We start from the raw sequence: 69,583 nt of genomic DNA on the forward strand, positions 1-69,583 counted from the left end.
ACATAGCTCTCTAAGTAAAGGCTGTTGTCCCATTCTGACATGGAGTGATGGCCTTCTATAAGCAGTGGAAAAAATTAGGTTACCGTGTGTGCGTGTGTGTGTGTGTGTGTGTGTGTGTGCGTGTATATGAGAGAGAAAATAGAGAATGGCCCAGAACTTTGCTAATTCTAGAGCCAATAGCCACATGTGGCTATTGAGCACTTAAAATGTGACTAGTCAGAATGGAGATGTGTTCTAAATGGAAAATACTCACTGGATTGTGAAGACTTAAAATGAAAAACAACAACACTGTATTTCTACTGGACAGTGCTGGCCTAGAAAGATTGTTCCTGGGGAGTAGGACTGGGGAGAAATTTTGATAGAGAGGACAGGGAATAGGGACTTTCACCTTTAATTTAAACTCTACTCTATTTTTCAAAAAGCACTTAATTTAAAATTTTAAAAGCCAGTAGTAGGAATCCAAGCAAAATTTGTAGTTTAGTTAATAGTCACGTGCCAATGTTAAGATCTTAGTTTTGACAAATGGTGCCATGGTTATATAAGCTGTTAACTGAAAAAACTGCTGAATACAGGAACTCTTTGTACTACCATTGCAATTTTTTGGCAAATCTCAAATTATTTCAAAATAAAAACCTAAAAAAAAAAAAGGGAAACAAGCACTCTAACAAGATGTATTTTCTGCTTAGAGATTCTTACTCAGAGTCTCAATGTACTGTAAAGCAATTGGCTCCAAGTTAGCTTGCCCACCCAGAGCTCCTTGTAAACACATGTGCTTGAAATAAGGCAGCTAGGATAACTAAATGTCATATTCCTTAGTTCTCACCTGAAATTCCATCTATTCAGAAAATTCCTTTCTTCCCTGGTGGTTAGAAGCTGTCTGGCTGCTGCTTAGCTACCAGGAATTTTTGTTGGCGGCTTGCTGGAGAGAACAGGAAAGGCGCCACCCCTCTGAGGACTTCACTGAGGCCTGGGCAGCTGGCAGCTTTCAAAGCCCCTCACCATTGGCTCCTTGCTTCAGCCCTCAGATTAAGGTCAAGAGATTTTTGCTAAGATCTTGTGGTGAACTTTGGGATAAAGAAATGAATAAAAAATCTACATTATTAGTATAACAACCGTCACCTATATTTTTACAGTTGTTACTTTTTACTTAAGGGTTTCCAGAATAAGAACTAAATTTTGCATGCAAGTGAACAGGAATGGCAAGTAAAACTGGGTAATAAAATTTAAAACAGATTCGATACAGATATATGGATATAACGATATTTCAGAACTGACCAAAAGAAGATAACTCTGCATTGGAGTGTGAAATATTTCTATTTTACACGAACTAGGTGTAAAATGCATGAAAAAGTACAATTTCAAAATGTAGAAATTACAAAGGACATGTCAACTTATCATGAAGAAGGTTAAGTATAGACTATAAAGCTATAATAAAATATTTTCCAGAGGTGACCCACCCACAAAACAATTATATTAAAATAATGTGGGTATTTAAACAGATGTCCCAGTGCCACCACCACACCTGAATAGCTTAAATAACTTTTTTTTTTTCTTTAAACATCACTGCTTTCTCTGGAAAAAGAGTCACACCATAAGCAGAAGGAGTTTGACCAAGAATTTACAAAAGAAAACTACTAATAATAAAAGAGTGATTTGGAATAACCTTTATAATTAGTCAATACAACTGAAAAAAAAGATATTAGAGGATCTAGAATCCTGAAACTCATATTTCTGACTCATATTGCTCCACTGCATAGGTTTTCCACTGAAAATAGGCCAAAATCTGAGCCCTCCTGAAGATTGAGAACCCTCCAGTCAAGTGTTCCAGCTGCCCCTCTCCTTTTTCCCACTTCCCAACTGAGCCCCAGAAAAGAATGACAAAAATCTTAAAAATTACAGCACTAAGGGCATCTCTACTTACCTCGAGAAAGACTTTCTCAGTAGAATTCTGGACACAAAATTAATTTGTATTCAGTTTTTTTTAAAATTCAAACTTAAATGAGAATTAAATTTATATGGGACTAGGCATGAGGGGATACCCCCAAATAAATTAATGACAGGTTAAACCACTTGGAATTTCTGCCTGGGGAATTCTAACACTAGAAGTGATAGGCAGTTAAAACATGGTAAGACCTTAATTTTTCAGTCTGAAGAGATCAGGGAGCCTCTTCTTGTACTGTGGGTCTCTATGGCAGAGCTCTGGAAGAAAAATCCTAAGCACTTCTAAGAGCAAACCACCCATTCAATCTTTTTACATTGTTTTTAATTAAGTGACCACTTGTCATTGCCCAGGCCCTCTGGGGTAGCTTGATAGTTTGTTACCCTTTCTGCCATCTTCTGTATTACAAATAATTGATGTAGAGTGGATCCTACCCTGAAAACCAGGGTTCCAATCTCTGCTGGAACACTCTAGACACGTCTAGAGTGCTGGCGCACTCTACTGCCCGCCTTGACCTTGAACTTAACTTATCCAAGTCTTCATTTCTTTCTATGAGGAGGAGGGTGGACAGGAAAACATTGCTACAGTATTTAAGCCTATTTATTTTTATTACAAAAAATGGATAAAATAATTCAAATTATAGAAGCACATAAAAGCAAAAAGTGAAACTCTATCTTTTGACTATTTGCCCTTGTGGAATAACCATATTAATTTGGGAATATTCTTCTGGATTATTTAAAGGCAAAAAAAAATTAGCATTAACTATATATACTATTCTAGAACTTTTTTTTCTTTTGACTTAGCAATATAGATTTTTCCTTTGACAAGTAACACAAGGTCTGTGAGAGTCGGGATCCTGTCTGTTTCCTTCATTGCTGTATTTCTAGGAACTAAAACTGTCTGGCACAAAGTAGGTGACAAAAAATGTTCACTGAAAGAATGAATGAATGAATGAATGAATGATGAAATCATCCTTCCTGTCAGATCAATCAGAAGTTCTATGGGGTCAGGGATGTGTCTATTTGGTCTCTCTCTATGATCCCAGCACCAGAGAACCTGGCAGAGAGTAAGCACTTAATATTTGTTGAATTAGCAAAATAGCTCAATGATGAAACCACCTAATTTTTTTTACTTGTGCCAGTGTGTTGACATACCACAATAACCAATTATTCCCCAACTGATGGAAAACATCTCTCACAAACACCATGCAATGATCGTCCTTGTATACATATCCTTGTGTAAAGATTTTTGCAGAATAAGAATCCCTTTTGTGGTGGAATCATTAATCTGGTCCATATGTTTTCTGTGGTCCCTTCCCTCTAGAATTTCATAAATTTAAAACACTTAATTTTTCAGCTTGTTTAAAAGCTACTGCCTGGAACTTTGCAAAATGATCTCCCTGTAGAAAGCCAGTGCTTCCCAATACTGCCCAGATGCAGCCCAAACACTGTAACAGACAGGCTGCCTGCATCCTTGGTGACCAACATCTCCTGCATGCAATGCAGTAGCAGTTCAGTCATCACCTGGGGAAGGCAGTTTTCAGGCAGAGACAGGTCCCTATTGTTGATTCATTCAGCAGAAAGGGGAAAAAAGACAATAACACACTTCCAAGGGCCTGAGAAGGGAGAGGATGCTGAGAAGAGCAGATGCTGGACAAAAGCAGAAAAGGGAGCTTAGGAGTATTTTCGAGTTCCCCAACTAGTGAAGCTTTATCTGAGCTCTCCAATGGAAAAGTCTTCCCAGAAATCTACCTTTCTGCTTCTTTAATTTTTTCACTCCAAAGATATTTGGTAAATTTCTATCAGTATTATGTGTCACAGCTGTGCCAAGACTGGGGAGGAAGCAAATAGGCAAGATAGACCTACTTTCTACCATCTTGGAACTGAAGCTTTAGGACCATTGTCTTTCCATCAGGGGATCTGACATGGACAAATACAGATGGCTGGAGCCCTTTACCTACTTTCCACCAGGAAACAGAACTTGTGTCCCAGTCACTGCTTCTTCTTTTGTGAAAAACACAGCTCCAGTTCTCTCCATGAATGGAGAAGTTGGTCAGAGATCTTTCCCTCTGAGTGCACCCCAAGCAAAACCTGTCAACACACACTAAGCACACTTCCTTTTTCTCCAGGAGCACCTAACACACCACAGGCCTCGCTGGGCAGTGTTCTTAACTTAGGCCAAGGAGAGCTGTGCATGGGCACTTACTGTCACAGAGTCAACATTCAAAGAAGCATAAACCTTGAGACTCAAAGGGAACCTTCAAGACCATCTACTCCTACTCCAATAGTTTCCGAGCCTGCTACGGTTCACAGAGCTCTTTGAGAATCGGTGGCCCCTTTAGACTTCCTGTACCGAAAAAGACACGCACGTATCTCAGCACATAATTTCCCCTGTATTTTCAGGAGCTTCATGGACACACCATATAACTGAATATCTGGAATTCCAGAGACCCCATATTAAGAATTCCTACTCTCTATAAAAGCCCATTTGAGCTCTATTGCCCTGATTAGCAGTCTCCGAGTTGGGTCGCGGGAACACAGAGGTAATGTTGTGCCTGTCTAAGTACAATGCTGGTCCCAGTTCAATCCTCGGGTGAGCTACTTATCTTTAGAACATGGAAAAACTCTGCTCGGTGGCCAAGGACAGAACCTCTAAAACCAGTCAGGTGAGCCATCTCATAGTTTTCAAAGAAGATAACACCAAACCCCAAAAGGAAGTGGTGAATCTGGTGGTGTTGAAAGACAACAGCCCAGGGGTTGTCAGGACTGCTGCCCACTGCTGACGGAGCAGTAATGCTCGTATGGATCCTCCATTTCATATACGTTCTCCTCAATGATATAGATGTTTTCCTCTGGATGTGTCCCCTCTCCTGCTGTATTTGCTAACCCCGAGGGAGGGAGGTTGGCCAAAGTGATGAGGCTGTGGAAATAAAGTGATGCAGTTGAGTTAAGCATCCCAGGCAACATGGAATAGAGTTAAGAGAATGGGCTTTGCTGAAGAGATAGCCACCAAGGCAGTATATGATCCTTGATCAGGTCCTGACTAGGCAGGGGAAACATAAAATAGTAATGAAAATAGTCTGGGGAATAACTGCACAAATTCAAATTAATCTGAATTTTCTTAGGTATAAAAATGGCATTGTGTTATCTAAGAGAATATCCTTATTCTGAGGAAGTGCAGACTGAAGTGTTTAGGTGAAATGTCAAGATGTCTGAAGCACCTTTACAAATGGTTCAGAAAAAAATATATGTATGTAAATAGAGAAACAAATAAAGCAAATGTGACAAAATATTAAATGACACGCTTAGGTGAAGGGTTCTACTGTTCCTTGCACTATTATTTCAATTATTATGTTGGCTTGAACAATTTCAAAAAGTAAAAGAAATGAATGTGTTATGGATCCAATGAGACTTGAGTTCGAATTCTGCTTCTGTTGCTTACAAGTTGGATTTGCTTTTTTCATTTATTCATTCAAGAATTATTTAACGTATTTATACTGTTCTATGCATCAAGAGATGCAACAGTGAACAAAACACAAAAATCCCCTAGAGGCTGTATATTAGAAAACTTAGTGTCTCAGGGTCCTCATCTATAAAATGGGAATAAGTACTCTATCTCACAGGGCTGCTGTAAGGAACGTTTATTCATTCAATCCTCAAATATTAAATGCATACTAAGAATCAGGTGTGTGCTAGGAGATACAGTTGTTAATGTGGCAGACAAGTTCCTAATTTTCTATGGAGTTTACATTTATAGGTGGAAATGAACATTAACCAAATAATTTCATAAAGAATGAATTATTGCATGTAAATATTACCTATTGATATTACCACATTTCAAGTTTCAGCTCTAATAAAGAATACTGACACAGATAATATAAAGCCCTTGCTAAATATTTTATTTGGTCTTATTTGACTTTTTTACTGCAGACTATTTTATCTTTATAACTATATGATCTAGATTTAGTCTAAAATTATTAGTGGTTTAGAGAGTATGCAGTGGACAGAATCACTTTTTTCTTGGAAGTTTTTAGAACAATACCTATGGTTAGGCCTCATCCCCAAAGATTCTGAGTTATTTGCTCTGGGGTTGACAATAGCATGCTTAAGTGCCCTGGATGATTCTAATAGACAATCAGAGTTAAGAAGAGCTGGGCTGGGTAGTAAAAGCCCTAAGAGTAGATTCTGATTTTCTTGTTCATGTCTGTAAACCAGTGGCCACCCAGAACCTGGATGTAGTAAGTACTCAATCAGCTGAACAGTCAGTTCACTGAAAAAGCCCATTAATCAGAAATATATAAGCATTTCCTATCAATGGGAGACAAATTCTTTACCTCAACTTTAGTACTTAAGAAGCTAGAGGGATTAGGGATCAAGAATAAAACCGAGCAACATGTTAAATTTGCATTTCATAAATCTAGGCCTAAAGCAAAAAGGAAGTAGTAAAAATTTAGATCCCAAAGTCTCAGGGCAGGACTTCTAAGAGCAAAGATCAAAGCCCAGATTAGAGTAGGAATATCCAAGATTCCCACCTTCCACTACTGCACGCATTATTCTTACCTTAAAATTTGTATCTTCTCTTTGCTATCAGAATACCCTAGGTAAAAAAGGCAAAGAAAAGTCAATTTAAAATGCTTTCATAAAATAAATGAGATAAATAAAATGAGCTAACTGGAGGCAAAGATTGTTTAGGGAAATCTGGTCTACCTATTAGATTGAATTAAATCAAACCACTGATATGTATCTTGATTTATTACATAAACTATGCTAAAAGTAATAAAGATGCATTTTTCATATTTAACAAATATAGGGAGTGCCCACTACGTGTCTGTTAGTATGCTAAGCACCAGGGACACAAAGGTAAACTATGAGCCCTGACATCATGAAACTTGTCTTCTAGTGAGAGAGGCATTTAAGAAAAAAAAAGTAAATGGGAAAAATAAAATAATTTCAAATTGTGATGTAACAGAAGGCAAAGTATTGCAGCAAAATGGATGGACCTAGAGATTATCATACTGAGTGAAGTAAATCAGACAAATATTATATGATGTCACACATGTGAAATCTAAAAAATAATACAAATGGATTTATTTACAAAACAGGAACAGACTCACAGACACAGAAAACAAACTTATGGTTATCAAAGGGAAAAGGGGTGGGAGTAGGGATAAATTAGGAGTTTGGGATTAACAGATATACACCACTATATATAAAATAGATAAACAACAAGGATTTACTGTATAACAAGGGAACTATATTCAATATCTTTTTTTTTTTTTTTTTGCGGTATGCGGGCCTCTCACTGCTGTGGCCTCTCCCGTTGCGGAGCACGGGCTCTGGATGCGCAGGCTCAGCGGCCATGGCTCACGGGCCCAGCCGCTCCGCGGCATGTGGGATCTTCCCAGACCGGGGCACGAACCCATGTCCCCTGCATCGGCAGGCGGACTCTCAACCACTGCGCCACAAGGGAAGCCCAGAAGAAATGATCTTTAAGCTCAGTTCTGAAAGAAGAGAATGAGTCAGCCAAATGAAAAGCCAGGGTGAGCATTCTGGATCGAGGAAAGCCCTGGTAAAGATAGTGGTGAGTGGCTGAAACTGAAAGCATGGCTGGAATAAGAGAGTGGCACAAGGTAAGGTCTGAGAGGGAGGCTGGGCTAGATACTACAGGACCTTGTAAGTCATAATCAGGAGTTTGGATTTTATTCTAAGACATAGGAAATAACTGAAGGCAGAAATATGATCTGACTGGGTTTTAAGAAAATCACTCTGGCTGCTATGTGGAGAATGAATTAAAACCAGGTATGAAAAAATGAGGAGGTAAGTAGAGAACTGCCTCAGAGTAAGGTGGTGAAAGAAAGATGCAGAATTATGAATGGACTTTAGATATGATTTGGAGAAAGTGCAGGAAAGTGAAGTTGGATTGTGTATTAGGAGTGATGAAAGAGGGGATTCAAGGATGGCTTCTGGCTCTCTGGCTTAAGCAACCAGGTGTATGATAATGAAACACTATGAAGAAGATCAGGGAGGGGGAGGCTGGGTTCTAAAAAGGTGGAATATAGACTCTAGAGCTCCTTTCTTGACACAATCTGGGACACATCTAAGTGGAGATAACAACTGGACAGCTGGCCAATCAGTACCAACACCCTTGAGTGCTGGAGAGAGAAATTAAGGATGACATTTAAGTCTATGGGAATATAGGTCGTCATCAGCCAGAGGGCATGGAGAGAGGAAAAGGGCCAGCCCTGAGGAATCACAACATCTGAAGATCATGCTGAAGAAAAGAAAATAACAAAAATGACTGAAAGGAGTGGCTAGTGAAGACAGTGGTGTTTCAGAAGCCAAGAGAAGGAAGACTTTTTAGAATGAGTGAGAGTCAACTTAGTTATTGCTGAAAAATGTACTACAATGAAGACAGAGGTATCTACAGGATTTAGCAAAATGGAGGTCACTGGTGAGCTTGACTGAAACTATTTCCATGGCACTTCAGGAGTGGAAGCTAAATTGGGAGGGTGGGTGGTTAAAAGAGTGCGGAAGGGTGAGATGTAGGAACAACTCATTTGAGAAATACGGCTGTAAAGGAGAGCAGAGAAACGGGAGTCGCTGGAGAGAAATGTGTGAACTAGGCCATATTTTTATGCTAATAAAAATAGCATAAACAGGAATGGAGAGAGAGATGATTCTGGAGAAAGTGATCAAAGGAAGAACGAAGCCTTGGCTAAGGCAAAGTGGTTGAAACAGGCTTTTAGTATTTCATCAGTGCAGTGAGAGGCGAGGGAGATTTGAGCAGCAGTCAAGTATGTGATGCTCATCTCAGTGCACTAGAAAGATACAGGATTGCTGGGCATTACTGAGTACCAATTTATGGCTTTGATGTCATGACTTAAAAACCTATCACCTTGGTTGTATGATTTTCTCCAGCAATTTCTAGGGAAAAGATTGCAAATCGAATACAACTTTTCCATCTATTCTTCTAAGTAGTCATGTTTTGGGAGTAATTATATGTGTGTACAAAACATGACTTCTCCCACTCCTCATCACCCTCCTTCCATACCCTTCTACACAAACCAGAACAGTCCCTAATATCCAGGCCTTGGCAAAACTCAAAAAGTGGGTGTTGTCATTGCTCTTTATCAACCTGTAGACTCCATATTCATGTGGTCAATTTCCACACTCCACTGCTATCTCTCCATAAACCCAGGTAAGTGGGGGTGAGTAGCTTCTTCCTCTCAACAATCCATTTACCATTAATGGAAGAGTAACAAAATGGTGAGCAAGACAACCCCAGTTTCAAATCCTCTATCAATTAACTGTGTAGCTTTGGGCAAGCTACTTAACCTTTTAGCACACTGGTTCTCCAACTGGTAAATGAGAATAATATTAGTACTTTCTCAACAGGGTAGTTATGAGGATTTAATGCACATAAAGCACTTGGCAGCTTCAAGCCACACAGAATGAGCAACTCATCCCAGTTTTCCCTGGACTGTCCCAGTTTTAGCACTGAAAACCCACACATTAGGAACCTCCTTCAATCCTGGGAAAATTTGGAATGGTTTGTAACCCTACACATAGTTGATGTTTATGTATTAGTAAGAAACGCTGATAAAATAATAGTGGTATAAGGCCTTGGTCTCCGCACCAAAGAGAAGAGAATATATCACAGTTATAAAAGTATGTGAGGCTTTCGGGGTGATGGAAGTGTTTGGGCATTGATTGTGGTGATGGTTTCCTGGGTGAAACCATCTATTGAAATTCATCAAGTTGAACACACTTTAAATATACAGTTTATTGCATATAAATCATACTTAATTTTTTAAATAAAGATAAGTAACTTAGATAACTTAGAAATAAAATATGTGTCCTGAGTGCCACAATGGAGGAAAATACAAACGCTGCAACTCTGGGCATGACCCAGTGTTAAAGGAACCTGCTCTTTAAACAACCATGCCTGAGAAATAAATAAGATAGAAAAATGCACAGAAGAAAGTGATTGTTGTTGCTGTGCTTCCTAATAAAACTAGACATATTCATGAATTAAAAAGGTTTATTTTCAGGCTTCCCTGGTGGCGCAGTGGTTGAGAGTCCACCTGCTGATGCAGGGACACGGGTTCGTGCCCCGGTCCCAGAAGATCCCACATGCCGCGGAGCGGCTGGGCCCGTGAGCCATGGCCGCTGAGCCTGTGCGTCCGGAGCCTGTGCTCCGCAACGAGAGAGGCCACAACAGTGAGAGGCCCGCGTACCACAAAAAAAAAAAAAAAAAAAAGGTTTATTTTCTTAACAAAAGATAAAAGAACAGGTACTAGAATCAACCTACTTGAATTTGAATTCCGGCTTTGCCACTTATTGATTCTGAAACCTTGAGAAAACCTTGAAAGTTTACTGTCTCTAAACGTTACTCTCCTCTGCTATAAGAATAGGGATAACAGTGCTATCTACCTTATGTAAGATGGTGACAAAGATAAATATAAAACATGCCTGTTACATGGTAAGCACTGAATAAAAATGAGCTATTATTATTCTTGAGATTTGGAAGGACTAAAGAGTATTTATTCTAATCACCTGTAGGTATAAATATAAACTAATAGTTCTATCTTAGGTTTGTGTTGGCTCCTATATTAACAGTTCCTTATCAGATGGAGAGAGAAGCACCATCAAATGACTTACATTTGAGAATTAAAGCACCAGAGATAAGAACAAGAGCCAGCCCAGCAGAAACCCCTGCTCCGATGTAGAGGCCTGTTGTGGTGGTGGTGCCCATGTCTTGTAACTCATTAGCCAGTGTGGATATTTCCTATGGAAACACAAACAGAATTGCAGCAAATGACCAGAAATCCATTGTCTGCCCAGCCAGTCTCATGACTTATGCATAGGACCATCCCTTTCACAGTACCTCAGGAATGCAGGGACCTTGAAATGACTCATGATCTGTCCCCTTCTAGACAAGCCTCAAACCACCCAAAGAAAGGGATTAGCTGAATCTTTGGAGTTAGCAAGGGAATAATAGGTGCCTGTCTGTGCTGTGGACTCCCCTTTCCTCAAATAAAAAGTGGGGCCCTGTTCATTGACGATTCCCTGGTGTTCCCAGGGAGTTTCAGAGTGGTCTAAATTTGGTGTCTTGCCATGAAACTCCAACTTTCACAGAAAGACAGTGACTTAAAAGCTAGGAATTTGCAGCCAGACTGTCTTGGGTTCAAATCCCAGTTCTGTCACCAAAGAGCTGTGTCATCTTGTAGAGTTATCAGGAAAATTAAGTGACGAAAACCAGAAAATGCTTGGCACAGAGCCTGGTACAGGATAAATCTCAATCAGTGGTAGCTATTATTGCTATTGCTCTAATTAATTTGATATTTTGTTAACTCAGTCACAGCGAACATACTGCTTCTAAAATTTCACTTCATGTTCCTCCTTTAAAAAGAGTAATAGTAAACACTTTTAAAACAATGTCAAGGAATTAAGTCTTCCATTTATTCAACAGACATTTACTTCAGGAGTGCACTGTGCAAGGTTACTTGCAGTAAGCGCTGTGGGCACATAGAGGTACTGAAAAGGCAGACCTGGATTGCAAAGAGGACAGGACAAACACAAAATGCTTGACACTGAGTCAGAGACTGAGTTAAATGAATGCAGACTCCTGGATACGTCCTCAAAGAATTTTCCAGTCACTGCTATCAGCTTGTTTTCTAATGCAGTGGTCCCCAACCTTTTTGGCGTTTCAAGGAAGACAATTTTTCCACAGACCGGGGTTGCGGGGGATGGAGGGGTGATGGTTCAGGCGGTAACGCGAGCGATGGGGAGTGGCAGATGAAGCTTCGCTTGCTCGCCCGCTGCTCACCTCCTGCTGTGCAGCCCGGTTCCTAACAGGTCTCAGACCGGTACCGGTCCACGGCCCGGGGATTGGGGAGCCCTGTTTTAGTGGTTTTCCCTTTTACTCTGAGAAGGTGGGAGACACTAAAATGGTGGTTGATTAAAATACTGCTTTATTTTTAGTTAGATACCTAAGTTCTTGGCTTAGAATATTCTTGCCTGGTGTCTTATCATAAATAAATAAATTTAAACAATCTTTCTCATTAGGGTTGCAATGGAAGCAAGGAGAAACATATTCTGGGGTGATGGAGGGTGTCCGAACCCTCCACAGTGGTATACAGCTGTGAAATTTGAGAATAAGGACAAAATGCTAATGCTTCTTCCTTTTGGTTTTCCAGCACCTACTATGTGACAGGCACTTCACATGCATCACCCCACTCCATCCTTACAACAGGACTCGCAGTTACAACAGTCATCAGCAACATGTTACAGCCAAGGAACCTGAAGCCAAGGGAGATTAAGGCATTTTTCCCCAAGGAATGAGTGGGCAGGAAGGAAGTCTAAAGCCATACGTTTTTTCCTCTGAGTTGAGCATAAGGTCAGCTCACACACACAGTTACTCACTGTTTGATTTTTATCATGGAGGGTCTCCAGTGTCTGTGTCTCTGCCACAAAGAAGAAAAATAGCCAGTAGAACAGTTAAGAATGCTTTCTTTTATATGAGTTTTTTTAAATCTTAAAAGCTACCTATAATCCTATTTGAAATTAATTCTACTCCATACTCTTCACAATAATTAACTGAGAGACAAACAAAACTTATTGAACACTTACAAATCAACTTCAGAATGACCGCATTTTTTTCGTCCAGACCCAACTACTTATGTTCTATGAAATGGAGACTTCTTCCAGGAAAACCTATTTTGAATATGTGGTTTGTTGTGTCCTCAGGGCCCTAAAGGGGTCTGCAAAATTCCAACAACGCTGATGACACAGAGGCAGGCATTATAATTAGACATTTTTTTAGATCAAATAACTGTTCTTTAATATGTATTTTGTTCATTTTTTTAATTGAAGTATAGTTGATTTACAATGTTGTGTTAGTTTCAGGGGTACAGCAAAGTGATTCAGAATATATATATATTCTTTTTCAGATTCTTTTCCCTGATAGGTTATTACAAAATATTGAGTATAGTTCCCTGGGCTATACAGTAGGTCCTTGTTGATTATCTGTTTTACATATAGTAGTGTGTATATGTTAATCCCCAACTCTTAATTTATCCCTCCCTTCTCCCTTTCCCCTTTGGTAACCATATGTTTGTTTTCTATGTCTGTAGGTCTATTTGTTTTGTAAGTAAGTTCGTTTGTATCATTTTTTTTTAGATTCCACATATAAGTGATATCATATGATATTTGCCTTTCTCTGTCTGGCTTACTTCACTTAGTATGATAATCTCAAAGTCCATCCATGTTGCTGCAAATGGCATTATTTCATCCTTTTTTATGACTGAGTAATATTCCATTGCACAAATGTCCATCAACAGATGAATGGATAAAGAAGATGTGGCATGGTTAGACTTTGAAAGGTAATGAAAGTTAATTTTCTTTAAAAAAAATTTAACATTTACTCGTTAAGAGTAAGACACGGTATTTTGTTCCCTAAAAAATTGAAAATAATAATAACTGTAACTATAATTTGCCATGAACAGGCATTGTACTAAATTCTTCAAGGGAAGCATCTCATTTAGCATTCAAAACAACTATCTTAAAGTAGGGACTATTAGTCCCATTACACAGATGAAGAAGCTGAGAATTAGGAAGCTAAGTGACTTACCCAAAGTCACACAGCTTAGTGAATAACAGAAATGGCCTTCCAATTTAGGTCCACGTGGCTTTAAGCACACACTGTTAACTGTGCTGCCTCCAACAAGGCTCATCTCAGCACTGTGATTACGAAGCCTCCACACTGCCCAGCTGCCAGCTCACTTTCTTTCCTTTTTATTCATTTAGTTAGTCATCTGCCTATCCATTCGATGAACATGTACTACACCCCCACTCTATGCCAGGCACGGTGGACAGAACAGTGAACAAGATGCACACAGGCCCTGACCTCGTAAACACTGCATTCTAAAAACCAATAAGTTGTGAGCTTTGGGAAGATTAAGCATGCCAACGTATTTTTCTGTGTGAGTCAGAGGCTCTGAAACTTCCTAAATGTCAAGGTCACTTTCTGGAAGCTTAGAAGTCTAAACCTTTTAATGTAGAACTGGTTTACAGACTCTGATTTTAATATTATAAAAGCATATTCTCAGCTTAAAGTTTAAAAAAAAAAAAAAAGGAAAGGAAAGAGATTATCTTCCACTTACCTTAGCTCCTATTTCCCAAAAGGAATTTAAAAACCACACTGGTGGAACTACTAAGTAAACATGCATCTTAACCACACAAAACATTTTCTAGTGTAAATCTAGTTTCTGTTTTCCTATAATTACTTTCCTTGGCTTAAATGGTAAGACTGTCTAACTTTTTTTTTTTTTTCATTTTACAGTGAAAATGATCAATAAAATAGAGCACTGTTGGGTTATCACAGCTTATTTTCACATAGGTAGACATCAACCAAGATGGGTGGGACAGTTGGAGGAAGTTACAATGTTTTTCCTAGAGGACCCAAGACTGGGGGTGTGGGGGGAGATGACAATGGGGGAGGCACGTGATGATTTTAAAAGTATATGAATTTAATAGTTACCATCTAGCATGTATTATGTGCCAGACATGGTGCTTCACACTTTATGTGCACAATATCTTTTAATCTTCACCACAATAGGTAGGTACTATTATTTTCTCAATTTTAAAATGAAGAAACTGAGTCTCAGAGAAGTACTTTGTGCAAATCACACAGCTATTAACTGGCAAATCTGAGATTCAAACCAAGTCTACCTCCGAAGCTAAGGATTCATCCATGATCCAGTCCTGCCTTCTTCAGGTGGAAGAGACATTGCATTTATTCTGTGTTCAAAGCGGGTTTAGGATCTTCAAAGACCCTTGGGACTCCTACTTGTTAAGGCTCTTCTCCACTTTATAGCAAGCATATTAAATGTACCCACATTACTCAGCCATAAAAAGAAATGAAACTGAGTTATTTGTAGTGAGGTGGATGGACCTAGAGTCTGTCATACAGAGTGAAGTAAGTCAGAAAGAAAAACAAGGAACAAGACACGGTTGTCCACTCTCATCACTATTATTCAACATAGTTTTGGAAGTTTTAGCCACAGCAATCAGAGAAGACAAAAATAAAAGGAATCCAAATAGGAAAAGAAGAAGTAAAGCTGTCACTGTTTGCAGATGACAGGATACACAGAGAATCCTAAAGATGCTACCAGAAAACTACTAGAGCTAATCAATGAATTTGGTAAAGTAGCAGGATACAAAATTAATGCACAGAAATCTCTTGCATTCCTATACACTAATGATGAAAAATCTGAAAGAGAAATCAAGGAAACACTCTCATTTACTATTGCAACAAAAAGAATAAAATACCTAGGAATAAACCTACCGAAGGAGACAAAAGACCTATATGCAGAAAACTATAAGCCACTGATGAAAGCAATTAAAGATGATACAGACAGATGGAGAGATATACCATGTTCTTGGATTGGAAGAATCAACATTGTGAAAATGACTATACTACCCAAAGCAATCTACAGATTCAATGCAATCCCTATCAAACTACCACTGGCATTTTTCACATAACTAGAACAAAAAATTTCACAATTTGTATGGAAACACAAAAGATACCAATAGCCAAAGCAATCTTGAGAAAGAAAAACGGAGCTGGAGGAATCAGATTCCCTGACTTCAGACTACACTACAAAGCTACAGTAATCAAGACAGTATGGTACTGGCACAAAAACAGAAATATAGATCAATGGAACAGGACAGAAAGCCCAGAGATAAACCCACGCACATATGGTCACCTTATTTTTGATAAAGGAGACAAGAATATATGATGGAGAAAAGATAGCCTTTTCAATAAGTAGTGCTGGGAAAACTGGACAGCTACATGTAAAAGAATGAAATTAGAACACACCCTAACACCATACACAAAAATAAACTCAAAATGGATTAAAGACCTAAATGTGAATGGCCTAAATGTAAGACCAGACACTATAAAACTCTTAGAGGAAAACATAGGGAGAACACTCCATGACATAAATCATAGCAAGATCCTTTTTGACCCACCTCCTGGAGAAATGGAAATAAAAACAAAAATAAACAAATGGGACCTAATGAAACTTCAAAGCTTTTGCACAGTAAAGGAAACCATAAACAAGACAAAAAGACAACCCTCAGAATGGGAGAAAATACTTGCAAATGAAGCAATTGACAAAGGATTAATCTCGAAAATTTATAAGTAGCTCATGCAGCTCAATATCAAAAAAACAAACAACCCAATCCAAAAATTGGCAGAAGACCTAAATAGACATTTCTCCAAAGAAGATATACAGACTGCCAACAAACACATAAAACCATGCTCAACATCACTAATCATTAGAGAAATGCAAATCAAACCTACAATGAGGTATCACCTCACACCAGTCAGAATGACCATTGTCAAAAAATCTACAAACAATAAATGCTGAAGAGGGTGTGGAGAAAAGGGAACCCTCTTGAACTGTTGGTGGGGATGTAAATTGATACAGCCACTCTGGAGAACACTATGGAGGTTCCTTAAAAAACTAAAAATAAAACTACCATACAACCCAGCAATCCCACTACTGGGCATATATCCTGAGAAAACCATAATTCAAAAAGAGTCATGTACCACAATGTTCTTTGCAGCTCTATTTACAATAGCCAGGACATGGAAGCAACCTAAGTGTCCACTGACAGATGAATGGATAAAGAAGATGTGGCACATATATACAATGGAATATTACTCAGCCATAAAAAGAAACAAAATTGAGTTATTTCTAGTGAGGTGGATGGACCTAGAGTCTGTCATACTGAGTGAAATAAGTCAGAAAGAGAAAAACAAATACTGTATGCTAACACATATATAGAATCTAAAGAAAAAAAAATGGTTCTGAAGAACCTAGGGGCAGGACAGGAATAAAGACACAGACGTAGAGGATGGACTTGAGGACACGGGGAGGGGGAAGGGTAAACTGGGACGAAGTGAGAGAGTGGCATGGACATATATACACTACCAAATGTAAAACAGATAGCTAGTGGGAAGCAGCTGCATAGCACAGGGAGATCAGCTTGCTGCTTTGTGTCCACCTAGAGGGGTGGGATAGGGAGGGTGGGAGGGAGACACAAGAGGGAGGGAATATGGGGATATATGTATACGTATAGCTAATTCACTTTGTTATACAGCAGAAACTACCACAACATTGTAAAGCAATTATACTCCAATAAAGATGTTAAAGAAAATTTTTTTTAAAGAATTGCAAAACTGAAAAAAAAATAATACCCACATTACACACTAAAGTAAAGGTGTAACTACACACAAGTTGACTTGCAGGTAACTAACTGAAATAATATTTCATATTATGGTCATGTCATTAAATACTAATTAATTTCAATTTTCCATTTTATATTCATAGTTTGGAGCCATTGGCTTTCTTTGTTTAAGTATTTTCTCAGGCCTTTGAAAAGCTCAGAGATTATAGGTACTCTGCCTATATTCTCAGATGCAAAAGATGGCTCCATTTCTGTTGCCCTAAAGGGAAGGAACAAACAAGTAAAAACTGAAGGGAAGGACACTTCTGGTTATGGTATAGACACTTCTAAAAACAATGCACTGTGTTGTGAGGAAGCTACCTCTCCATCTCAGAAGGTCTGTAAGCATACAGCAAATGCCAACTTGGGAGTGATGTTGTAAAGAACCTTGAAACACAAGATGGGAAAGTGGGATCCTTCAAGTCCCTTCTAGGTCTACATTTGTAGGATTCTTTAAAATATAACAATGGCATATGATGAACACCTGTATGATTTGGTTAGCCCACTACGTGGGTAGTCATCTGTTTCCACCATATTTAATTTCTTCACTAATTTCATAAGAGATGTTGGCTACCAGTGACTAAAGAACCACCAAAGATTCAACCTCTAGAGAGTTGATGTTAATATCTATAATAATAATTAATATTTGAGTGCTTTCTCTGGGCCAGGCACTATGCTGAGTGCTTTACATACATGATCACATCAATCTTTACAACAATCTTATGACATAGGCACTGGAATTACCCTCATTGTAGAGGTAAGGAAACTAAGCCTCACAGAGTTTGAGCAACATAACTGAGTTCATGAAACTACTACAAAAAGCTGACATTAGAACCCATTCTGCCTGTCACTGACATACTTAACCACAATCTCATTCTGCCTCTGGTTCTTAACGGTAATGACAATAACTAACATGTACTGAGAATGTACCATGATCAGACACTGGGCTAAGCACTTTAGACACACTTCCTTATTTAAATCTGAGATTTATGAGATTAGGATTTGGAATTTACCTATTATTAACCTCATTTTACAGAATGAAAGACTGAGCTCCGGAGAGTTTAGGGAGACCAGGACTCTGACAGGAAACATTTAAGATTAACCTCCCTGATCAACGTGACCTAAGGTCTGCTCTTTCGACCCTATCTACTCTTCCAAAGCGGCAGGGAAAAGTCCTTGTTGAATTAGTTGAAGAATTTAGCTGCTCCTTCTGAGGTCAAAATCTGAGGAAGATGATGGACTTTATTCCAGTTAGAAGGGATTCTTGAAATCACCTAATCCAGATTACACCAAACATGGACTGGGGTCAGTTCATGAAAACATCACCAGTCGAGGAGTAATCAGAAAATAATAAGGACAATGTAATGAGTTTTTCATTAGATTAAACTTATTGAATTTAAAAGTGTCTTTTTTTTTTAATGCAGGGGTGGCAATAGTAGAAATTTTTCTTTCCTTGTTTGGCAAAATACATAGCTCATCAAAATTCTTTTTTGGGGGTTGGGAATTATACTGGGTGGTGAGATCCAAAAGTCTCTGAACCCATACCTCAGACAGAAGGGGAAGCTGCTTTCCGGAGAAGCGAAAGGCTTTGGCCCAGGTCTGAGAGCTACTCCTGACTAATTTAGAACCCTAGCCCAGGGCTCCTTTTTCCCAGCACAAATTTACTTCCACCACCTCCCTCACCTCAAACACTATCTTGGGTGCAGTTTGAGAAAACTCAAACTGTTTTCTCATGTTTTCCCCATATTCAAAATCCTCTGAACTCAGAAACCAACTAAAGGCTTCCTCCTAGACCCCATATGTAATTACCTGAGCCAGGTCCCTCAGTGGTGAGCATCCTTGGAAAGGCTGTAGTGATGTCCCTCCATGGAGTCTGAGCAGGGGTGACCTTGGCTAAAGACAGAAACCAACGTAAGGATGAGGCTTCTCTGAGAGCAGAGAGCTTGTTGCAGGGAATCAAGGGGCAGCAGAAACAACTGTAAACACAACAAAAGAAGAGAAACACATGCTCAACTTCCAAACCTACCTGAACACCTTCGTTAAGAGTGCATGACACTCCAAATGTCTGACAGAGGTGTTACAGTCATCATTATCACAGTCTAATTGTTAATAATGGAACTTAGAGCCACAGTAAATGTTTTTCATCAAACATCTCATAAAATCCTTCCAGTGGCCTATAGGGTAGGCAGTATCATATTTTACAGAGGAGGAGGTCACAGAGTTTAAATAACTTGCCCAAGATTACACAGCTGGTAAGAAGCAGTGTCAGATTTGAACTTAGCTCCATCAGCCACTAAGTACATGCTCTATAAATGTTAAAACATGCAAGCACACATGCCCCCTCTCCCCCATACATGCAGAGTCCAGTGGTTCTCAATCCTGGCTGCACATGGGGGAGAATCATCGGGGGTAGATTTGTAAAACCCCCGTGCTCAGACTCTACCTCCAGAGACATGATTTTTCTGGTTGTGGGGGTGGAGCCCAAGCATCTGTGGGAGTTAAAAGGTTCCCCAGGTGATTTTAATGACCACTCAGGTACTCAGACCTCTGATCTAAGCCTTTCCTCCATTCTCTAGATCCTAGCCATGAGGTTCAAAATAGATGGAGGGAATTAATCATGGCTGGGCATTGCTGGTGGGGCCTGTTAAACTTTAGGTCTTAGGGGCCCAACCTGAGGGCTTTAATTGGGAAGACCGGAGGTGAGACCAATCAGTGTATTTAATATGATCCACAGGCAAATCTCATTCAGAAAGAAGGTATGCAAAGGTCCACTCACCTGGTTTGATGACCAACTCCATGTTTGATTTTTGATCATTCATTAGGCCTGGGAATTGGATCCGGCAGCAATAGGTCCCACTGTCAGCTAAAGTCACATTCTTTATGGTCAAGGTCACGTCTCCTTTGCGGAAATTCCTCTTTAGTAGGTATCTACTGGATGTCCAATAGCTCAAGTTCCATCCATCAGTGCTGAGTACCAAACTGTGACATTGAAACACAGGGCAGGGTCCCTTGCCCCAACACACAGGCACGAGATCCTCAGGGGTCGGTGGAGAGTAGGTGCAGGGCAGATCAGCATCCTGACCCACCTCAGACACGTATACTCCTTCCAAAGACCCTGCATAAAGAGGGAAGGAGAGCAATGAGGAAGGCTGCTCCATTTCAAGAAAACTGCAAGCAATGCCTTGCAGAATAAAGAGGAAACCACTACTGCTATCCTGTTTGGAGGACAGTTCACTACAGCAATGATTCTCAGGATTGAGGAGCACTGGAATCTCCAGGAAGCCTTGTTCAAACACAGACGGCTGGGCTCAACCGTCAGAGTTTAGAGTTAATTAATCTGATTAAATATTAATCAGAGCTCCTGATTTAATAGTTTGGCGGGGGAGGGGGGCAAAAAATTTGTATTTCTAACAAGTTCCCAGGACATGCTGATATGGCTGGTCTCAAAACCTCACGTTGAGAACCAGTGCCCCAGGAGAGAACTGTGGCCGGTCCTGTGAACACCGAAGGGCAGTGCTGATGGAAATAGACAATCAGACAATGGGTAATTGTCAGCCAGGAAAAGAGCTCACCCATCTGGGCTAGTTGTCTGTTCACCAACACAGGGCAGTTATCCTAATACAAACCTCTTTTGTTTTTCAAGCACCAGGCACATAATAAAAAACGCTTGGCTGAATAAGAAGTTAGTGTATGGCTGTTCTGAGGTTTAAAATTAATATATATGTATATATATATATGTACACACACATATTCAAACAGCATAAAAAGTATATGAAAACTCTCCTCCCTCTCCCTGCTCTTTTCCATTTCCCAGCTCCCTTTCCCAGAGTCTATTCATTAAGAAGCATTCATGTATTCCCACTCCCCTGCAACACACACACACACACACACACACACACACACAAAGTCCAATATACCCATTATTCTGCTCCTTACTTTCTTCAATTAACCTTATGATTTACAGACACCACATATCATTATGTTTCGTCAGCATCACTGTTTGTATCATGGATATATAATAATTTCTTTACCCACTACCCTACTGGTGGACCTTTAGGTTGCTTCCAAACTTTTGCTCTTGCTAGCATTACGATGACCATCCTTGCATCTTCATCTTGCACTATCCAATTGCAAAAATCCAGACTTACTTGTAAGTAGTAGCAGCAAGAGCAGGACACAGTCGAAGGCAAAATGTGAAAACATGGGTTCTGAAGAAGAAAAGGCCTAAAGAATGACTCTGTTTAGGTGCCGTTTTAATTCTCCAACTGAACTGGGTACTTCCTGGAACTGTGTCTCCTCCCCAGTCACAGGAGTAGTGGCCACTCTCCCAACTGCAGGCCCAGCACACCAGATGTCTAACGACCAATCACTCCTCTATTAACACTGTCAAGTCTACGATGACAGCGAAGGAAACCCCGCTTCTCTCCTACGCTAGACCACACACATCCTGTGAGGACTCTGACATTTATTCTGTCCGCATCAACAAAGAGGAAGCAATACTCAGAGGAAGAAAAGGGTTACTTCGTCAAGTGTCTCTTGGCAAGTAGAGTGAGCCCTCTACTGTCTCTGGTGAAATAATACATAGTCCTCTGTTTGAAATGGACAGTATTTATTGGAAACACAGGTAGAAATGTATCACTCATGCATTCATTCAGTCAAGTCAGTCAACTGGTGAGTCCTGTGACCAGTGTTTATGAAGCATCTACTATGTGTCAGGCACTGGACTAGGAGGTGGGAAATACCACCATGAATGGCCTGTTCCTTATACTCATGTTTAAGTGTCCTTTCCACTCCAGTCATGAGCCTAATTCTTAGCCTTTGCTCTAGCACGAATTGGGCTATGTCATATAACCTTGTTAGGTCTGCCTCCTCATTTATAAAATTTATAAAATGAGGAAATTGTGCTAGGTGATATATGCACAGCTCCCTGCTCTAATATTCTGACTTTGACCTGAACTTTCAAACTCTTCCACTTAGGAGAAATGCATTCCTTTCTGCAATGCTTCTTTCCCCCTCCTGTGGGGGGAACTGAGGGGACCTCAATGTTCTATTTCCTCTCATATGCACAAGATGTCCCCTCTCCTCCAACCCCACAGGCTTCGGGCATTAACTGTCAGAAAGTATTGAGTTCCAGCCACACTCTCCATCACTGAGGTAACATCTCAGACCCAAACAATCTCAGCCCTGGGAGAGTAACTTTTGTCTGGAAACCTTAAAAGCCAATGGTTATTTACAAAAGGGAAGTGAGCTCACGATGAAATAGTTTCTGAAAACCCTGTGGCCTTTCTCTGTCTTCCCTGCCTGAATTGCCTTGTCATTCACTTTATTTTTTTTAATTTTATTTTTTTCTAGTTGCGGTGAGCGGGGGCTACTCTTCGTTGTGGTGCGGGGGCTTCTCATTGCAGTGGCTTCTCTTGTTGCGGAGCACAGGCTCTAGGTGCGCGGGCTTCAGTAGTTGTAGCACGTGGGCTCAGTAGTTGTGGCTTGCGGGCTCTAGAGCGCAGGCTCAGTAGGTGTGGCACATGGACTTAGCTGCTCCACGGCATGTGGGATATTCCCGGACCAGGGTTCGAACCCGTGTCGCCTGCATTGGCAGGCGGCTTCTTAACCACTGCCCCACCAGGGAAGTCCTTGTAATTCACTATAAACCTTATTAAATGCATGTAATATAAATATTCAGCTTGTTCTATGTGTGTACTTCCATAGTGCCACAGAGCTAGCAGTTACTCAAGAGATCATGTTCAATTTCTTCATTGTATACATAAGGGAAACTGAGACCTGAAAAGATTGATTTGCCCAAAGGTACGTGATTGGTCATTTCAAATAAGAACATGAGTCCCCTAAGCTCCAGATTTTTTCCATTATGAACTACGTTTCATGAATTTCATATCTGCCCTTAATATGTCTGCCCACATATCTAAAAACAACCAGCAAATGCCCATATCCAAGTGTAAGACAGACTAGATTAAACACGGGGTCAGAGGTTAGATTTACTAACAGCATGACTTCAAGCAACACTCTTAAAAGTTTTAGCCATCAGATTTTGTGTTCTGATTTTTGTTTTGTTTTTTATTATTATTACTGTTTTCTGTTCATCTCTAGAATTGCTACTGGGTCCAACTTTATAAAACATTAACAATGTATTAATTCATTGAAGTCTAGACATGAAGGAGCCTAGAAATCTACTCTAACCCCTTTCTTTTATTCTGTGTATAAAGGACTGTTTCTGAACATTGTCATGTTCATTTAACTCTTATTTCTTGTTTTTTTTAACTGTTTAGGTTATACATCCAAATGGCTGAAGTTTAAAGCAATATAAAAAGCTTACATTAAGAAGCCTCATTCCCACCCCTCCAAGTCCACTAATTTCCCCCACCCAACCTATAGGTTTCTATTGTCATGTCTTTTGTGTATCCTCCTAATGCAAACACAAGAAAATAAAAGATATATTCTTATTCCTTCCTTTCTTAAACAAAAGAGCATACCATACATACATTTTGCACCTTGCATTTTCTATTTACTATTTTATATAAAAATTTTCTGACATATCAGAAGCAGAGAATAGTACATACTCCCAATACACAAATTCAAAATCATCAAACTTTCATTTTAAAACAAATCCCAGATGTCATGTTATTTCACCCTTACAGACTTCAGTGTGCATCTTGTTTTCAAAAAATTGACACTCTATATATAATCATAATACCATTATCACACAAGACATAATTAATAATGATGTTTTAGCAGCACCTGACACTTCAGTCCATAATCGAATTCCCCTGATTACCTCAAAAATGTCCTTTTATTATAGGTTTAAGTCCAGACCTAAACAGCTCCCTAAATTGCATTTGGTTGTTATGACACTTAAGTCTCTTTTAATTGAGTACAGTCTTCCCTCCTTTCCCCCTGCCATTGACTAGTTGTACAAACCAACTGTCCTGTGCACTGTTCCATATTCTGGGTTTGTCTGTTTCCTTGTGGCATCATTGAAAGTATTCCTCTTTTCTTTGTATTTCCTATAAATGAAACTTAGCTCTAGAGGTTTGGTTAGATTCAGGTTCCACTTTTTGGCAAGGATACACAGCTGGTGCTATTCCATCACAGTTGTCTGATTGCCCCACATCTAGGGATGCTAAGATTGATCAGCTTGCAACTTTCTTTTTCAACTTCACATTCTATTCTGAGCACCTCTCCATCTCAGCTCATATAGAATGTCCTCGTTCTTTATTATAGCTACATAGATCTCACTGGGTGAAAACACTGGGTGAAAATAACAAAGTGATCATTCCCTTGAAAAGAATACTTCATGTCTCAATTTATTTGTAAAGATGATCATAAAAGGCCCATCAAGGTCTATGATTCTTTAATTATGTGCAACAGAAGTTTGCTTTTTAAAAGGAGCCCTTGAATGTATTTTTGGTAAAGAAGTCTTTTGTATTGTAATTAATTAGTTTCTAAATTCTGTTTAGAAAGTCATATCATGAATTTCCTTAAGGGACAGTTGAGTGCTGGCTATAATTATGTGGAGGGATAACTACAAAAAAACTATTGCACATGATACTACTATAGAAATTCTTTTGCTTTTCGCCCTTTGTCAGCAGGAAAAGGGAGAGAAAATCTCAGATTCCTTAAAGATAGCCTCCAAACACCAAATGGAAACACTGGAATTATGTGTCATTAGAATTACACATTTATAGATAACTAAGGGGCCACTTGACAAAATTCATAAAATGGAAGTGAGAGAATTTTACTCAGGAGACAGGAAATCATGGGCGATACAGATGGGATCACCTGGAAAAATTCAGTCCAATTAGAATCTACCCTGTACAATGGGGGAGCTGCAGTGGAATGGATATGGGGGAGACAATAATGCCCACTAAAGCTGGAATCCTATATGATGTACTTAATTTGAATTAAAAATCCTCTCATTTAAATCACAGCATCTCAGTTAGGTTCCATGTATCATTAGTCCCAAAATTTTGCAAAGGTAGACACTGAGGTTGGATATAAAGGGTAAGAAGTTAAGCAACTTTGAGCTCGATCTTGACCTACAGATTACAGCTAGCCATGTGACTTTCGTTAAGAGTACTTGTAACCTTGTGTGCCTGTACAGTACTTGAAAACTTTTTTTATTATTATACAAGTCATAGTCACTGTAGAAAATTCTGAAAAATAAAATAAGAATAAAAATAAATAAATAAAATAAAGGCCAGATCCCACTACCATGAAATACCCACTACCACCAAAACAGGTCTCCTTTCAGATATTTTTCTATAAATCTCTCTATATATACAATGTGTTAATGCCAGTACCTCTGGTGGGTATATCTCTAGTAAGAAAGTCTTACTCATGGACGACTGTGAACATCATGAACTCAGTGGGATCCAGGAGAAGGTACAAAACATTTCTTTACACTCCCCAAGTCTTTTTATTTTTATTTTACTTTTATTTGTGTGGTCTCAGTGCTCTCATTTGCATCAAGTTGCTTTCAGCATTGCCCTCTGCACTGGGTCCCAGCACTGAGAGGGCTACTTCATCCCTGTGGAAAACTCCAGGTTCTCAGGGTCATTTACAAGATGAATAAATTTCTCCCCTGCTACTGCTCATCTCTCACAGCATGATCTTGGTGTTCTTATGCCAACAAAGACTTCTTCTCTCACCAAAAACCCTATACTTTACTTATGTTGCAATGACAGAAAACCCAACTCAAACTAGCTTAAACTACAGATTTATTGACTGACATTATTGAAAAGTCTAGCTTCAGGCAAGACTTGGTTCAGTGGCCCCAGTAAGGACAGCAGGGACCTGGTTTCTGGCTGTCCTGGCGTTGGTGCCTTCTGCAGATTCCACACAGCGTCCTTCTCCTGTCCCTGCAGAGCACATAACTGCACACCAAGAACATCTCTTGCCCACTCCCACACAAGCCCACAGATGCACACCCCCTCAAACACCCACACTGGGTTACAGACTTATTCCTGAACAATCTGTGTCCATAGGTTCAAAAAGGACTAATTGGGTGAGCCCTGGGTCACATCCCCAATCTCATGCTCTGAAAGTAAGAGAAAGGTGGTTTCCCCAAAGAAAAAGTATGGTGCATTTTAGAAGGAGAAATGGATGCTGGGCAGCAGAAGCAAATATCCAGTACAGACCCCCTCCCAGAAAGGGAAGGGGTGGGGAGATGGGGAAAGAAAACTTGCCCCTCCGAATATGGATGGTTCTTTTTCTTACAAAAATGACATTTTACTAATACGGTACTTTTTAACTTACAAGGACGCACTTTTCACAACCCTGGGGAGATGCCAAGGAGCTCTCGTGTCTTTAGAGAGTCTTTATATTGAGTAACTCTGGATGAGTGCCAGAGAGATTAAGCTTGAGGCCATACTCAAACCAAGGCCGGAGCCAGCTCAGTGCTGCTCCCGCTCATGTAATCAAACCTTTCAAAGTGGAGGACATGGAGGGGTGTGAAATAACTTACCCTTGACAACTCATCGAGGCTCCCAGTGACGAAACTGAAAAGCGTGAAAACCATCAAGAAAATTCTGTTGAGCTATGTGTGAGTCACTGTGGGAACTCCTATAGGCAGTCTCACCTTGAAAATGGCAGTCCCACCGTCTCCTCCAGGGTGACGCTGGTGGGGGAGCTGTGAGTGGTCACTCATCCCGAGCATGTTCTCCAGTATGGCAATTCTTTGTGTTTGTTTATTAGTTTTTTGCTCCAGGTTCAGATACTGAAGCTAATCATCCTCAGTTTAATGGACATACTCCTCATCAATCCCGGTGAGGTCCCTCTCTTATTTTATTTCATTTTACTATTTCCCCCCTTTGTCCTTGACGCACATTCTCATTTCTCTCGCCTCACGGGCATCTGCTTTACCCAAGAATGTTGAGCAGATTTCCAAAGAGTTTATTCCAGCTTACATTCTGACAGTAAGAAGAACTCTTACGATGCCCCCCACATCTTTGCCGGTATCAGGACTGTCACACTTTTTAATTTTTTCCTATGAGTGTATGATGATGTCACAATATGGTTTTAAGGTTAAACTACTGTTTAATGGACAATGGCACAGATGTACAGAACATTGCATACTTAAATTTATAGTTTACCAGTACTTGGAAAGCAAACACTCAAGTAACAAGGACCCAAAACAAAAAATAAAACATGGCCTATCTCCTCAAGTCCCTGTGACCCCCACTCCAAGCCCACATGTCCCTTCCTGATCACAAAGCCTTCCCCCTGTCCTACAGGCAATCACTATTCTAAATTTTGCAATAATTGCTTCCTTTTTTTTTTAATAGTTTTACCATCTAGGTAATGCATCCTAAAGTTACATATATAATTTTGCTTGTTTTTGAACATCATATAGTGAAATCAAATTGTCTATAGGCTTTTGTGTTTTGTTTTTTTTACTTAACAGTGTATTTGTGAGATCCATTCATGCTGCTTTGTATCCCTGTGGGTTGTTTTTATTACTGAATAGTTTTTCTGGGACTGGATATGCCTCAAATTGTTTATTTCCAGGTGAACATTTCATCTTCTGTTTCAGTTTTCATGAACAATGCCATCCTGGACATTCTCATACATGGATTCAGGTGGACATATAGGAGTTTCTCTGGAGCATATTTCTGACAGTGCAATTACTGGGTCAGAGGGTATACATATTCTGAGCCTTATTACATAATGCCTGTTACCAAGACATCTACCAGCAGAGTGTAAGTTTCTCTTATTCCACCTCCTCCTTAACACTTAGTATTGCCAGACTTTTTTTTTTAGCCAAACTGGTAAAGGATATGATGGCCTCTCACTAAAGCTTTACTTTGCATTTTCCTCATTGCTAACAAGGTTAATGAGCACCTTTTCTTTTGTTTATGAACCATTTGGATTTGGGGAAGGGGAGGAGCAATGTTTGAGTCTTTTGCCCATTTTTCTGTTGGGTTTCTCGTTTTTCTTATTGCTGTATATGAATAACTTATTTACTCGGGATACCAGTCCTCTGCTGGTTTAATCTGTTATATTTTTTCCCACTTCGTTGCTTTTCACTTATTTATGGTATGTTTTCTTGAACACAATTTCTTAATTCAAATGTAGTAAAATGTACTAGCCTTTTCTTTGGTGGGTTATACTTTTTGTATTTTATTTAAGAAGACTTCTCTTACCAGAGATTATGAAGATATTCACCTACATTAGCTTTAAGGCTTTATAGTTTTTTCTTTCACTGTTGGCCTTTAATTTTCCCATAATTGATTTCTGTATATTTTGTCAATTGAAAATTCCAGCGTTTTCCCATTACTTTGTAATGCCATCTCTGTTATATTTCAAAAATCATACAGGCATGGATCTGTTTTTTGGCTTTCTAGTCTGTTCCAATAGTATATTTTCCTATCTTTCTTGTCAGTATAATACATTGTTTTAATTATTGCAGCTTTACGGGAAATGGTGATGTCACACAGGGCAAATCCTCCCCTTAGTTCTTTTATCAAGGCTATCTTGGGACTTCCCTGGTGGTCCAGTGGTTAAGACTCTGCACTTCTACTGCAGGGGTCGTGGGTTTGATCCCTGGTCGGGAAACTAGGATACCATGTGTTGGGTGGCATGGCCAAAAAAAGGGTATCTTGGCTCTCTGGGTCCTTTGTACCTCCCAAAGGGAAGGGTATAGGCTGAGTCCATATTTGTGTCTCTCTGTCTCTCCATACTCAAATTGGAAAAATATATTAAAAACTATTTTATGGATGAGGAAATTGAGACTCAAAAATGTAACTTGCTGAACAAGTTACATTTGTTGAACAAGTGAGGGAACTCACTCACCATCCCAGTCCCATAAAAAGAGCTGGGGAATGTTCCCTCTTTTTCTATTCTCTGAGTCTGTATAAGATTTTTTTTTTTCCTAACAGTGTTTGGTAGAACTTGTCAGCAAAGCTATTTGAACTTGAAGTTTTCTTTCTGAGAAGATTTTGACAACTTTTTTTTTAATCATCAGAAAGCTATTCAAGTTTCCTACTCTTAAACTTTGGTAATTTTGTAAGAATTTGTCCAATTTATCTAAATTTTCAATTTTGTTGGTATAAAGTTATTCATAATATTTTATTATTATTTCTTACTGTCTATAAAATCTATAGTAATATATCTTTTTCATTTCTGCTATTATTTGTGGCTTCCTTTTTTTTTTAACCACTCTCCCCTTTAAGTAGTAGTGAGTCAGAACCCCTCAGGCTTATGAACCACTTAAGCCTTTCAGATACCCCCTCAGCCCTTCCAGATCAGATGTTTCTGCACAGATGATTCTGAGTATGTCGCCTGGGGACAAACAAGTTTCAGAAAGAATCAGCATGGGCCTTCTCTTTCATTCCCAACATCAAGTGGTACCTACTCTATACTATGGGTCCATAATTATCATAGTTAAGCAAATCGAGTGTCATGGAGGTTGATAGGTCAAACCAAGGCAAAACTACTAGTAAACACAGGAGCCCCAATTCTACCACGCATTACTCTTTCTCTGTTTCTTTTCTTTTAAATCTGAGTTCTAACAGCCATTTACTAGCCCAAGTGTCCTTGGTGTGTAGCAAGTTACATTTTGAGTCTCAATTTCCTCATCCATAAAATAGTTTTTAATATATTTTTCCAATTTGGGTATGGAGAGCAGAGAGACACAAATATGGACTCAGCCTATACCCAGCAACTTCTGTTATATATAGAATGTATTTCCACATCAGTACTCTCATTCTTAATGGCTCTTAACGATTGCATGGTATTCATAGATCTTCAGGTTTGTTGAATGACTGAATAATTGTGAAAATCAATAAAAATCCCAAAGGCATCTTTCCTTGTAGTTATGATACAATGCATTCCTAGCCAGCCACATCACCCCACCTGACACCCATCCTTTCAATGTCTTCCCTTACTCCAAACCTAGAGCAGGGGCAGGGAACCAGCAGCTTCACAGAAGTTGGTGCTAAGCAGATATGAGAAGCATCTTACTGTCCTCATGTACTCAGAACTAACCAACAGTGCCTGAGGTCTTCCTCAGGTCTTGTCCAGGCAGTCCTGGGAGAAAAGCTCTAATCAAAAATCTCTTATTTGCAACATAGTACTGGTTATTTTGACAAATTTACACCCTATTCTCTCCATCAGAAAAGAGTTTGTAGGCCACAGTCAGACACAAGCAGCAAGTCTCACTTGTTGGATAAAAAGCGCAGTATTACAAGCAGCACCTGTGAGTTTCTCCACCTTAATCTCCTCCTCTGCCACCTGGCTGCAGCTTCTAAACTTGAGGTAAGAGTGCTACTTACTGTTAGACTCATCGCATTACAGTTTGAAACCAGTTCCTAAACCTTTGATTCTAAATGCCAAATACAAAAGACTTAGCAGGAAAGGTACCAGTTAACCTTCGAAAGCTTACTAACTACCAGAAATTAGGCTTAGTGCTTTGTAGCCATAATCTCACTTAGGCCCTAGAACAAACCTATAATTTTTATTTTGTGGTTATTAAGTGGTTTTGTGAAAACACTCCAGGGTTTAGAATCCAATCACCTAGCTTAGAACCTCTGGCCAAATTCATTTGGCTGCCTGTTTTTTGTATAGTCCACAGGCTAAGAATTATTTTAACATGTTTAAATGATTGGGGAAAAAATCAAAATAATAATATTTCATAACATGAAAATTATTTAAATTTAGGTTTCAATGTCCATATCTAAAGCTGGAACACAGCCATGCTCATTTACATATTTTCTATGGCTGCCTTTGTACCATATAAGAGAGTACTTATAATGCCTAAAATATTTACTAACTGGCTCTTTACAGAAAAAGTTTGTTGACTCCTGATCTAGATTCTAATCTGGAAACACCACCTGAGCAAACCACAAAACTGACCCCCACTTTCACAAAGTGGGGGTGGTATCTACTAAGAGGGAGTTTTAGGAAGTTTAGTGCTATATGCACAGCATCTCCTTAAGATAGCAGCAGAATTCTGACAAAAATGCTTTAAAATGTTCAAAGGGAGCTCATAATCTCTGTCTACAAATCTCCTTCCTCAGTCCAGTAACATGTAGTGTATGAGTATGGATTTTAGGGGCTTCCCTGGTGGTGCAGTGGTTGAGAGTCCGCCTGCCGATGCAGGAGACACGGGTTCGTGCCCCGGTCCGGGAAGATCCCACATGCCGCGGAGCGGCTGGGCCCGTGAGCCATGGCCGCTGAGCCTGTGCGTCCGGAGCCTGTGCTCCGCAATGAGAGAGGCCACGACAGTGAGGCCCGCGTACCGCAAAAAAAAAAAAAAAAAAAAAAGAGTATGGATTTTAGGGTCAAAATATCAGATCCCACTCGACTCCATTACTTATTACCTATGATTTATTAACTATATGATGCAGTAGAGAGGTGACAGAGTATGAAGGTCGAGTGCTTAGGCTTTGAAACTAGAATGTTTCAATCCAGGCTTTGCCACTCACTAGCTGGGTGACCTTGGGTAAATGACACCTCTCTGAGCCTCTGTTTCCTCATCTGTAACATAGGTGTAAGAATCATGATTTCAATGGGTTGTTTTGAGGATAAAAATGGCTTTTTGTACATAAAGTGATTACAACAGTGCCAACAAAGTGCCAGCAGGCTGCCCCAAAATATGCTACGACGGCATACTGAACTAAGAAATGGCCAATGCAAAGGGACACTCTGACCCCCACTTTGTTTCCCCCAAAGCAAAAAATAAACCTCTCCCATGAAAGGTGCACTCCCTGCAGTAAAGGTAAAAGGACACCCTTATTGCCTGAGAGAAGGAATTTGAGCCCAGAAGCCTATACAAACCTTGTTACTTCTTTACTACTCCAAGCCCAAATTGTTTAGATTCTTCACTAATTGAGCACCCAAAACCTAAGTTTCTTTGTCCTGTCAATTCCTCAGAAATTTAGTGTTTGTCTAAAGAGTATATATGCTTTGGCTACTTCTTAGGTCCCATTTCTATGAGACCTCCCTGTATAAGAATTAAAATGTCTCTTCTGTTAATTTGTCTTGTGTCAATTTTATTATTAGTCCAACCACAAGAACTCGAGAGGGGTGGAGGGGGAAATTTCCCTCTCCAACACTTCCCATCAGATTTACGATATAACTCCTTCCCTTGGCCTTCTAAATCCTGTAACCTGACCTCCATCTGCTTCTCTTGCTCCAACCTCTTCCCTCCCTATGCTGCGGCCATAATAGCCTTTTCCCCAAAATCATGCCAAGTTTTAATTGTCTCATGAGACACTTGCACTTGCTGTTTCCTGTGACCTCAGGACCCAGGACACGTCTTTTCTCTCAAATACAACACAGCACAGTTGAAATGGCCTTCCAACACCCTAAACAACTGTGACCATAGAAACATAACTTGAAAAGAGAAGATAATGTGGACAAGGCATCTTGAGCAGGAAATAGGAATATACTTGGAAGCAAGATTCTTCTGTTATAATGGCTGAATGGTTAAAGCAAGAACTTATACCTTCAAAAACTAACCTATTTGTTTTCCTGTTTATCTTTCTTCCATTTTCCTTCCCACTCCTCATACCCCCAGCAACTAAACCAGCATCAGGAATAGAGAGGAACACAATATCCACTAAATGAATGCAATGAATAAATGAACTTAAAGGGAGGGGTGGACCACCTCCCCCAACACACTAAGATTTGTAAGGCAGCCAAAAATTGGTTTTGTACCTCTTAGCCCAGCACCCTCCTCAAGGTTGTAAAAAGATTGAGGTCTCCTTTACAAAGGAGATTCCTTTGGAGAGTCGCTCAAGTGTTGAGCAATGTCCACCTTGCCCCGCCACCGGGAGATGATGGGGTTCCCCTCCCCCTTTAATTTAAGCTTAAGAGAGCCTGGACTGTGTCTCCTGAAGTCTCTGGAGTCCAAAAATCTATACCAAACACATATCAGGAAAAAACAAATGAGACTTGCCAACTAAGTGCCTAATAGAGGGGTTGTCTACTTGGAAACGGCCTACACTCCCCAGATTTTTAAAGAAAAGGATGCATGAATGTTTCACATATAGAACTGGCCTGTGGCCACTTTAAACTGGACTTTGCCAGATTATCTGGCAAAAGGCCTTACCATTATCAGTGATTCTTAATCCTGAGCCTGCATGGGAATCACCTGAGGGCTCTTTAAACCACAGCTTGTTGAGCCCCACCCCTAGAGTTCGATTTAAGATGTCTGGGGTGCACCTGAGAATTTGCATTTCTAACCAGTCCCCAAGTGATACCAATGCTGCTGGTCCAGGACTACGCTTTGAGAACCACTGGCCTTTATTAAGAGAAAGGCTGGCAGCCACCCTCAGATACAAGGCACTCTCCATCAAGATTTTGCCAGAAGAGAGGTTGGAGAACAGAAAAGAGAAGAAGGTGCAGAAATGAAATCTCAGTGCTCAAAACAGGTTGACTTCTTATTCACGTGGTGAAGTCACATCAGTGTGGGGGGGTATGGGGACTGGGAGAGGGTAGAGTTAATGAAAGGAGGGCCTAGTCTTCAGGCTTTCAAGGACCTGAAATGATTGAACTTTTGCCATCTTCAAGTGGCTTCCAAAGTTTTCCTGGGTGTGACCATCAAACCAGCAGATAAGAAGAGAAATTTTTATGGGGCAGGCCTGGATTTTTACACCACATTCCACTGCTAAGAACTCAGTCACATGGCCTCACAGAGATGCAAGAGGAATGGGGGGAACACAGTCCCTAGCAGGGCAGCATATCTTAGGCAAGCAAGAATCTCTGGTGGACATCCAGCACTCTCTGCCACCAAACCCCCTTCCCAGGGCAGGCTTCCAGCCTTAAGCAAGTCTGAGTTTAGAAAAAGTATAGGTAATTACACAGACATTTTAATTATTAAAATGAATGTGACTAAAAGTGATCAAAGGACTTCTTAGTGACTGTAAGAAAGTTCTGGGACCCATCCAGGATAGGGACAAGAGGCTGAGACAGAGTGTTTGCAGGAGCAGCCAAGAGGAAAAAAAAACCTGCTGTTTTATAACTCTCCGGGGTTCCTCTCTTTTAACATGTTACACTATTCTTTTTTAGAGATTAACCAAATTTTTAAGTGAAATAAATCTAAGGATTTCATAATTTCATATTTATAAAGTTTGATATCCTTTATTATCTATCATTCTTAAAGCAAATGACAAATCTACTTTTCAGGGATGAAAACCTATTACTGAGGATATCTTCAAAGTTTACTGCAACTCCGAAAACAGGGATGTTCCACACAATAGAGGCAAACACTGCTTTTTAAGGTGATTACTCTTAATGTAGGCGTACTCATTTACCTAGGCTTGCCATAAAGTGAATGACATAAACTGCCTGTGATGTCTAACAACTGAGGAAGTTGGAGAGTCAAGCTGCTTGCAAGACTTCTAGTGCTATCTCTTTTGAGACTCTCTAAAAGTGAATTAACTAATATATATGCTATTTACTGAAACGAAAAAAAAAGAGGAAAAAGAAACATCCTTCATGGTCTTTCATTCATTTCGTCAACTAGGACACACAAAGCAGCATCTTTCTCTATAATCTGATCTCTCCTATGACCTGAATTTTCTCTTTGTTGTTCATCCTGTCCAGCACAATTGTTGCTATCATCAGCATCCATTGGTTCAGTTTTTATTCTCAGCCCTGCTTCCGAATGGGGCAAATCATCAGGCAAAGAAGCCAAGCAATTCTGAATCATCTCAATGACTCGTTCCAGATGCTTCTGAAATCTCTCAGCTGTCTCAAGGCGTTGACGTTTCTGCACCTCCATCATGACTCTCAAGGTCTCTCTTGCTTGGTGGGGTCGGTATTCATTTATGAGATGATGCACATGTACAAAAAGCAGCTTAAGATCTTCTAGCTTCTCTTCTCGTTTTATACTCCCAGGGCTCCTTATCAAGATATCTAAGAGGTCTAAGAAATTAATAAGGATAGACATATTGAGTTTTCTCAGTTCTTTCTTGTGATCAAACTGCATAGGATGAAGCCGTTCGATACCCTGACTTTCTAAAGGGCGAATGATAAGATCGTCACACTGGAACTGGTTGCCGAACATCATATAACTGTCCTTTATTGGAGGTGGAGGCTTGGGAGCGAGGCCTTCCTGAATATTTTCATCTGTATACTCCTTGATGTACTGCATCGGAGGGGGTGGGAGGGCGCTTACTTGCTGTGGCTCACCCATTGTGGAAGATCAAGAACCTACAGAAATGGACCATCAGACAAAAAATAAGAAAAAAAAATCACACACACACACAGAAATAGACCAAAGATTGAGAGTGGAGCTACAAAACAAATCTGTCACATTCAGCGACTAATGACAGAACATTTTCCCTTTTCTCCCCTGGCAGTTTGGCGCCCAGGACAAAATGATCTCCCTAGTCTCTAAAACTAACATTTACAACAGGGAAAGGTTGCATCCTTTTCTAATTAGCAATATATACTCAATCATCGTATTTTTCCTGCTCTACTTAATACTTTCATTGGCACAAAAAATATACTGTAGTATACACTTGACCCCTGAGCAACACAGGTTTGAACTTGCACGGGTCCACTTACATGTGGATTTTTTTCAATAGTAAATACTAGAGTACTACAGGATCCATGGTTGGTTGAATCCTCAGATGCAGAACCGCAAATATGAAGGAACTGCAGATACAAAAGGTCAACTCTAAGTTATACTCAGATTTTCAACTGCACAGAGGGTGGGCGCCCCTAACCTCCCAGTTGTTCAAGGATCAACTGTATTTTCATCTATAAATTAAATCATCTGGATTCCACACCCCTCACCAGTTATGCCTCACTTCTCTACCCTCCCTACAGCCAAACTACACATGCTGTCTTCCCATCTCACGTTAAAATCATTCGTTTTATATTATAGATTGATCTCCAAAAGCAAACACTTATAACTAAGGAACACTCTGACAAAATTAAAATTACTATATTCCAGACAAACTCACATCATCTGAGTTTCTGTGATCCAATTCCATTCCCTTTTTTCCTACAATATACGCTACAATTTTTTATAGACTCATTAACTTTTCTACATCTACTACAGAAATTTCAAATTCAACTATACCTTCAATAGCCACAATAACCTCCATCTACTCCATTTGAAGCTTAGGTATATCATAAAATGAGAATATCCCGAGTGCTCACTTAGATGGATCCTACCAGATTTTCAAGATATAACATAACACCATCCAACATGAGAGATAGCAAGTAATATACTGGAGGCACTTTTATACTTGGAATTTGTGAGGTAATAAGGGCAGCTGTGGGACAGCCCTGAGTTTCCACCAACCCACAGCAGTGAACTGGCTGCTGCTGAGAATCAATCTGTCAGTGGCCATGGGCATGATGCGTTACTCTAGCTGCTGAGACTCCATCTGTCAGTGGCCATGGGCATGATGAGTTACTCTAACTGTATCAACCCACACTTCACAGCTTTACTAGCCTTCTGCATATTCATTTTTGTCACTATCCGATCTGGCATCAACCTCCTACCTCCACAAAAACTGCTCATCACGGCCATCAACAACCACCACATGACCAAATCCAATGGACATTTTTCTAAGCTGATCTTAATCTCTCAGCAGCATTTTCTTCCTTTTCAACACACTCCCCTTCTCCTTCAGCTTCTGTGATACTACATTTACGTCTTTTCCTCCTACCACACTGGCCGCTGCCTCTCAGTCTCCTTTACTGCCCCTCCTTCTCTAGCCAAATTTTAATGTTGTCATGCCTCAGAGACTCACAAACTCGAAAGCCAAAGGTTAAAGGCAGGCAACATGAAGAGTGAAGGAGAACTGAGCATCTCCAAGCCAGACCTCAAAGCCTCCAGCCACTAGCATTCATGTGTGAATGAAGATTCATTGTTCCTTGGTCTTCAGTTTTCAAGTAAGGGGAAAAAAATCCAGATTTTTATGTGAAATTTCTCAATTTTTTAAAATACTGGCAATTAATTCCAGAAATTGTCAAATACTGTGAGGTCAAAAAGTATTTATCGGGCTTCCCTGGTGGTGCAGTGGTTGAGAGTCCGCCTGCCGATGCAGGGGATACGGGTTCGTGCCCTGGTCTGGGAGGATCTCACATGCCGCGGAGCGGCTGGGCCCGTGAGCCATGGCCGCTGGGCCTGCGCGTCCGGAGCCTGTGCTCCGCAACGGGAGGGGCCACAGCAGTGGGAGGCCCGCGTACCATAAAAAAAAAAAAAAAAAAAAGTATTTATCTCCAACAATCTTTGTGGTCTGCTGGCCACTAGTTTTAGGCCTTTGTTTTATGTTCTCCCTGGGATGATCTCAGTCAATTCCATAGCTTTTAATACCATTTCTATCGGTGGTTCTCAACCAGGTGTCATTTTGCCAACCAGAAGATATATGCAAGGTCTGGAGACACCTTTAGTTGCCACAACCAGGGAGGGGGTGCTACTGGCTTCTAATGGGTAGAGGCTGGGGATGCTATAAACATACAATGTACAGCAACAAAGAATTATCCAGCCCAAAATGTCAATAGATTGTGCCAAAGTGGAGAAACCCTGGTCTATATTTATGACGCTTGACTTTTTTTTTTTTAATGTAAGTATACTTGATTTACAGTATTGTGTTAGTTTCAGGTGTACAGCAAAGTGATTCAGTTATTGTTTTCAGATTATATTCCATTATAGGTTATTACAAGATACTGAATATAATTCCCTGTGCTATACAGTAAATCCTCGTTGCTTACCTTTATGTATAGTAGTTTGTCCGTTAATCCCATACTCCTAATTTGCCCCCCCCTCTCTCCCTCTCCCCTTTGGCAACCATAAGTTTGTTTTCTGTCTGTGAGTCTGTTTTGTACATAGATTCGTTTGTATTATTTTTAGATTCCACATATAAGTGATATAATATTTGTCTTTCTTTTCTTGACTCTTGACTTTTTATCTCCAGTCCAGACTGTGTCTGGGCTGCTCCTGCATGTCTCACAGGGCATTCAAACTTAAAAAAAAAAGAAAAAAAAAGTTCCTTTGAGTCCATCTACCATAAATACACACGCCCTAAACCTGTTCCTCTCATAGCTTCTACTCTTTCCTGTTTCAGTAAAATGTCCCCATTATCCCCCTAGTATTTCAAGCCAGAAACCTAAAGGTTATCTTAATCCTCCTTTTTTACCAATCTCCTCTCCTCACCATCACTGCCAAATTTATCAGGTCCCAAAACTTCGCTATCTCACTACCTCAAATTCATCAGTTCTGATCAAGACACCATTCCCTCTTACCTGGAATACGATGGCTTCCCAGGGATCTTTTTTATTTCACTACAGTTCTTCTATATAATAGCCAGTCTAATTCTCATACCACATTCCTTCTCCCTTATATCCTAGCATATTGTCTTCTAGTATTTGTTGGTAGCTCCATTCATTTCAAGAAGGCTTCAAATCAATGGGAATTTGGAAGTAGGTATAAACATCTTTAATGTTTATTTACTCTTTGTCTAACATATGACAATGATGATTATAATGACAGATAACACTTGAGTACATAGTATGTGCCAGACACTGTGCTAAATACTTTTCTCATGGTTGCAAGAAATCTGAGAAAAGAAAGGTGCTCTTTCCATTTCAGAGATGAGATCACCGTGGCTCACAAAAGTTGATCCACATGCGTAAAGTCACAGAGTAAAGGAAGGAGCCAGAGCCTAAAGATCTCAAACACTACATCATACTATCTTTCAAGGATAAACATGGCCTCCATCCTTGCGTTGCTTACAATCTATAAAGGAAAACAGACAAATAGCTAACTACATGTTATAAGGTTACTACAAAAGACCAACAGATCTGACTACCAAAGATAAATCTAAAAATTCCATATAGGAAAATGTATCATAAGCAAAATTAAAGGACAACCCCATTTTTCTGGGAGAAGAATGCCTGCAAGCTAACAAGGGCAAATATTAGAAATTTAATTTGATTTTTTAAAAACATATTTTCTGATTCCATCCCCACAAGAAAAGCACTATGACTTCAGCAGTTGCCTGTCTTATTCAGAACTCTACCTCCAGCACCTTAAACAATGCCTAGAAGGTGCTAAATCCTCAATAAAGATCCACTGAATGAGTTTTTTTAAAAACCTATATATTTTTAAAAAATAATAGAAAAATAGGCAAAAGATGATGAGAAAAATGCAAATGCTGAATAAATGCAGGAAAATATTCAGACAAACACACTGTTAAAAGCAAATTTTAAAAAGGATTCTTTTCATCTAACAGACTATTAAGATTTCACATACTCCATCATCTGACAAATGTTAGAACACCTTCTATGTGGCAGGCCCTGGATTCCAGCACAGGTCACACTCTCCTTCCTCTCAGTTTCTTCAGAGTGGCCATCCCAATTTTAGAAGCAGGCTCTTAGCTCCTCTGGCCCTGCAGGGAAGCCTACCGCGGTGGAGAGTATCCATTCCCCTCAGCTCTCACAGAAGCCACCATGACAGCCACCACATAACACTCTCAGGTGGCAGGCCAGTACGGCCAAGAGAATATGGGGAATCCTCAGACACAACTGACAGGAAAGGAGACGAACATATTTATTTGGAATTTGACCTGACGGTATCAAAAATTTTAATGCTGATATTCTTTGACCCAACAATTTTTTTTAGTTTTTATTTTATACTGGAGTATAGTTGATTAACAATGTTGTGTGACCCAACAATTCTATTTCTAGACATTTATTCTACAGAAATATTGGTACAAGTACACAAAAGTGTGTTTAAGGATGTTTAATGCAGCATTGTTTGAAAAGAGCAGGAAAAGCTGGAAACAGCCCATAGCTTCATCAATATGAGGGCTGGATAAAATGTCTATATATACACACAACACAGCCATTAAGAAAAAAGGGGTGAAAGTGCATGGGATGGAGGGTTATAAATACTGTGCACCATTTCCTTTATTTACAACACACTTACGAGTTGCAAATAGTTATAATCAACTTTTTAAAACTTCCAAAAACATCAATTCAGACTTATAGAAAAGCTGTATGAATAGTATAAAGAATATTCCATATTCTTCACTCAGATTCTCCAAATGTTAACATTTTCCCTCATTTGCCTTATTGGTCTCTCAACTCTGTACCCGCAAATACTTCAGTGGGTATCCCCCAAATAAGAATGTTCTCTTATAACCACATAATTACCAAAATCAGAGACTTAGCAATGATCTGGTACTTCAAAATAAATTTCAGACAGCCCAGGTTTCACCCCACTCAAGCCTTTTTAGATTGGAAGCCCAGTTTTGTGCCTCCCAGCACCATGTGTAATCCTCTACTTTAGCTGCCAATCCCCAAAGGGCAAGTCAGTGACAGGTACCATTGTTTCACATCCTCTCTTAGTTAATCTTCAAACCAATTCTATGAGTTAAGTACTATTTTCAATTTCGTTTTAGAGATGAGGATCCCAAGTCTGTCTCACCAAGGGGAAGTGTCTGCAACCAGATCAAAAGGCTAGTAAATGGCACAGCAGGAATTCTTAACCTTGGTTCTTGTACACAGTACAAGTTCCCTTAAATCAGTAAACTATGAAGCATCTAACAGTACAAAAGGAAACTGACGTATTACAGAAATCTTGTTTATCTCCCTATCACTTCTCTAGACTAAACTTGTCAAAGGCGATGGAGGTTTTTAGTAAAACAAGCGCCAGGCATCATAGCTGGTTATCAGACTCAAGATCCAGCTTCTAGTGTTTGTTCCGTTCTGCGGTATTTCACCAAAAAAAGAAAGGTATTCTAGGGTCCCATCCCCAGATTTTTTTGACTCGTTTTGTCTACTGTGAATGGGGCCGCTGGAATGTTGCTTTTAAAACCTCTCCAGATGATCTAATGATTAGGCTTGGCATCTCCCTCCTTCCCCGCCTCCCATTAATTCTTCTGATTTCAGGATTGCTCCCTGAGGAGGAAGAGCAAGGCTGGTTATCCCGTGAGGCTGGAGAGGCCAAAGGACTCGCCGAGGCCACCCACCTTAGCAAACCAGCCGCGAGGGACTAGAACTGAGGTCTGCCAACCTCCGGCCGGGCTCGGCCTCCCCACTCGAAGGAAGCCCAGAGCCCGCCGCAAGGAAGGCACCTTCCGCCGAGCGGTTAACCCCGGGGCTCAGCGAGCGGCAGGGAGGCCGCGCTCCCCGAGGGACGCGGGAAAGGAAAGCGGGCGAGCGTCTCTGCACCAGGCCTCCCCCCATTCCCAGCCCGCCCGGAGGAAGTCGCGGGGTCCGGAAGAAGAAATGCACACTGAACGGAGAACCAAACCGTCGCCACCCACTCACCTCAGCCCCGGGTTTGCACTGGCAGCTGCCTTCGCCACCGCCGCCGCCAAGACCCAACTTCCGACCTCCTCTTCCAGGAAGAAGCCTCTGACGCTGTCCCTTGATTGGCTGAAAGAGCTGTCCTTTAACAGAGGCTCTAGGCCCGCCTCTGACCGCTGGCTTGCTATTGCGCCTGCGCACAACCCCTCCCCCACCCCCACCCCCACCCCCAACCCCAACCCCACCCTCCCCACCCCCCCACCCCACCCCCCCACCGACCCCGAGCCGCCTGCCGCCTTCTGGCAATTTGGCTGCGGCTGCGGGGTTTGCAGTCGCGGAGGATTTCTGTACTTTGTATCAATAAAAGCAGCTGCTGGTAGCTTGTTCCTTTCTTTTTCTTTTTTTTTTTTCAACGCTTAAAATTGAGGCATCCATACGTCTTACGTAAACTTTAGACAATACAGTAAGCAGATATTTTTAGAAATGATATCGACTGTAGCCCCACTGTCAAAAATAACATTTAAAAATATGAGGTTGGACTCTATATGCTGTTTAAATATTTTGTAATCTGGAAATACTTGTGAACATGATTGAGAATCAATAATATAGTCTTAATTTGCATTTTTTCACCATCTATTCACTTTTATTTTCATTTTCGAATTCAGATTCTATTTCCAGGCAACAAATTAACAAGTGTAAAAAAAAAGGTACACTTAATTCTTTTGGAGGTTATTTTCGTAAGAAATGTTACACATTTCTAAATTTATGGGAATCTTCCAAGAGCATGTTGCGCTTACAAAAATAAGGTTGTTATTCTGATAAACGTTCTCAACTTTAACTCTTTAAGATTATTTGATTTTATTTTTTTAAACTCATTACGGAGAGTTCCCAAACATACACGAAAGTAGAGAGAATAGTGTATTCATCACCCGACTTCAACAATTATCTACCGATAGACATTATTTCAGTTCATCAAGCATTTCTAAAAAGTAAGGACTCGTTTTGTTTGTTTGTTCGTGGAACCAGAGAACCATTGTCTCATTTTAAAATAAATTAATAACTATTTAATATCATCAAAATCCAGTCAGTATTTGTATACCAATTATCTGAGGATCCGATAATGTCCACCCCTTTGTAACTGGATGATGTATCATTTAATTATCTTTTAATCTATAGTTTCCTTCCTCCACCTCAATCCCCCCCGCCACCATCAGTTTATTTGTTGAAGAAATCTGTTCAGTCTTGAGCATACCCCAATCAGGTTTTTCTCCCTTCACTGAGACCAATGTGACTACACTGTGACCTCCAATGGGCATTCTTAGTACTCATCTTATTCTACTCTCAGCAGCATTTGGCACATTTGATTTTTTGAATTGCCCGGGACTCAGTTATCAGTTCTTAGTGGGATGTCATCCAGGTGATAATACCCAGATGATATCCAGGCCCTGGCAACACCCTCTCCTTTGCACTCAGACCCTCTTATCCCACATCTTTATTCAATTGCGAAGGCTCAAATCTAAAGGTTCACCTTTACTCTTCTTTCTCTTGTACTCCATTCAAAACTACCATACCAGCCTTTTGTATTACTTCTATTTGGAAATAAGTAAAAGTCCTAAATATAATTAATTTTCACCATCCCCACTGCCTCAGTCCTAGTCGTGCCACCATAATCTCCCCTGGACTTCTGAAATAGCCTAAATAGTTTCCTTACTTCCACTTTTGTCCTTCCTTAGCCTATTTACCACACTGTCTTAAAATATAAGACAGACCTGAACAACACAATCAAAAAAGGGGTGGAAGACCTAAATAGACATTTCTCCAAAGAAGACATACAGATGTCCAAGAAGCACTTGAAAAGATGCTCAACATCACTAATTATTAGAGAAATGAAAATCAAAACTACAGTGTGGTATAACCTCACACTGGTCAAGATGGCCATCATCAAAAAAATCTACAAACGGTATATGCTGGAGATGGTGTGGAGAAAAGGGAACCCTCTTACACTGTTGGTGAGAAGGCAAATTGATAAAGCCACTATGGAGAACACTATGGAGGTTCCTTAAAAAACTAAAAATAGAACTACCATATGACCCAGCAATCTTGCTCCTGGGCATATACCCTGAGAAAACCATAATTCAAAAACACACATGCATCCCAATGTTCATTGCAGCACTATTTACAATAGCCAGGACATGGAAGCAACCTAAATGTCCACTGACAGATGAATGGATAAAGATGTGGTACATATATAGAATGCAATATTACTCAGGGTAATTTGTAGAGACGTGGACGGACCTAGAGACTGTCATACAGAGTGAAGTAAGTCAGAAAGAGAAGAACAAATATCATATAATAACGCATATATGTGGAATCTAGAAAAATGGTACAGATGAACCTATTCGCAAAGCAGAAGTAGAGACACAGACGTAGAGAACAAAAGTATGGACACCATGGAGGGAAATGTGGGGTGGGATGAATTGGGAGATTGGGATCGACATATATACACTACTATGTGTAAAATAGATAACTAATGAGAACCTACAGCACAGGGAACTCTACTCAATGCTCTGTGGTGACCTAAATGGGAAGGAAATCCAAAAAAAAGGTGATGTATGTATACATATAGCTGATTCACTTCGTTGTACAGCAGAAACTTACACAACACTGTAAAGCAACTATACCCCAATTAAAAAAAAAATCTAACCACTCTATTCAAAGTTCTCCAAGGTTTCCATCACATTTATAATAAAATCTAATGTCCTCACCATGGCCTATATAAGGCGCTACAAAATCTAGTCCTTGGCTACTTCTCCGATAATAATATTTCCTACCATTTTTTTCCATGCTCAGTCTTCTCCGGCCACAGGATTTATTTCTTTCCCTCGAAATGTTCAAGCCTACTTCTTAGACCCATTGCATTTGTCTGGAACTCTGTTTCCACAGATATTCACATGCCTCACCTCCTCACTTCATACAGGTCTCTGGTCAAATGTGACCTTGTCAGAGGGGTCTTCTGTGGTCACTCTATATAAAGTGGCATGCCCCAGTCATTCTCTTGGGGAATGTCCCCAATCCCCTTACTATGCGTTATCCTTCCTTCATAGAACGTGTTATCATCTGATATCATATTATGTAGTTGATTTATTTTCATTGTCTTTCTTCCCCATTAAAATACAAGATTCATGAGCAGAGGGCCTTTGTTTCATTCACTGCTACATCCTCAGCACCTAGAACAGTACCTGAAATTGGCAAGTACTCCATGTATATCTATTGAATAAATAACAAAATGAATACTGAATAATCATCATTTTCAAATGAATTCACAGTGTGACACTGATGGATAAACCAGGGTATATTTAGCCAAAACCGTTGTGTGAAATTATCTTCCTCCCAACTTTGCTATTGTGAATACATTGGATGAGCATCCTGGTTCCTGTGCACGTGTATATGTTTGTAATTTTTCTCCTTGATATAAATTTCTAGAAATGGAAGTTTGGACCCCAATTTTCAGTGTTTTAGTTAGTGGCAGGATCAAGGCTAGAATCTGGGACTCTTGACTCTCAGTCTAGTGTTCTTTACAGTAAACTACAAATGAATAATGGTATGAAATTCACGTCATGGGAGGGACTAGTCAAAATATGGTGTATAATAAACATTTGTTTAGGTGGCTATACTTCCGGAATCTGAATAGGAAGTTTATTCCTTAAAGATGCCTTCTCTAGGGACTTCTCTGGCAGTCCAGTGGTCAAGACTCCACGCTTCCACTGCAGGGGGCACAGGTTCGATCACTGGTGGAGGAACTAAGATCCTACATCCCATGTGCTGCGTGGCGTGGCCAAAAAAAAAAGATGTCTTCTCTAGTTTAACAAGGACTACATCCATTCAACAAACCTTTATTACATCTGCTGTGCCAAAGACTGCCCTAGATGGTAAAAATGACAGACAAAAGCCTTTCCTTCTAATGGAGAGACACAGACAACAACATGCAAGCAAATAAGAATTTCAAACAGTGATAAGGGCTATGGGGAGAAAAATAATACAAAATAATGCGGTAGCTAGGTGGGTTGGCAGGTAGCTTCTTTCTAGAAGGTGATCAAGGTAGCCTCTTCTAGGAGCTGTCTTTGGAGCTAAGACATGAGTGATGAGAAGGAGTCAACTGTGCAAATATCTTGGAGACAGCTAGTGCAAAGAGTCTGAGGCTGCCATGATCCTCCTGAGTTAGAGAGACAGGAAGGGAGACTGTGTGCTCCACAACTAACGAGCAAAGGGAGAGTGGGAGGAGATGAGGGGGCAGTAGCAGGCAGGAGTACATGATAACTAGCATCTTGCCTGTTTTAGGAGCTTGGCACATTATAGAGAACATCATTTTTATCACTTGATCCTAAGTGGCAAACAGAAGTAGTCACACTTTTTCTCCACCCTGTCAATTTTTTTAAGGTTAGGTTTATTGAGGTATAGTTTACATACAGTAAAATTAATTTCAAGTGAACAGTTTAATGAGTTTTCATTAATATATACTGTCATCTAACCACCACCACCAGAATTAAGATATAGAATATTTGCCTCACCCCAAGCAATTCCTTTTGTGCCCCCTTAGTATTCAATCCCCGCCCTCACCCCTACCCCTTGGTAACCACTGATCTGATTTCTGTTTACATAGTTTTGCCTTTTCCAGAATGTCATATAAATGGAATCGTGCAGTATGTAGACTTTTGTGTCTGGCTTCTTTCACTTAGCATAAAAGTTTTGAGGTCCATCAGCATTGTTGTATGTATTAATAGTTTGTTCCTTTTTACACTGAAGGAGTATTCCACTGTAAGGATGCACCATAATTCATTTATTTATTCACCAGTTGATGGATGTTTCCTTCAATATTTTGAGGCAACTTGCTTCTTCCCACCATAGCACATCTTTCTCCTGTCTGAAAGACTCCAGTCGATCACAACAATCCTGTGAATGACCTTATTTTGCTGTAGGGAAAAAAACCCTTCCCTTTCTAGTATGTATGTGTGTTGCCAGACTTGAAGTTTGGGACATTGGTTAGTTTGTAATCAACCATCCATTGCCTAATTGCCCTTGCAGCTGCAGAATTGCTACCATGGTGATGAATATTGCTGTCAAAAATATTGGCCTTTATCTGATAGGGTGTACTGACTTGATACCCAAATTGATGTCTCCCTCCAGAGGAAGATGCCTGTTGCTTTGAAATACGTAGGTATCTGTGCATGTGTCTCTTGATGAACTGTCAAGATAGAAAAGGAAATCCAGAGACAGTGCCAGGCAGGGCACGTTGCGGTGGGCAAGTCCCCACCTCCACTTTACTACTTCACTGGAGGTGTAAACTGTGTAAACTGTGGGTCTGCTCAGCTAACGCCCTGCATAGTGGACTAACTAGGTTCACGTTAAAGAAGTCCTTTGGGGTGAGGGAGTGAGAATGCATAATACAGGCTAAGAAAGACAAAAGGTGAAGCCAAGGGTACAGAATCGTAAGATGAAGCTGTTTTAAGTAGGCTGATTCAGCCTCTGGCATAGTGAAAATGTGGGGCTCTGATTCAAAGGCTTTGGAAAGAGTTCCCCTTTATCTCCCTCCTCTACCCCGTAACTCCTCACATTTCCAGAAGGCTTCCCCCAAATCCCTCTCAGGTCTTAGAGAACATGGCTCTTTCTCTCCTCTTACCAAGACCCACTGCTTCAAGTGTTAACTCCAAGGACACATTGATCCCCACAATCTATTGGTCTTTGTGTATCAGAAATCACAAGATGGGATTTTCCAGCCACCCACCAGAGCAACGGAGAAGGGCTTCCTCTCATCCTCCCAAGCTACCACTCCTCCCAGAATCCGTATCTTATTTCTCACCTCCTCCACCTCTACCACTTAATTTGCTCTGCAGAGAAGTTCCCTAAGTTTTACTGGAAACCCAACTTCCGTCCTAGTAGACCCTGTTGTCACAGAAGGGAATGAGCAGAGAACTGCAAGGCTAGCAGTTGACTCCCCGGCTCATACAAACACACATGGTTCTCAGAGGCATTCTTCTCAAATCCAACGGTTGTTAACTGTTATCAACAGTTACTCTAATCCAACTGTTGTTAACAATTTAATGATTTTCATGGACTCATGAAATTTATTTACAACTTTTTTTTTTTTTTTTTTTTTTTTTTTGCGGTATGCGGGCCTCTCACTGTTGTGGCCTCTCCCGTTGCGGAGCACAGGCTCCGGATGCGCAGGCCCAGCGGCCATGGCTCACGGGCCCAGCCGCTCCGCGGCATATGGGATCCTCCCAGACCGGGGCACGAACCCGTATCCCCTGCATCGGCAGGCGGACTCTCAACCACTGCGCCACCAGGGAGGCCCCACAACTTTTTTTAAATTGGAAAGACTTTTTTATAATGGACATTTAAAAAGGCATAATCTCATTATGAAATGAGATTTCATAATCTCATTTATGATTTTTTTATTTTTAGAATCACTTTCCACATGCATACATAATTTACAGAGTTCATCAGTACAGAGCATTTTGGATTATTCTATTATTTCTTAACAATATATCTAAACCTTTCTTGTGTTCCTGGATAGTGAGTATTTATGTCACTTAGTTTCTTTATCTTATATTTATTGAAAGATATCTTTCAGACTTTGTCATCCATCTCTTGTGCATATATTGAAAGGAAAACAAAAGTGAAACAGATTGGTTGAGATATTTCTAAGGCAGTGACTGCCACTTGGCGGACAGCAATATAAAAATCATCCTGAGGTCAGAGATGTTAGAATAAAATGGAAACAATAATACATTCCCATGGACATACCCCTTTGCATAATAGAAAAATTCCCACTCTGTTGAAGCTTTTCCTCCCAGACCATCCCTCCCTTCTTTTTACCCTACAGAAATCCACTATTGTGAATTTTGTGTTTATCATGTCCTTGTTTTTTTCTACCCTTTTAGCAAATGCGTGCCCCTACTCACATTGTTTGATCTTGTTTTTGAACTTTTCTAGAAATGGAACTATATTGTATGTATTTTTCTGACTTGCTTTTCTTATTCGACATTACGGGAGTCTCCCCCATGCTAACCTGTACAGCTGCTATTCGTCTTCACTGCTGTATCATATGCACTGTAGGCATATGCCACAATTGATCATTTCTCCTATTTGGCGAACATGTGGACTGTTTCCAGGGTTTTGCTATTACAGTTTTACTACAAACATTCCCCCAGTTGTCTCCTGGCAAGCGTTTCTCAGAGTTTATCCAGAGTATATACCGAGGAGGAAGAAGAATTTTAAGATTAAAATTTAAGAATTTTAAGATTAAAATCAGGTGGGCAAAACTTTTCTGCCAGGTGCCAGAAAATAAATATTTTAGACTTTGCAGGCCATGCGGTTTCTGAGACAGCTCCTCAAATCTGTCATTTTCATGTGAAAGCAGCCTTAGACAATATTTAAATAAATGACTGTTGCTATGCCCAATAAAACTTTATTCATAAAACCAGGCAGTTGGCAAGATTTGACCCTCAGGCTGTCAGCCCTGATCAAGATGATAAACTTCACTATTCTGGGTGCCTACAAATGCTGAGGCACCCCTTCTTTTCTTCCCTGATTATCCCTAGAGGAGACATGAGTCCTGTCTTCACTTAGTCTATGGACTGGACTGAATGACCATGTTCAGGGACCTTCAGGGAGAAAAGGAAGGGCATGGGGACATGCTGGTGGTGATGCTTCCCAGCCCGTAGTCTGTGACTTGCAGCCATAGTCTTGGGGAAACCAAAGGCAGAAAGGGGTTGAGGCAAGGCAGGGCACTAATGCTGGCTCTGCTGGGCGTGGGTGGGAGGTGGGGGTCCTGCTTGACTGGAGGCTGGGGTCTCAGGCCAAAGCACAATTCGCATCAGAGAAGTCACTGTGAAGTCACTACCAGGCGAGGGGACATAGAAAACACAAGATAGCATTTCTTTTGGAGTTGTATGGTTTCCTTTGTTAAAGAAAGTAGGAATTACCTACCGTCTTAGCCACGACGTCTACCTCTCAATGGTCAAGTGTGACCATTGTTTCTGAACCAGAATGAGTCCGAACCTCCTAAAGAAGGAGAGGATCATACTTAGACTCCCTGAACTGGTGGCGGACTGGCTCTTCCCCAGTTTGAGAGCTGTCCTCCCCTCCTTTGTCAACTGTTGAGTTTCCATGGCCGGATAAGGACCAGTGGGAGGATGATTTCTGGGTCTTGTCCCCTCCTGTCCTGTGGTGACCTTCACGTGTCCTGCGGTGATGGGAACTTTTCCTCGATGAAGACGTGTCCTTCTTTCCTTTTTTTCCTTCCAGGCTTCATCCCTGGGGTGGGAGACCTTCTGGCTTCCATCCCGTTCAGACGTGTAGCCTTCGCTCTGCAAGGTGGAGACCACGGGGGCTGCGACCTTCCCTTCAGCTCTTCCAGCAGCAGGCTTGCTGGTCGTGACTGCAGCTGGCAACACCATGCTCATGCTGCTCTCTGGACCATCTGCCCCCGTCGAGGATGTGCTGGCAACACCCGCCGAGACCAGGTTCGTGTCCTGCAGGGATAGGCTGGCAGCACCTGCAGTGGCCTGGCCGGATCCGCTTTCTCCTGGATCCTCGATGGTGGCTCCCGCCAGGCCCACGGTCATCCCTGCCGCCGATCCTTCGGCGCCTTTCAGGGCTGCAGTTGATCCATGGGGGGCATGATGGATTCCCTCTCCCCCCACATAAGCACAAGACGTGGCTCCAGTCACGTCACGAAGCTTGTGAAGCCCAACCTCATCCTGATCCCTTTCTCTGTGGAGCTCTGTGGTCTGAGCCAAGGGGAGGAGAGACAGGTAAGATAGAGATGACAGAAAGTGAGCTCAGAACTGTCCGCTCCTCTCTCATCCTGGAGCTGAGCAACTCAAGGCCTTATACTTAGAATAACCTTTGAAATCACCCAGTCTAAGCTCCCACTGGATGCAAGACCCCATCTACTGCACCCCTGTCAAACGGCCACTCCACTGTACTTGAACAGTCCCAGGGTCAGGGAGAGCACTGATACAATTCTCCATGATGATGTACACTTTAACTTTATACCCTTGTGCTTCTCTCTCTGCAGGACAGATTCCTAGAAGTGGGGTTCCTGGGTCAAGGGATGCACACCTTCTACATTTTGGTGACTACACGGGTTGGGCTGATTTGAATCAGCATGTCGGAGTCCCGGGGAGACACAATGAAGGAAGGACTTCCTAACTGTGAATGATGTTCCACAACTGATGAGACTACCTGGGCTGGGGTAAGTGTTCAAGAAGAGACCAGACAGCCAGGATGCTGTAGGAGGGATTACAGCCCTGGTGATGAGACCAGTGCAGCCGATATGATACCTAAGGTCTCTCTGAAATTCGGCCTCGTGGGACAATGTGGAGAAGCACTCGGAACCTCTCCAGTGTGGTGACTCCCATAGTGATAGCTCGTTTGTCCCTGACCCTTTTCAACAGTAGAAGGTATTTCCCAGGCGAGTCTCAGAGAGCACCAAAGGCTATGAAGGACCAGCTTTGCCCTGCTCTCCCAAAGCACCCTGCCCCGTGTTCTTGAGTCCCTGTAGGTGCTTACCACTAGGATTTTGGCATCCTCTGTAGTCGCTGCATCTCCAGTTTGGAGCATCGGGGTACTGCTGTAACTGTCTACCGGTGGTCTCAGGATATAGACAAGCTTTTCCCAATAGGAAAAGAGGTCTTCTTGTGCATCGGAAGAGGGGCACAGCTGCAGATAGAAAGTCCGGCCGGTAGCAAGATTCAGGCACAGCTGCTGTTTCTCACGGTTGTGGATGGAGATCTTGACAAACTTCAAGGGGAGCAGCCTGGTGAGCTCTAGGGTCTTCACGGGCTTGCAACCTCTCCCCTTGGTGATCCCGGCACAGACTTTCGTTGGTCGGGCCAGCAGCATGACGTCAGGTAGTGGGAAGAGGGGGCTGGTGGATGCGACGCCCACAGTCACCCTTCGGACGCGGTTGTCTAGGTCAATCAGTTCTCCTTTCTTGCTGACCTGGATAAAGTCGCTCTCAAACATGGGAGCGTACTTGAAAATGTCATACTCTCCTCCCTCGTACAGTTGTCGTTGCAGGACCCCCATGGAGGTCCTCGACACCCCCACTGAACAGTAGCTATTGGCCGTGTAATGAGGTAAACTCTCACTGCTCATGGCTCTCTTCGTTCAAGACAGAGCCACCAGCCACAAGTTGAGTCTCGGAGAGAGAGGGAACGAAAGCACCTCGTCACCTCCCTGCAGGACTCTGCCAGAGTCTCTTGACCCGACCCTATTTATACCGCAAGCCCTTTGTGACCCGTCACCATCACATCACACACCCCTTTGTTGAGCCTCTAAGCCCCCACCCCCTTGGGGCAGGCTCACCAGCCTCCCCCTAAACCAACCACCACGTCCATAGGGAACAGGCTGACCCTGCCAGGGTATAGGTGTGGGTAGGCTGGATAGTCTTTCTAATCAAAATGTTGAGAAAACCCTCCTGCTTTTGTAAATATCTGGGTGGTTTCCAGTCTTGTTGTTGTTACAAATCTCCCTGCAGGGATCATCTTCGTGCTTCTGCTGAATGATGTCCTGGGGATAAAATCCTGGAAGTGGACCGTGTACTTGCTAAGGGCAGGCATCCTATGGGGATTGCTGTTCTCTGTGCCCGCAGCGTATATAGCACAGTGCTGGCAGGAACTTAGAAAGAGTGCTACCTGTCAGAGTCCCATTGGTACTGTCATTTCCAGGATATGGAGAATTTTCTCACCCATCTTCTCTTTTCAAGGAGGCTAACTTTTTATATTTATATTTTTTTACAGTTTTAGAAACTTTTTATTGTGAAATATAACACACATTCATGAAAGTGCACAAACCATAAATATATAGCTTAATGAGTAACAAGAAAGTGAACACCCTTGTAGCTGCCACCCAGAGCAAGAAATAGAACCCTGCCAGCCCCTCTTCTTCATGCTCCCTCCCCACAAAGGTAACCCAACCTTGGCCTCTATATTTTTTCTTTTCCTTCTTCTTTTTTATTGACGTATAGTTGATTTACAATGTTGTGTTAATTTCTGTTGTGTTAATTTCTTCTGTTAATTTCTGATTCCGTTTTATGTATATGTATATATATATATATATATATATATATATATATATATATATATTCTTTTTCATATTCTTTTCCATTATGGTTTATCACAGGATATTGAATATAGTTCCCTGTGTTATATGGTAGGACTTTGTGGTTTGTCCATCCTATATATAATAATTTGCATCTGCTAACCCCAAACTCCCAATCCATCCCTTCCCTACCACCCCCTTGCCAGCCACAAGTCTGTTCTCTATGTCTGTGAGTCTCTTTCTGTTTCGTAGATAAGTTCATTTGTGTCATATTTTAGATTCCACAAATGTGATATCATGCGGTATTTGTCTTTCTCTTTCTGATGTACTTCACTTAGTATGATAATCTCTAGGTCCATCCATGTTGCTGCAAATGGCATTATTCCATTCTTTTTATGGCTGAGTAGTATTCCATTTTATATACGTACCACATCTTCTATCTACATCCCTTCATCTGTTGGTGGACATTTAGGTTGTTTCCATGTCTTAGCTATAGTGAATAGTGCTGCTATGACATAGGGGTGCATGTATGTTTTGAATTATAGTTTTGTTGAGACGTATGCCCAGGAGAGGAGTGGGATTGCTGGATCATATGGTAATTCTATTTTGAGTTTTTCTTTTTTTTTTTTTCTTTATAACAAATTTAATCAGTTATACATATACATATGTTCCCATATCCCCTCCCTTTTGCGTCTCCCTCCCACCCTCCCTATCCCACCCCTCCAGGCGGTCACAAAGCATCGAGTTGATCTCCCTGTGCTATGCGGCTGCTTCCCACTAGCTATCTACCTTATGTTTGGTAGTGCATATATGTCCATGCCGCTCTTTCACTTTGTCACAGCTTACTCTTCCCCCTCCCCATATCCTCAAGTCCATTCTCTAGTAGGTCTGTGTCTTTATTCCTGTCTTACCCCTATGTCCTTCATGACATTTTTTTTTCTTAAATTCCATATATATGTGTCAGCATACAGTATTTGTCTTTCTCTTTCTGACTTACTTCACTCTGTATGACAGACTCTAGGTCCATCCACCTCATTACAAATAGCTCAATTTCATTTCTTTTTATGGCTGAGTAATATTCCATTGTATATATGTGCCACATCTTCTTTACCCATTCATCCGATGATGGACACTTAGGTTGTTTCCAGCTCCGGGCTATTGTAAATAGGGCTGCTATGAACATTTTGGTATATGTCTCTTTTTGAATTATGGTTTTCTCAGGGTATATGCCCAGTAGTGGGATTGCTGGGTCATATGGTAGTTCTATTTGTAGTTTTTTAAGGAACCTCCATACCGTTCTCCATAGTGGCTGTACCAATTCACATTCCCACCAGCAGTGCAAGAGTGTTCCCTTTTTTCCACACCCTCTCCAGCATTTATTGTTTCTAGATTTTTTGATGATGGCCATTCTGACTGGTGTGAGATGATATCTCATTGTAGTTTTGATTTGAATTTCTCTAATGAGTAAAGATGTTGAGCATCCTTTCATGTGTTTGTTGGCAGTCTGTATATCTTCTGTGGAGAAATGTCTATTTAGATCTTCTGCCCATTTTTGGATTGGGTTGTTTGTTTTTTTGTTATTGAGCTGCCTGAGCTGCTTATAAATTTTGGAGATTAATCCTTTGTCAGTTGCTTCATTTGCAAATATTTTCTCCCATTCTGAGGGTTGTCTTTTGGTCTTGTTTATGGTTTCCTTTGCTGTGCAAAAGCTTTGAAGTTTCATTAGGTCCCATGTGTTTATTTTTGTCTTTATTTCCATTTCTCTAGGAGGTGGGTCAAAAAGGATCTTGCTGTGATTTATGTCATAGAGTGTTCTGCCTATGTTTTCCTCTAAGAGTTTGATAGTTTCTGGCCTTACATTTAGGTCTTTAATCCATTTTTTTTTTTTTTTTTTTTTTTTTTTTTTTTTTCTTTTTGCGGTATGCGGGCCTCTCACTGTTGTGGCCTCTCCCGTTGCGGAGCACAGGCTCCGGACGCGCAGGCCCAGCGGCCATGGCTCACGGGCCCAGCCGCTCCGCGGCACATGGGATCCTCCCAGACCGGGGCACGAACCCGTATCCCCTGCATCGGCAGGCGGACTCTCAACCACTGCGCCACCAGGGAGGCCCTGTCTTTAATCCATTTTGAGTTTATTTTTGTATATGGTGTTAGGGAGTGATCTAATCTCATACTTTTACATGTCCCTATCCAGTTTTCCCAGCACCACTTATTGAAGAGGCTGTCCTTTCTCCACTGTACATTCCTGCCTCCTTTATCAAAGATAAGGTGACCATATGTCCGTGGGTTTATCTCTGGGCTTTCTATCCTGTTCCATTGATCTATGTTTCTGTTTTTGTGCCAGTACCATACTGTCTTGATTACCGTAGCTTTGTAGTATAGTCTGAAGTCAGGGAGCCTGATTCCTCCAGCTCCGTTTTTTGTTCTCAAGATTGCTTTGGCTATTCGGGGTCTTTTGTGTTTCCATACAAATTGTGAAATTTTTTGTTCTAGTTCTGTGAAAAATGCCAGTGGTAGTTTGATAGGGATTGCATTGAATCTGTAGATTGCTTTGGGTAGTAGAGTCATTTTCACAATGTTGATTCTTCCAATCCAAGAACATGGTACATCTCTCCATCTATTTGTATCAGCTTTAATTTCTTTCATCAGTGTCTTATAATTTTCTGCATACAGGTCTTTTGTCTCCTTAGGTAGGTTTATTCCTAGATATTTTATTCTTTTTGTTGCAATGGTAAATGGGTGTGTTTCCTTGATTTCACTTTCAGATTTTTCATCATTAGTGTATAGGAATGCCAGAGATTTCTGTGCATTAATTTTGTATCCTGCAACTTTACCAAATTCATTGATTAGCTCTAGTAGTTTTCTGGTAGCATCTTTAGGATTCTCTATGTATAGTATCATGTCATCTGCAAACAGTGACAGCTTTACTTCTTCTTTTCCAATTTGGATTCCTTTTATTTCCTTTTCTTCTCTGATTGCTGTGGCTAAAACTTCCAAAACTATGTTGAATAAGAGTGGTGAGAGTGGGCAACCTTGTCTTGTTCCTGATCTTAGTGGAAATGGTTTCAGTTTTTCACCATTGAGGACGATGCTGGCTGTGGGTTTGTCATATATGGCCTTTATTATGTTGAGGAAAGTTCCCTCTATGCCTACTTTCTGCAGGGTTTTTATCATAAATGGGTGTTGAATTTTGTCAAAAGCTTTCTCTGCATCTATTGAGATGATCATATGGTTTTTCTCCTTCAATGTGTTAATATGGTGTATCACATTGATTGATTTGCGTATATTGAAGAATCCTTGCATTCCTGGAATAAACCCCACTTGATCATGGTGTATGATCCTTTTAATGTACTGTTGGATTCTGTTTGCTAGTATTTTGTTGAGGATTTTTGCATCTATGTTCATCAGTGATATTGGCCTGTAGTTTTCTTTCTTTGTGTCATCCTTGTCTGGTTTTGGTATCAAGGTGATGGTGGCCTCGTAGAATGAGTTTGGGAGTGTTCCTCCCTCTGCTATATTTTGGAAGAGTTTGAGAAGGATAGGTGTTAGCTCTTCTCTAAATGCTTGATAGAATTCGCCTGTGAAGCCATCTGGTCCTGGGCTTTTGTTTGTTGGAAGATTTTTTATCACAGTTTCAATTTCAGTGCTTGTGATTGGTCTGTGCATATTTTCTATTTCTTCCTGATTCAGTCTTGGCAGGTTGTGCCTTTCTAAGAATTTGTCCATTTCTTCCAGGTTGTCCATTTTATTGGCATAGAGTTGCTTGTAGTAATCTCTCATGATCTTTTGTATTTCTGCAGTGTCAGTTGTTACTTCTCCTTTTTCATTTCTAATTCTATTGATTTGAGTCTTCTCCCTTTTTTTCTTGATGAGTCTGGCTAATGGTTTATCAATTTTGTTTATCTTCTCAAAGAACCAGCTTTTAGTTTTATTGATCTTTGCTATCATTTCATTTCTTTTTATTTGTGATCTGATTTTTATGATTTCTTTCCTTCTGCTAACTTTGGGATGTTTTTGTTCTTCTTTCTCTAATTGCTTTAGGTGCAAGGTTAGGTTGTTTATTCGAGATGTTTCCTGTTTCTTAAGGTGGGATTGTATTGCTATAAACTTCCCTCTTAGAACTGCTTTTGCTGCATCCCATAGGTTTTGGGTCGTCGTGTCTCCATTGTCATTTGTTTCTAGGTATTTTTTAATTTCCTCTTTGATTTCTTCAGTGATCACTTCGTTATTAAGTAGTGTATTGTTTAGCCTCCATGTGTTTGTATTTTTTACAGATCTTTTCCTGTAATTGATATCTAGTCTCATAGCATTGTGGTCAGAAAAGATACTTGATACAATTTCAATTTTCTTAAATTTACCAAGGCTTGATTTGTGACCCAAGATATGATCTATCCTGGAGAATGTTCCATGAGCACTTGAGAAAAATGTGTATTCTGTTGTTTTTGGATGGAATGTCCTATAAATATCAATTAAGTCCATCTTGTTTAATGTATCATTTAAAGCTTGTGTTTCCTTATTTATTTTCATTTTGGATGATCTGTCCATTGGTGAAAGTGGCGTGTTAAAGTCCCCTACTATGATTGTGTTACTGTCGATTTCTCCTTTTATGGCTGTTAGTATTTGCCTTATGTATTGAGGTGCTCCTATGTTGGGTGCATAAATATTTACAACTGTTATATCTTCTTCTTGGATCGATCCCTTGATCATTCTGTAGTGCCCTTCTTTGTCTCTTCTAGTAGTCTTTATTTTAAAGTCTATTTTGTCTGATATGAGAATTGCTACTCCAGCTTTCTTTTGATTTCCATTTGCATGGAGTATCTTTTTCCATCCCCTTACTTTCAGTCTGTATGTGTCTCTAGGTCTGAAGTGGGTCTCTTGTAGACAGCATATATATGGGTCTTGTTTTTGTATCCATTCAGCCAATCTGTATCTTTTGGTGGGAGCATTTAGTCCATTTACATTTAAGGTAATTATCGATATGTATGTTCCTGTTCCCATTTTCTTAATTGTTTTGGGTTCGTTATTGTAGGTCTTTTCCTTCTGTTGTGTTTCTTGCCTAGAGAAGTTCCTTTAGCATTTGTTGTAAAGCTGGTTTGGTGGTGCTGAACTCTCTCAGCTTTTGCTTGTCTGTAAACGTTTTCATTTCTCCATCAAATCTGAATGAGATCTTTGCTGGGTAGAGTAATCTTGGTTGCAGGTTTTTCTCCTTCATCACTTTAATTATGTCCTGCCACTCCCTTCTGGCTTGTAGAGTTTCTGCTGAGAGATCAGCTGTTAACCTGATGGGGATTCCCTTGTGTGTTATTTGTTGTTTTTGCCTTGCTGCTTTTAATATGATTTCTTTGTGTTTACTTTTTGACAGTTTGATTAATATGTGTCCTGGTGTATTTCTCCTTGGATTTATTCTGTATGGGACTCTCTGTGCCTCCTGGACTTGATTAACTATTTCCTTTCCCATATTAGGGAAGTTTTCAACTATAATCTCTTCAAATATTTTCTCCATCCCTTTCTTTTTCTCTTCTTCTTCTGGAACCCCTATAATTCGAATGTTGGTGCGTTTAATGTTGTCCCAGAGGTCTCTGAGACTGTCCTCTGTTCTTTTCATTCTTTTTTCTTTATTTTGTTCTGCAGCAGTTTCCACTATTTTATCTTCCACCTCACTTATCCGTTCTTCTGCCTCAGTTATTCTGCTATTGATCCCATCTAGAGTATTTTTTATTTCATTTATTGTGTTTTTAATTGATGCTTGATTCATCTTTAGTTCTTCTAGGTCCTTGTTAACTGTTTCTTGCATTTTGTCTATTCTATTTCCAAGATTTTGGATCTTGGAAATAGAATCTTGGATCATCTTTACCATCATTAATCTGAATTCTTTTTCAGGTAGACTGCCTATTACCTCTTCATTTGTTAGGTCTGGTGGGGTTTTATCTTGTTCCTTCTCCTGCTGTGTGTTTTTCTGTCTTCTCATTTTGCTTATGTTACTGTGTTTGGGGTCTCCTTTTTGCAGCCTGCAGGTTCGTAGTTCCCGTTGTTTTTGGTGTCTGTCCCCAGTGGCTAAGGTTGGTTTAGTGGGTTGTGTAGGCTTCCTGGTGGAGGGGACTAGTGCCTGTGTTCTGGTGGATGAGGCTGGATCTTGTCTTTCTGGTGGGCAGGTCCACGTCTGGTGGCGTGTTTTGGGGTGTCTGCGGACTTTTTATGATTTTAGGCCACCTCTCTGCTAATGGGTGGCGTTGTGTTCCTGTCTTGCTAGTTGTTTGGCATAGGGTGTCCAGCACTGTGCTTGCTGGTCGTTGAGTGAAGCTGGGTGCTGGTGTTGAGATGGAGATCTCTGGAAGATTTTCGCCGTTTGATATTATGTGGAGCTGGGAGGTCTCTTGTGGACCAGTGTCCTGAAGTTGGCTCTCCCACCTCAGAGGCACAGCACTGACTCCTGGCTCCTCAATTTGGGATGATTTGTTGTCTATTCATGTATTCCACAGATGCAGGGTATATCAAGTTGATTGTGGAGCTTTAATCCGCTGCTTCTGAGGCTGCTGGGAGAGGTTTCCCTTTCTCTTCTTTGTTCTCACAGCTCCTGGGTCTCAGCTTTGGATTTGTCCCCGCCTCTGCGTGTAGGTCGCCGGAGGGCGTCTGTTCTTCGCTCAGACAGGACAGGGTTAAAGGAGCAGCCTCTTCCGGGACTCTGGCTCACTCAGGCCGGGCGGGAGGGAGGGGCACGGAGTGCGGGGCGAGCCTGCAGCGGCAGAGGCCGGCGTGACGTTGCACCAGCCCGAGGCGCGCCGCGCGTTCTCCCAGGGAAGCCGCCCCTGGATCCCGGGACCCCGGCAGTGGCGGGCTGCACAGGCTCCCGGAAGGGCGGTGTGGACAGTGACCTGCGCTCGCACACAGGCTTCTTGGCGGCGGCAGCAGCAGCCCCAGCGTCCCACGCCCGTAACTGGGCTCCGCGCCTTCAGCCGCGACTCGCGCCCGTCTGTAGGGCTCCTTTAAGCAGCGCTCTTAATCCCCTCTCCTCGCGCACCAGGAAACCAAGAGGGAAGAAAAAGTCTCTTGCCTCTTCGGCAGCTCCAGAGTTTTCCCGGACTCCCTCCCGGCTAGCTGTGGCACATTAGCCCCCTTCAGGCTGAGTTCTCGCCGCCAGCCCCAGTCCTCTCCCTGCGCTCTGACCGAAGCCCGAGCCTCAGCTTCCAGCGCCGCCCGTCCCGGCGGGCAAGCAGACAAGCCTCTCGGGCTGGAGAGTGCCGCTCGGCACCGATCCTCTGTGCGGGAATCTCTCCGCTTTGCCCTACCCAGGTATGTGGGGAGTTTCTTGCCTTTTGGGAGGTCTGGGGTCTTCTGCCAGCGTTCAGTAGGTGTTCTGTAGGAGTTGTTCCACGTGTAGCTGTATTTCTGGTGTATCCGTGGGGAGGAAGGTGATCTCCGCGTCTTACTCTTCCGCCATCTTACCCGGAAGTCTATTTTGAGTTTTTTGAGGAACCTCCACACTGTTTTCCACAGTCGCTCTACCGATTTAATTTCCAACACTGTAGGAGGGCTCCCTTTTCTCCATACCCTCTCCAGCATTTGTTATTTGTAAACTTTTTAAGGATGGCCATTCTGACTGGTGTGAGGTGATACCTCATTATAGTTTTGATTTGCGTTTCTCTAATAATTAGTGATGTTGAGCATCTTTTCACGTGCCTATTGGCCATCTGTATGTCTTCTTTGGAGTAATGTCTATTTTGTTCTTATGCCCATCTTTTGATTGCGTTGTTTTCTATTGTTGAGTTGTATGAGCCACTTGTATATTTTGGCAATTAACCTCTTGTCAGTTGTATCATTTGCAAATATATTCTCCTATTCCACAGGTTGTCTTTTTGTTTTGTTTATGGTTTTCTTTGCCATGCAAAAGCTTAGAAGTTTGATCAGGTCCCATTTATTTTTGCTTTTATTTCTATTGCCTTGGAAGACTGACCTAAGAAAACATTGGTATGATTTATGTCAGAGAATGTTTTGCCTATGTTCTCTTCTAGGAGTTTTATGGTGTCATGTCTTATATGTAAGTCTTTAAGCCATTTTGAGTTCATTTTTGTATATGGTGAGAGGGTGTGTTCTAACCTCACTGATTTACATGCGGCTGTCCAACTTTCCCAACACCACTTGCTGAAGAGACTGTCTTTTTCCCCTTGTATATTCTTGTAAAGGAGGCTAGTTCTGGGTTTTATTTATTTATTTATTTATTTTGCGGTATGCGGGCCTCTCACTGTTGTGGGCTCTCCCAATGGGGAACACAGGCTCCAGATGCGCAGGCTCAGCGTCAGTGGCTCACGGGCCCAGCCACTCCGTGGCATGTGGGATCTTCCTGGACCGGGGCACGAACCCGTGTCCCCTGCATCAGCAGCCGGACTCTCAACCACTGCGCCACCAGGGAAGCCTGAGGCTAGTTTTTAAAACCATAATTCTATGGTGAGTAACTGAGGCTCAGGATTATCTTCCTCAGGGACAGAACATAGAGCTGGATGGATTTTATCCCCAGTCTTGCACTTCAGGTCAGGATTTTTCTCTGTCTCAAGCTGCATGGCTCACCATCATACTCTCATTCTGCACCAAATATAGAATCATTCATGGTTAGCAATATATGTGGGGACCCTAGGAAATCACTAAAGTCTTGAATCACTGTAGGATTTCCCATATTGGTCTGCCTGCTTCTTCACTCTTGATGTCTACCTGATAAACCACTGATGTTCTCTTTCTTTGAAAAGCTCTTCAGAGAAATTATGGCAAAGATGCCTTTCTGGAGTTTTTGTACTTTGCACAAGGTGATGAACCCAAATTCCCCCTCCTCCAGTTAGAAGACTACTTTTGAGGTAAAAATACATCTCCCAAACTCAGTGATTACTATGTGAAGGTATTGAAATAAGCTTCACCCCCTAAATGTTCTTTTTTATATCCCTAGTGCCTACTGCAGTACCTGGCAAATTGCAGCTTTTCAGTAAATATGAACTTGCTTATACCCACTGAGATTCATTCTTCCATTTGTTTAGTCAACAAAATTTATTGAGCAAGCACTATTTTCAGGACCAGCTAGAAAACGGAAAATGCAGAGATAAAGGTCCCTACTTCTGAAGAGCTAAAATTTTTTTTCTGAAGATGTTAAATGATTTCTCCCAAAAAAGATCAAAGTGGCTTATATTCTATTGTAAGGAGGTAATCACTAAAAGTCAACACTATCGGGTTTTAAAACAAGAAGTTTTTATATTCTCAATCATCTCTTCTTCTCACAAGTCCATTTCTGATGAATGATTAATGAGAGAAATCATAATTATATTATAAAGAACTTACTATAAGTCAGGCATAGTGCTAAACACTTTACATTCTTTGAAAAATGTAATTCCCATACAGCACTATAAAATGTAGGTACAGCTACTATTCCCATTTTATAGGGGAAAAAATCAAGGCTCAGGGAAGTTAGGCAACTTTATCATGGTCAAAAGGTATCAAAAGCATATGTAAGTCCCCAAATATAGCAATGGTTAAATTATACTTGTGTGACACTGGGTCACACAAGTAAAGCACAAATATATAAGTACTATGCAGCATAAATTCATCAATTCTTTTAATTAATATTATTAGGTACCTATTTTGTGCCAGGCCCTGTTCTAGGTGCTAGGAATGCAGCAGTGGACAAAATAAACAAATATCCTCACTTTCATGGAGCTTATATGTAGATAATAAATGAGTAAAATATATGGTATGTCCAATGCTGTGGAGAAAGATAAAGTAGGCAAATGGGATGGGAGTGTGTGCATGGGAGAAGGAGCTGGAGGTGGTTGTCAAGGAAGGCTCAGTGAGAAGTGACTTTTAAGCAGTGACCTCAAGGAGGTCAGGGAGAAAGCCATGCAGATGTCTGGTGAGTAGCCTCTTGTCAGAGGGAATAGCAAGGGGTGGGAGTCCTGAGGTGGGAGTGTGCCTGGTATGTTAGAGGAACACCAAGGGGGCCACAGTGACAAGAGTGGAGTGAGGGAGAGGTTGGAGATGAGGCCAAGAAGCAACTGTGGTGATGGTAGGGAAGCAGATCATGTGTGAAGGACCTTGTAGGACATTGTGAGGTGTTTAGCTCTGCTGTAAATGGGAGATGATCTGACCTACATAAATGGAGAATCATTCTGGCCACCAAGTTGCAAATAGATCATAGAGGTGTAATAGGGACGGAAACGGAGACTGGGTAGCTCCTGCAAGAGATGAAGATGTGTGTGGAAGCAGTGGAAGTAGTGAAAAGTGATCAGCCACCAGATATGTTTTGACTGAGGCAACTGTTATGTATACTGATGTTGAACAATTTTCAATAAATATCAGTAAGTAAAAAAAGCAAGTTGCAAAGAGCGTATGTCATGCCACATATTTTTTAATAAAAAATTTAAAAATGTGTGTTCGTGTGTGTATGTGAAAATATGCACAGGAAACCAGTACCAGAAGCAAACTTTCTGGCTGAAAGAAATGGTGGGATGGAGACTTAGCTTCCCAGGGCATTCTCTTTTATACATTTCAGATTTTATTCTATTGTATATACTACTTGCACAAAAATAAATAATACCTTAAATTTTAGAATTTGAGAACCCAAATACAAAATATCATTCAAAATTCATTTTCTGACTTTTCTTGAAGACCTTCTGAAAATTTATTCTCTCTTTCCAAAGTTTAAAAGTCTGACGTATCCCCTATCAAAAAAATGGGGATCAATAAGTCAAGACATATTTATTGATTGCCAGCTATGTGCCCACCGTTGAGCTAAGAGCATTCAGGTTGTCAAATATAAGTTTCAAAAACTTTAAAACATGACTCTCACACAAATATACAATGAAAACATGTCACAGATTTCATTACCTCATCAATGAGGGAATCAGCATGATGGTAAAGCTGGTTCAAAGGAGAATTAAAGGTATAGGCATTGGCATTGGAGAAAGAATATTGGACTAACACTGCCAGGTTAGATACAAAACTGGTTAAATGTCTACAGGGCAATAAAATCATAAGCTTTGGGGCTATCTTTTTTACTAAACAGAAATCATTTGCATCTCTTCTGAATGAAAATCTATAAGTTATTAGAGAACTTCACAGAGTCTGAGACTTTAATCAATAATAGATAGTCTTCTTGGGGTGCTGAAAATGTTCCAAAGTTACATTGTGATAGTTTCACAACTGTGAATATATGAAAAAGCACTGAACTGTATACTTTCAATGGATAAATGTTTTGATATGTGAAATGTATCTCAATAAAGCTATTAAAAATAATAGACAGCAATACTTCTGTCTTGATTTATTAATCCAATTCCATTGTCTTACTTCCTTCTCTTAGATAATCACATAATCCTCGGGCAGGTATTTAAACAGTGCTTTAATATGACATTGAAAGTACATGTTGGACTTCCCTGGTGGCACAATGGTTAAGAATCCGCCTGCCAGTGCAGGGGACACAGGTTTGAGCCCTGGTCCGGGAAGATCCCACATGCCACAGAGCAACTAAGCCCATGCGCCACAACTACTGAGCCTGTGCTCTAGAGCCCGCGAGCTGTAACTACTGAGCCCGCGTGCCACAACTACTGAAGCCCGCGTGCCTAGACCCCATGCTCCACAGCAAGAGAAGCCACCGCAATGAGAAGCCCGAGCACTGCTATGAAGAGTAGCCCCTCCTCACCGCAACTAGAGAAAGCCCGCGTGCAGCAACGAAGACCCAGCACAGCAAAAAATAAATAAATAAATTTATTATTTTTTTTTAAAAAAAGGAAAGTACATGTTACCTGCTTTATAATTTTTTCTATTTACAAGTTTTTGGTAATTCTTCTTAGCAAGGACTATAGTGAAGCATGCATAAACCACCACCTTAATTTCGGAAAATTTACAATTCTGGAGAACACCCTGAAGAGACAGAGAACAATACAGGAGGACAATTAAATACATGATAGAGTAATAGTGAATGAGTTGAATGAATGGACCTGATAACACTTATCTCAATATTTAAAACCAACAGTGTTTTGTGAGAAGAGAAACTGCCAGAACCACAATTCTAAGGATAGTTTCCTGTACATTTTTAACTGGCCTAAGATTAAAGAGATGTGAAGGATGAAACACAAAATACTGTATATGATGTACTGAGTATAGGTAGACATGCAAGATTATAGATGGCTGAAGTCCACCTGTTTATCATGGGAAGAGGTTTCAAGTCAATAACTTTTGTTCCGCACCTATCACTTTGTAAAGCAAGGCAAGCAGACAGCTATATATAGCCTTTTCAAAGAGCATGCCACCTGAGAGGGCCTAGTGAGCTAGGCAGGATGTGAGGGTGGGGAGATTTCCATACTGTACACAGCATATATCTGCTGGGTAAATCCCCTGGCCTAAAATACAATCCACAGTCCTTATATGTCAACACTGTTTAACCGAGGTGGCGTGGGATGAGCTGTGGTGAGCCTTGGGCACCTAGGACTTCAGGAAGCCAACCTGATTTCTGCCTTAACTTCTGGTTGTCAGAAAAAGACCACAGTCACCTAGACTCTTTCCCTAAGGGCCATTATGCAAATCAGTTTGCTTCTGCCTTAGGTTTCAAAAGAAAATGAGCTGGTATAGATGAAAGAAGCCAGACAGGAGATCTAAAGAATTTTATTTCTCAACATTATGGTCCAACAAGTGTCACCTCTCTTCCCCACCTACTCGCTTTCTGCTCCCTTCTAGTTTCTGTCCTCAGACATGTTTAGCCCCACTCAGAGCCAAAATTCTGCACTCTTTTTCATGGTCTTATGACAATTTCCCTCTCCTGGCTTCCAATTTTGCTATGTTTATAAGCCATGAGACATCCCATCTCGGTCTAAATATTTATTTCTTTGATGTTATATTGAAGAAGCTTACAATTAAATACACATACAAATAATAAAATAGTTAACATTTAAGATAAAAATAATAAGATTAGAAACTGTAGAGGTGGGAGATGGTAAATGATACAGAGCTGGGATAAGATGATTATTGCAATTATATTGCAATGAATAAATATTAAATTTAACTCTGAAAAAATATTGGAAAAAAGTAAAATAAATGTTAACATTGATTATCTCTGAGGGGTGAGACTAAAAGTGATTATTATTTTTGTCTATTTGATGGTTGGCTCTTTCCAGCAAGATATATTTCACTTCTGTAACCAGAAATACATATATATGTATGTATGTATGTGTGTGTGTGTGTATATATATATATATATATATATATATATATATATATAGTTCAAAAATTAGGTCTAAGCTCTAAGGTCTAACTGGCCACCTCAGTTATCACTATCTTCTACTAATCAAACCAATTATTTCTAACAAAGGACATACTTTCATTTTAAATTGGAAAGTAAAAAATTCCCCCACAATATGGTCTTTTTTAATTACATAAATTAAAAAGTAAAACATCTCTCTACCTTTCCAGTTTCTTGCTGGAAGTTTGATATAGAAACTTTCCGACATTGCCCTGCACATATACATACATATTAATACAAACACAAAATACTTTTATGTAAAAATGGGCTTATGCCATACATATTTGTCTGCACCTTTTCTATCTTAACAATAGATCTTGTACTTTTTAGAGTGATACATTATAGAAATTATTCATTCATTTTCGTTATCTCAGTGTTCCACTGAATGGATGCACCATAGATTAATCAGTTTCTCACTGATGCACATATAGGTTGTTTCCATTACAAACACTGCAATGAACATTTAGTACAAATACCTCTATGTGCTCATGTTATTTTTTTTTCTCTAGGATTAATAGTTGTAGAAGGACTAAGGTTTTTAAAAAATTTTTCAGAAGATAGAAGCTATATAATTACCAAAATATTCTGGGTATCACTCTTAAACAGATCCATATAAACCTGATCAAGTCTGGATGAGAACCACTAGGATAATAAAGGCCTTGGAAGCCACATCCTAAGGGTGCAGTTGAAGGATCTCTTCATCCTGGACACAGGAGGGCTCTGGAGTTATGTAAGAAGCATCTCCACTTACCTAAATGGCTATTCCCTGGACCAGAGAAGAGGATTGGACTTGCAGGGCCTCAAATGCTAGAACAATGAAGATGGGCTTCAGGGCAGAGTAAAGGTGAGATGATTTATTGATGAACTGACATCCATTCCACTTCCTCTAGTGGCAACAATCTTGGTGTTCCTTTAGAGGAAAACCTCTCTCTACTTTCAGCCCATTTGTCTGGATAGGGCTGACTGTAACCCATCCCCAAATCCAGGAAAGGGTGCAGACCCAGAAATAGACAACAGGATATTCTATCGCCTTGGCTGTAATGACTGAGCTACAATGATTCACAGTTCTGAGACTTTTGCTGGAACTATTAGGGAAAAGAATCCAGTTCCACTGGCAAAATGTCAGCCTTTTGCTGCCACAGAGGAAAGCCTTCCTAAGCGTGAAGCTGACACAAAACTAAGAAATTAAAATCAAAATTTCTGATGTCATTAAGTAGCTGGATCCAGTAGTGCCAGGCTGAATTGGTTTTTTTCTTTGTTAGAGGATGTTAAACAAACTTTTCCAACTCAGTTTCAGTTGAGGCCTCAAAGACCTAAAATAATACAATTAAAGGAATCAAGTGACTTTCTATCCTAAAGTAGAATACCTTATCATCTGTGCTTGATACAATAGGAAGCAAAACAAGTTCTGCCAGTAATAGTCTTTGCCCACCTCCAGCTTTTAGAAAACAAAAGCTTGAAAAACCAAGAGAGAGTTTTTGGTGCACTGTGCATTTCCTCTCATAACCCACTCGGGGGGAAAGGGGGCAGGTGTTTGCATCCACCAGAAGCTAAGTGACAGGAGCTTTAAAGGACTACTCACTAGCTTGACCTAAGTCTCATAGGGTTTATGAGGACTGTTGTCTAAATCCCATTTGGAGAAAGGCAAAGGTTAAATCTTGTGGAAGAGCTCCTTGTTTGGTGTCAGTGGGAGAAGAGGCTGCACTTGGGGCAAATGGTACATCCATCCATCAATGGATACCTGAGTCTTCTCTAGAGCCATGGGAGGGAATAAGTGGCATGCAGTTCATTTTCAAGGAACATTTACGCAAGAGGACAACAAAGATGGGCAAAGGGATCCCAAGAGAGTTGCAGGGGAGGCACTCTGGAGGAGGACCAGCAGAAGCCCAAGAGCTGAAGGTTGGGCTCACTGGGAGTCAGACTGGCATCTCCAATATCAAGAGAACTGCTGTCAGAGCCCTCTGAAAATAATGGCAACAACACACATGACAAAACACTCCCACGAAAGAAAAAGCAACAATTGTGTATCCACCACATTCAGAGGGCGTCAACCTAAGATTACAACTGTGACCTCATTGAATTCAGTGCCGGTTCCCCTTCTTGCCCCAAGCCTGAGCCTGAAGGAGTGCGTCAGAAGCAAGGCTAGTGTATGGGGAAGGAGGAGGAGTTAGGATATAGTAGAAAAGGCAACATGCTTCAAAGCCTCTACCAGGAGCTTCCCTGGTGGCACAGTGGTTGAGAGTCCGCCTGCTGATGCAGGGGACACGGGTTCGTGTCCCGGTCCGGGAGGATCCCACGTGCTGCGGAGTGGCTGGGCCCATGAGCCACGGCCGCTGAGCCTGCGCGTCAGGAGCCTGTGCTCCGCAACGGGAGGGGCCACAACAGGGAGAGGCCCGCGAACCGCAAAAAAAAAAAAAAAAAAAAAAAAAAAAAGCCTGTACCAGACCTCTGCTTAGGTTGAGGAAAAGCATTAAATTGAATATGTGTTTGGAGTTTTTGTTATTCGACTGACTCGGACAGGCCTTTTTCTTAACTTTTATTATGAAAAATTTCAAACATATAGCAATGTGAGGAGAATAAAGAACCACCAACCCATCCATCACCCAGCTTCAACTGTCATCTCAGCCAAACATTTGTCATCTCTTGCCCCTGCCTATTTCTCCCCCTCCACTGGATTATAACAAAGCAAATCTCATATATTTTGTTATTTTATCAATAATTATTTCTGCATGTTTCTGTGCACAATAAAGACTCTTTTACAATAACAACAGTGCCATTATCATGCCTTAAAAATTAAAAATAATTTAGTCATCAAATATGCAGTGTTTTGATTTCCCAACTGTCTCAGAATGTCTTTATATAATTGATTTGTTTGAATATAAATCCAAACAAAATCAGCACATGCTTGATATGGCTCTTAAAGTCTCTTTTAATCTTATGGGTTCTCCCTCTGACTTACTTGTTACAGACATGGGGTCAGTTGTCTTTAGCGATTTGGGTACAGACCCGAGGTGTCCATGGTGGATTGGTTCCAGGACCCCCCCAAATACAAAATGCTCTAGTCCCTTATAGAAAATGGCATAGTATTTGTATATAACTTACACATATCCTCCTGTAAACTTTAAAACACCTCTAGATTTCTTATAATACCTAATACAATATAAAAGCTATATAAATAGTTGTAAATATACTGTAAATGCTATGTAAATAGTTTCTGGTGCACAGTAAATTCAAGTTTTGCTTTTTGGAACTTTCTGGAATTTTTTTTTTTTTGACCCACAGTTGGTTGAATCCACAGATGCAGAACCCGCAGATACAGAGGGTCCACTGTATTCTGAACTTATCTCCATGCTGTCATTTGTCATGTTCCTTTATCTCTTGTATTTCCTGCAAACTTGAATTTAGATCTAGAGGTTGGATGAGAATTGTTTGCTTTTTTTGCTTTTTTTTCTTTTGGAAAGGCTTCTGTGTACTTCCTATTGCATCACTTCAGGAAATACATAATGTCTGATTGTCTCTCTTTTCCTGCTGTTAAGATTGATCAATGTGTTACAATGCTATCAGTCTAATATATAAATTATAGATTTTCCTATTGGCTCTTCACTTAATGATTTTAGCAGCCATTGATGAGCATTGCCTAAAACCGTTATGCATTATTAGGATTGCAAAATGGTGATATTCTATCACTCCTTAATTTATTCATTGGAATTCTTCTGTAAAGAAGGACTCTCCTGCATTAAATATTTG

The 69,583-nt window shown here is 40.7% G+C and overlaps 3 protein-coding genes across 3 annotated transcripts; all 3 read right to left on the minus strand.

Annotated features, from left to right (window-relative positions):
- Positions 1 to 1,384: 1,384 nt before the first annotated feature.
- On the minus strand, positions 1,385 to 21,511 carry HAVCR2 (hepatitis A virus cellular receptor 2). The gene is made up of 7 exons (XM_081231877.1): positions 21,384 to 21,511; positions 20,012 to 20,350; positions 19,045 to 19,128; positions 12,364 to 12,404; positions 10,600 to 10,726; positions 6,499 to 6,535; positions 1,385 to 4,858 (listed from the first exon to the last, which is right to left on the minus strand). Exons 1-7 carry the CDS (start codon positions 21,436 to 21,438, stop codon positions 4,699 to 4,701), a joined length of 843 nt encoding a protein of 280 aa, XP_081088003.1. The 5' UTR covers positions 21,439 to 21,511; the 3' UTR covers positions 1,385 to 4,698.
- A 12,814-nt stretch (positions 21,512 to 34,325) lies between these two features.
- Positions 34,326 to 41,561, minus strand: MED7 (mediator complex subunit 7). The gene is made up of 2 exons (XM_081231959.1): positions 41,485 to 41,561; positions 34,326 to 35,403 (listed from the first exon to the last, which is right to left on the minus strand). The coding sequence occupies exon 2, from the start codon at positions 35,384 to 35,386 to the stop codon at positions 34,685 to 34,687; it is 702 nt and encodes a 233-aa protein (XP_081088085.1). The 5' UTR covers positions 35,387 to 35,403; positions 41,485 to 41,561; the 3' UTR covers positions 34,326 to 34,684.
- A 7,800-nt stretch (positions 41,562 to 49,361) lies between these two features.
- Positions 49,362 to 51,977, minus strand: GARIN3 (golgi associated RAB2 interactor family member 3). The gene is made up of 2 exons (XM_081232632.1): positions 50,851 to 51,977; positions 49,362 to 49,949 (listed from the first exon to the last, which is right to left on the minus strand). Exons 1-2 carry the CDS (start codon positions 51,625 to 51,627, stop codon positions 49,470 to 49,472), a joined length of 1,257 nt encoding a protein of 418 aa, XP_081088758.1. The 5' UTR covers positions 51,628 to 51,977; the 3' UTR covers positions 49,362 to 49,469.
- Positions 51,978 to 69,583: the final 17,606 nt, after the last annotated feature.

The sequence above is a fragment of the Mesoplodon bidens genome (assembly GCF_964165515.1).
Source record: "Mesoplodon bidens genome assembly, chromosome: 4".
In the NCBI taxonomy this organism is placed as follows: Eukaryota; Metazoa; Chordata; class Mammalia; order Artiodactyla; family Ziphiidae; genus Mesoplodon; species Mesoplodon bidens.

Coding starts and splice junctions, on each gene's coding strand:
- HAVCR2 (XM_081231877.1), bottom strand. CDS start 21,438: ATGTTTTCACATTTTGCCTTCGACTGTGTCCTGCTCTTGCTGCTACTA. Junction 12,405..19,044: donor CACTGAGGGACCTGGCTCAG/GTAATTACATAT, acceptor TCTTTGTGGCAG/AGACACAGACACTGGAGACC. Junction 4,859..6,498: donor GAGAAGATACAAATTTTAAG/GTAAGAATAATG, acceptor TTATTTCCACAG/CCTCATCACTTTGGCCAACC.
- MED7 (XM_081231959.1), bottom strand. CDS start 35,386: ATGGGTGAGCCACAGCAAGTAAGCGCCCTCCCACCCCCTCCGATGCAG.
- GARIN3 (XM_081232632.1), bottom strand. CDS start 51,627: ATGAGCAGTGAGAGTTTACCTCATTACACGGCCAATAGCTACTGTTCA. Junction 49,950..50,850: donor GAGAGGTTCCGAGTGCTTCT/CCACATTGTCCC, acceptor TCCTCGACGGGG/GCAGATGGTCCAGAGAGCAG.